The 72089-nt window shown below is 36.7% G+C and overlaps 3 protein-coding genes across 4 annotated transcripts; all 3 read right to left on the bottom strand.

The window, feature by feature from the left end:
• Positions 1 to 7163: 7163 nt before the first annotated feature.
• On the bottom strand, positions 7164 to 12029 carry LOC144443807 (cAMP-regulated D2 protein-like). Its single transcript, XM_078133355.1, has 4 exons — positions 11517 to 12029; positions 9080 to 9269; positions 8611 to 8741; positions 7164 to 8214 (listed from the first exon to the last, which is right to left on the bottom strand). Exons 1-4 carry the CDS (start codon positions 11823 to 11825, stop codon positions 7192 to 7194), a joined length of 1653 nt encoding a protein of 550 aa, XP_077989481.1. The 5' UTR covers positions 11826 to 12029; the 3' UTR covers positions 7164 to 7191.
• A 1741-nt stretch (positions 12030 to 13770) lies between these two features.
• On the bottom strand, positions 13771 to 28702 carry LOC144443889 (threonine--tRNA ligase 1, cytoplasmic-like). 2 transcript variants are annotated; one of them, XM_078133482.1, is made up of 18 exons: positions 28394 to 28702; positions 25341 to 25442; positions 24450 to 24531; positions 23826 to 23925; positions 22982 to 23227; positions 22352 to 22469; positions 22151 to 22215; positions 21499 to 21577; positions 20727 to 20972; positions 19994 to 20089; positions 19472 to 19542; positions 18965 to 19127; positions 18222 to 18359; positions 17468 to 17545; positions 16680 to 16780; positions 16272 to 16373; positions 15401 to 15588; positions 13771 to 14955 (listed from the first exon to the last, which is right to left on the bottom strand). In XM_078133482.1, exons 1-18 carry the CDS (start codon positions 28448 to 28450, stop codon positions 14807 to 14809), a joined length of 2181 nt encoding a protein of 726 aa, XP_077989608.1. In that variant the 5' UTR covers positions 28451 to 28702; the 3' UTR covers positions 13771 to 14806. The 2 variants fall into 2 exon arrangements, with proteins under 2 accessions (XP_077989608.1, XP_077989607.1); XM_078133481.1 differs by having other exon boundaries at positions 28261 to 28450.
• Positions 28703 to 46974: 18272 nt separating this feature from the next.
• On the bottom strand, positions 46975 to 57755 carry LOC144442931 (N6-Methyl-AMP deaminase-like). The gene is made up of 9 exons (XM_078132304.1): positions 57717 to 57755; positions 56789 to 56937; positions 54828 to 54976; positions 53921 to 54002; positions 53297 to 53423; positions 51548 to 51625; positions 50216 to 50351; positions 48671 to 48771; positions 46975 to 47169 (listed from the first exon to the last, which is right to left on the bottom strand). Exons 1-9 carry the CDS (start codon positions 57753 to 57755, stop codon positions 46975 to 46977), a joined length of 1056 nt encoding a protein of 351 aa, XP_077988430.1.
• Positions 57756 to 72089: the final 14334 nt, after the last annotated feature.

The raw sequence follows: 72089 nt of genomic DNA on the forward strand, positions 1-72089 counted from the left end.
ATTAGCGCTCAGGATTAGCAGTCGGGAAAGCCATGGGACATGACAGGAGATTTTTCTGTGTCCGACCTAGACTGTCGACAGTCGCTCGCGCCTTTTTTTCCTCCGTTTTATCTAAACTCCGACCCGGCGCAACACTTGTCTAATCGCAAACTGATATCGAGGGCCGTAGATATCAGTATACGATTATAGTAGTGTTGCGCCGGTGATCGGAGTTTAGATAAGACGTAGGAAAAAAAAGGCGCGAGCGACTGTAGACAGTCTATGTCCGACCCAAAACCTGGGTGAGTGTTCTACAGACTCGATGGGTAGGCCGTATCACTCAGCCGTGTCACAAAGGACACATGTACAAGTCTAATGGTAAGGACTTGATCCCACCATTGCCACCACATTAAAGGCATTGGTCGTTTCCTACTACTACCATGCACTAATATGTACCAGCGTTTGGATCTAATTGACAGAACTAAAGGGCGTGCCAAGACTCTCAAAGACTAGCTGAGCGACTCCCTACATTGGTCAGGGCTAAAGTCGACATCCACACTCCAATACATCACCACCAATATCTCACCAAACTGTTCACCTTTTACGTCCACGAGACCCACTCCTCTCCTCACACCACAACTATCAATCGATTCACTGCATACATGTAGTTGTCAGCAGTGATTTGACAGATCTTCGATTATAATATTTATTACTGTACAATGGCGGCAGCAGTTGGATTTGAAACCGGTGGCAGCGGTGGGATGTCCAAATCACAAAATAATGTAACGTTTGATATTACAATGAGTCAAAGTAATATGCAACACTTCCCTTATCCCATTTTCTAAAATATGGCCCTCAACTGAGAGCCGATTTTGTAAAAAGTGTTCCCCTATTCCCCTGGCACTTCCCCTTGTAATTACTGAAGGCTCCCTTAGTAAGAAGAAGAAAACAACAACAACAACAACAACAACAACAACAACAACAACATAAACAGCAGCAACAACAACAACAACAACACTATTACTCGTTGAACCCAGGCCTGGGCGTTCCCTTCGGAGGTCACTAGGTGTCAGCACAATTGCTAAACTGGTTTATGAGTCATTCCATGCTTGTGAATGGAGGATTTCTTATCGAAAATCAAAACGTAGGCGATTCCTAGGGTCACCATGCATTGGTCAAATAAAACAAAAAATAGGCATACAAAAAGGTAAAATGGTAACAATTTACTTCTATTTCCGTGTACACCTTCATGGCTTGCTTCAACTGTGGTCACTTAAAATCATATTCCAGAGAGAAAACAGGTCTTTTTAGACTATAACAGTATAGTCTCCATAACGTGTTTGTCTACTTAACTTATAATTGTCTTCAGTTACTACTTTAATTTACACCTCATCAAACTCTTACAGAAGTATTGTGACCGACGAGTATTTTATCTTGGAGTAGAAGTACTTTATGAACATTTGTTCTTTGGTAATATCTGACAATGATAGTAGAGGAAAGCTCTGATGTGGTACCAGTGGTTGTCTGTTCGATCTGAAAATCATCAAATTACGGTAAAATCTATGATAGTACAGGGAGTCACATGAAAAATGACCACAGTGTGATGTCACTATCTTATGAAGGTCATTTTGTCCAAATTTGTACATTTTGAGATCAAATCAGGAAATCAGACATTATGTATTAAAGTCATTGTTTCTGTAAGCATTGATATTGATGGTACTTCTCAGTGTAACAACTCTTCATAATAAAATCATGTAAGCATTTACGATTTCAACTGTGATACGGAATTTTTTTCCATGACAGTATGGCGGTGGTGGTGGTGGTGGTGGTGGTGGTAGTAGTGGTGGTGGTGGTGGTGGTGGTGGTGGTGGTGGTGGTTGTGGTTGTGGTTGTGGTGGTGATGGTGATGGTGATGTGTAATTTCGAGTTGTCGATATGATCCCAACTGGCTTTCCATATGATAGTGATGGTGAGTGGTGATGATGACGATACAAGAATGCTTATAAGATAATTCAATACCACACACTACATATAGCGAGTTGCAGCGCAGACTTACTAGATACAATTTTATATTTAATGTTTTCCATGTGGAATATTTAGATCTGATTAAAATGCGACTTGCTACACAATTCGTATTGTGCCAACACAACTGTTGTTCGTTGTGAGGAGAAGATGAAAATGAAAGATATTTTGGCCTCAAAACGTTTGATTTGGATCGTGCGGTCCAATAACATTTATGTAGTTTTCTTTCTGCTTCTGGTAAATTGCCTTGGCAATGGCGTACAGTTTCATATCCCAAATGTTTCTACGTTTTAGTTCTGCTATTTCATAGTCAGTCAAATTATTTACATGGGGATTTCTGTTGATAAGTATATGATCATCCTCTAAGTGTATCCCGAAAAGGTGCGTCATCATGTTTTGTGACGTTTTAAAATCTTCTGTTAAGCCAACGAATGCCATATGGTTCTCAAGATTACGTTTAGCAACCAGGAAATGTTTCCTCTCAATGCTCGGTATGTTTGTCGCATTTTGTGGTTTCACACCGCCGCAACAATTTTCAAAGGTCGTGTCAATTTCTGGAAAATCACCAAACTGCAGTAAACGGACATAAAAGTTGTCCATATCTTGATAATGGATGTTTGTTGTCTGTCTCAAGTAATCAGTCATACTGCGACTACCTAGAATAACTTTTCTGCAGATGCTGTGCTGCCAGAAGCAGTCCATTTCTTTCAAGTAGTAGAAAGCTGACACTATTCGATCTATAGGTTCTCTGAACCAGGTAAGGTAAGCAAATGGTCGTTTCGGGTCCGCGTAGTGATGGATACCGTACGATCTCTTGGAGAGGAATAACAACTGTTCTGTGGTGTAGCGTTCCAATATACTCGCATCATAAAAATGTCTGCAATGGGTAATATACAATTTTCTCATTTTCGTTTCCTGGTCAGACCTTTTCATTCTCGATAATATCGATTCAACCGTTGTTCCACCGACTTTTGGTATGTGAACATATGCGATGTTTGCATTGCGATATTCGTCATATGATGGACGAATACCGGCTTCCAAGCTCAAATAAAAGTTAGGTAATGGTTTCCTACCAACGATACTGTTGTTCTGGCACTTTCTCACTGACGTCATCAGCAGGTTGCAGTTTTTCGTTGTGGTTGTGATTCTTTTCTTCAAGACGTTGCAATATGCAGGCATGGAAGTAGGGATGGATTCAGTATTCCTTGGGATAGGGTATTTGTAATTTTTGGTGTAGATAATGTTAAATCGAAAGAAGAACAGGGCTGTGACAAAAATCACAAGAATTAACGGAATTGCAAATGGATAGAAAGGAAATGAAAATTTCACAACTGTCTTTCTACCCATTTTTCGTCTTAAGTAGAGTGACTCCAAATTATACATGATACTGATTGTGATTGCGATGTCTTCGAAGTTGTTAGAGATTAGTTGAATATTTTCTGGAAACAAAGGAAAACAAAGATTGTTAATATCATTTTAGGGACAATAAACAAAGACAGAGGTAGGTTGTCAAAAGAATTGCAACATAATGTTGATATTGATATGCCAAATTTTTGTTGTCAAAGTCGTAAAAATCGAGGTATCGGTCGGAATAATACCATCACCATCCCATACCTAAATTCTCTTTATTTTACAAAATCACGTTCATGTAACAATTTTGAGGATAAACTGTAGATTTATTTAAAGTGAACAGAGCTGTATGAATTGTACCATTCCGTAGTTTAATATAAACTTGTTGGAATGGGGATTGTATCGTCCTGGTATTATTACATATGGGGACTTAGTTAGGTTAGTAGTCAGAAAATGGATAGAATAAATTTTGTAAAAAACCCACACAATGTGATATAAACTTTCGAAATACTCTTTATAAACAGTAACACTGTCAACATACGGGACATTGACGACGTATGGCACTATATCAAAATAAATTCGCATTCAAAAGTTATGCATACACACCCAAATTTCAAAAATTCTACCCCAAAGTGAACAATCTTCGTGCTTATCCGCCTAACTACATGTCGTCAGCTACAACCAGATATTCCTGATTTTGTACAACGGACCAAACTACACGACTTTGGTTGGAGATTCCTTCTTACTGCAGTGATAAAAGTAATTGTTCGGCAAATGAAAAAAGAAAGAAATTTTGCACTTTCAAAATACAGATAAAACGCCTGACACTATATTTAGAATCGATGCTATGATACCCTGCCAATTGGGTCAACTTAGAATACGAGTCGATGCATGTATACCTTTGTAGTCACGTGATGTTGATATCTTCTTTAGATCTAGACGTTATATGCATACATATATACGATATTTATCGAAATCGCGAATCGCCTTTGTGTTTAACTTTATGTTAATTTGTGGCTGATATTTACGCATCAATGTTCTGCTAATAATGGACTACTCTCACACCCTTACATAAAAATGATAACTGCTTATGCCAAACAAATACATTTCGTTTCGTTGGCAATGATGAACACTGAACTTAAACACGTCAAAATTTGAGAATTCAAGATCATAGACTTTTTTTTTTTGGGGGGGGGGGGGTTAAATCCTCTGTCAGTTTGATGATTTTGGTAACTATCAGTAAAATAACAAAAATCTTGTAAAATTAATCAAATAACTGTGCGACCGGCTTTAAATATGCCCGATACATGTAAATAGTCATAACAGGGATCTTTTTTTCTTCTTCTTTCAATTCATAAACTTTTGGCGGTAGTGCGTTCAGTAGACTGTACTTACACGTGTTAGGTGGACGTGACATGTAAGACAAATATTAAATATATATATACTTACCAAGTCTTCACTAGAGATTTTTACCCACCACTTCACCGATACTGTGCTTGGGATTATTGGGTCGATGCGACGGAGAGATTTACTCCTAACCCTAACATCGATTGTTCCATCACAATGTTTACGGGCGGGAGGGGACGAGGAGGGAGCAGGGAAGTAAGACGGCCAAAGTCTCATTCGCATTACTTTTGCTCGTGCTCGTTTTGAGGGACATACCTCACTAATTCTCAAATCATACCAGCATTTGCAGAACTTATCCACTTAAAATGCACCTTTAATTTCTTCTCTGGGTCATTCTCTATGCTTTTCCTCCTCAAATATCACCCACCCATCTAGCCCAACGTCCCTGTAGAATAATGAGGGCATCTCAGCCGGACACCATATTGCTCGCTATGATTCTACATGATCCGAAGAGGAAAGTCCAAATGGTTGATGCCAACCAGCATGTTCATACAAACATCTATAAGAGTTCTTCTGCACAATAGAAAGTCTAAAATAGATTTTTTGGACAACCATTATGCATGTCACGTGACTGTGGTGTAATATATTACATCTTTCGCACTGACTGAACTCGTGGTACTTTATGTGTTAATAAAAGGCAGGAATAGAATATACAGTTTCAAATCGGTTATTTCATAAACTTCCCATGTTTACATCACGTCTTACCCAAAATACATTTCGCTTGTACAGCCCACAAAATCTATCGAATACAGAATGGAATTCAATACAGGTCTTCATATACTCTCTAATTAGGCTGTGACGGGGCGACCCCATATCATACACTGGTCAACACTCTCACTCAACACCTTGAATTTACCAGCTATCAAAAAGAAAACAGGATTTTTTGAATACGTAAATAGCTCTGAAATCCACTCGGAGGATGGATTTCTATGCAGCTATACTATACACCTTTATATCCGTAAAGAAGCGGGAAATTGGGCATCTGAATTCGGTGGACTTTAGATTCTGAATTTAGATTCTGTTAATTCATGTGCATTTGTATACCGTCTATACCTTCCACCATGTGATGTGAGATTCTAAGTTTTTAACACACAGTAACCATGTTGTCATGTACACTTTCCCAGTCTAAGTTCTGTCATCCTTTTTGGTGAAAATAAAATGAAAATATATATATATATATATATATATATATATATATATATATATATATATATATATATATATATATATATATATATATATATATATATATATATATATATATATATATATATATATATATATATATAACAATATCTATATGACGACTAGACTAAACAAACTATTTTCTCTGCATCACATACAGCCACTGTTGTTTTAGGTAAAGTATTTGAAATAATTGTGTATTACATGTACATGTACTATGCGAATAGTTCATTTACAAAACCCGAATAACAATATCATTTATATTCATAACTTTCACACTGTCATATATTTCATATTTTCAGTCTTTTTTCTACTCCTTGTTTTCTGGAATATCAATACAGGTTGAAGGCGTCAACCTATAGAAAATTTGTCTACAATTGTCAAATTTATTGTGCGTGAACTTGGCCGCAGCTGTATCTTTCTACATATCTGCAACCTTTCTATCCACAGTCTATGCAACAACACGAGAGCTCAAAGCAATGAATGCTTTTCAACTATTTACAAATAAAGCGACCAATAGTATTCACACGACGACTGAACTATCCTTATTAACTATCTTAATTACCTTACGTCATCACAACAAATTTGACAGGCTAGGACAGACAGGCTGTAACAGATAAGGTCTTGAAAGGGTCTTATATATGTACTATGATTGAAGTTCATTTACATAATAACACAATACTTTGCCTCATATATACTATGCTTTAAGTTCATTTACATAGTAACACAGAATACTATATGTACTATGCGTGAAGTTCATTTACATAATAACACAATACTTTGCCTCATATATACTATGTTTAAAGTTCATTTACATAATAACACAGAATACTATATGTACTATGCGAGAAGTTCATTTACATAATAACACAATACTTTGCCTCATATATACTATGCTTAAAGTTCATTTACATAATAACACAGAATACTATATGTACTATGCGTGAAGTTCATTTACATAATAACACAACAGACTTTTGTCTTATATGCACTATGCTTGAAGTTTATTTACAGAATAACACAGAATACTTTATGATTTAATTTTCATAATTTTCATACTCTTTTATTTCAGAAGTTTAAAAAAAGGTGCATTTATCTATAAAATCGCTTACTCTGCTCTGTATTCTTGGATATCAAAATATTAAGTTGAAGGAGTCAAATCCCAGAGTTTCTGGTTTATAATTGTCAAAATCTCTTGACTAAACAGGAGCTGCATTTATTGTAACACTAGGTAGTGATCGAAGGGAATCATGGATATGCATGCAGGGAATCCCAAAAATCACACTCGTTGCCCAAGTAGTGATCACGTATGTTATTATTAGGGGTCGTTAGATTGATATATTTAGCGGCCTCGGTATCATAAGCTGGCCATTCTATTAATCCGTCTTTCACCCCCTGCATAACATCATTGCTTTCTCGCCCACTTTCGCCGTTTGGGTTTCCGGTATGTGCAAAGTTTCCCCAGTAAGTTACCATACTATCTGCGAGGACTTTCTCAGCATCCGTATAATGCAGACCGACTAATTGTACTGAGTGGAACAGGTACGGCAGTTCAGAGCCGTGACACGAGTGGTTAACGCAGAATGAAAAATCGGGTCCCCATCCATCGAATGACATGGCGTGATCAAAAACATATGTCCATACCGGTACGCCACGGGAAGAAATTTCACGAAGAACTGATCGCTTGGCGCAGACAAACAGGAATGGATGCCCAATAGCCGATAGTTGTTCGCGCTGATCACCACTTTTAGTTGGGGGATATTTGACAAGAACTTTCAATGAATGTTGAAGGAGAATCGCAATCACGTATTCATAATATTGTAGTTTATCCATTGGTTTCGGTATCGCGACGAAGAGGTTGGCTCGAGCCTCATCCGAAGTTGTTCCGATAATGATCGGCTTTTTCTGAAAGTTGCCATTCTTGAACGCATCGTAGGACTGCTGGGTAATTTCATTACCGTCAACGAAAGGACCCCAAGGTTCAAACAGTTCGAGTAATTTAAATATATTAACTATTTCAGTACTAGAATTCTGTTGGGCCACAACGACATCGTCGGCCGACTTTCCTCGCATGCAGTCTACATCGCTATCTTTACAGCCTAGATCCGATGCGAAGTTTTTGGCTTGTTTCTCAGCGTCCGATCGGGTTCGGTACGGTAGAGTGAATGGTTCGCTCTCCATAATAGCGTAATGAAACAGGTGGTCGCTCTTTGGTGAAGCTAAGTGCAAAGCCACGCTTTGAGCGCCAGCGCTCTGACCGAATATGGTGACCTGTGATACGAATATTGAGACAAAAAAAAAATTACACATCTATAACCATTATGTAATCTGACTGACTCCCGTATCTTACATGAAAGAGCAAAAAAGTGAGCCTTTTCATCGCTATTCCTACACACATTGTCGGAATACAAACTTCTGAGCTTTCATACATGATGTATCTCCTGATTTGGAAGCGTTCTCAATTCTTCAAATAACACATTAAAAGCTACATCAGCAAAATATAGTACAGCGCTTGTTATTATCAATGTTTGCACCAAATTGTATGAAATTTGAAGCTTCCGTTCGCGTAAAATACTGCCCAACTTGGTCTTTGCTACAAACTGGTTATTGTCGGTTGTCACTATATATTTCAAAGTGCTCGACATGGATGTAAATTGTTCCCCCTACCTTTCCTGGATCGCCTCCAAAGTTGTTGACATTATCTCGTACCCATTCAAGAGCTAACCGTTGATCCAGAAATCCGTAGTTACCAGTAGCTGCCCCTTCCCCTTTACCGGCGACTAGGAAACCAAGTGCACCTGTAAAAACAAGGTGATGTAAGACTGATGTTCATCAACAACAGACTTCCAAATTATAGAAATCGGTTTGTGTTGACATCTAGCCATCCATCTATCCATCTATCTATCTATCCATCCATCCATCCATCTATCTATCCATCCATCCATCCATCCATTCATCCATCCATCCATCCATCCATTCATCCATCTACCCATCCATTCATATGTCCGTCCGTCTGTCCATCCGTCTATCCATCCGGCATCGGTCCATGCATGCATGCATGCATCCCTCCCTCCCTCCCTCCCTCCCTCCCTTCTCCCTAAATGTTGGTAAAAAAGAAAGAAAACCAAGTATTTACCCAGTCTATAATTGACAAATATAACAATTGTATTAGTGTGGTTTGCGATATACCGTCCATCTTGCAGAAGACTGTAGCCACTTCCTTGACGAAAATTGCCTCCATGAAAAAACACCATCACCGGATATTTCGACGATGGCGTAGAATTCAAAGGTGAGAAAAGTGTCAGTGAGAGACAGTCTTCACTCGTCTAAAGCAAATATAGAAAAACACATAAACGTACAAAACACTCAGTGTAACGTTTAGATCTAATGATAGCAAAGCGAGTTTAAACGAAATATCTGAAAATATTTCAATATTTTCAGAAGCCAAAAATTACTTGACGGCGATTATGAAAATGTCAGCAGAGAAACTCAAAACATATTAAGTTGACTATGGCAAGTGAATTAAAAAATTAATTTCAGAATTCTGTAGTGTGAAAACCAGCAATGAATTAAAATAGGGAATTTCAAACAAAAGAAATGTGACACATGTCACTGTTTCGTGTCAAGTTTTTGAAAGCTACTGATAAAATTATGAATTGGGTTGTGGAAAGTTGACTACCCAGTGTCCCGTCTAAACTTGCCAGATAGGTACGTGACCATTGGGTATACCCTAGAAAATAATGACAAAGCAAAGCAAAATAAGATGACGACTTTTCGAATCTAAAATGATAACATTCTATTCATAGGGAAGGTTTAACATATATACCACACAGAACAGTTCATACCTATGCCATGTCACGTGTTGTACTAAATAGCGCCATCTATCATGGTAGCGTGGACATGACTGACAGTTTGCAGGCGAAAGCTATCAATCAACTTATCAAATTGTGTCGTGTATTCAAATAATCGCCGGTCACACCTGTGTTAAACTAACAGTTAACTACATTATCTAAGGAGGTGTGAATTGGTGCAATTGAAAAAAAAGACCTCAGATGCCAGAGCATTACATTTTTTTAACATCAATACTTATGCACATCCAACATTTTGAATTTGTACTTTTATTTTGATACAAATCAACGATGAATTGGGAAGTTGATGGAAGCCAAGGTAGTTACCATGGTAACCATTTTCTTTTGATGAATTTTTGGGGCACTTTGTGCATTGTCATACATATATGTATACAATACCACGGATACACATAACAATGTAACAACAACACAATAAAACAGCCTTACTTTATTCAATTCAGTGTTCATTTTACAATCATGTATCATGTTACAAAAAAAAGGGTGCCATAATGTCACATGTAATGATTTTTTAGCACGGGCGTCGAAGTATTTTTCTTTTTTTTGAGGACGCTAACGAATACATTAATGTATGACAAGCTTTGGTTATTTTGATTTCTTATTGTGGTTTCTACAACACTGGTCGTTGGGTTTCTGATAACATGGCTGTCCAACTACGATATGGCCTAATAACAAAAAGTTGTGTGGTTCCGGTTACCCGACCCTCACCTAGTTTTTCACGCCGACCCTAAACTTTTTTTTTTATGTATTCGAGAGAAAAAATAAAATCGCGAAGTCTCACAAGAAATATATGGATGCAGAAACTGACATCAACAATTGTTCTTCCAATCTGTAAATGGCTGTATCGAAGAAACCAATAACACAGAGACTATACGGAAAACAGCGGAAAACATAACTACCTGAACTAGACACTCACATATGAAAAATAAAAAAAATCTAAAATTGAATCGGCACACACATTTTTTTTACGCCTTAGCTAGCACACACTTGTGATTTGTTGATCTAGGAAGCATAACCATATATATTACTAGAATATATATAAATAGACATGTATATATGTGTGTTCACAATCACGAGATCCAATATGTGGTGACATTTCCTGGTGTTTACTACATTATAAAGTAGTGGGCGGTTTCTCAAGGGTCTTCCAGTAAAACAATAAATGCACAATCAATCTGACTGTAAAATCTGATTAGGATGAAGGGTCGATGATATGCTCAGTATTGGGGAACTTGGGTGCCCCCCCCCCCTCCAGATTAGGAAATGAAGGCAAAGCACTGTATACGTGAGATAAAAAGCAAATCGAACCAACTACTCTTGATCACATCGAACGCACAATATATTAACGTATATATCTAGTGTTGTGTGACAATCTAAGAATTTATACTACTCGCCCCTATGGTGTGGTGTGGTGTGACTATTGTAACGGAGTCAGTATAATTTTCAGTGTTACAGCGTAGGTTCATAGGTTATGTTGTTCGGTGACCGCGCCTGTTCTGTTCACATAAAGCGGCCACCCAGCAGATCTAATATGAATAACAAAACGGGTTTTACCCTTTACTTGTTTGCCCCAAATATAGTCGTCTTGGAAACTACCAAATTGCTTTTAATAGTATGTTATGTGACCTAGACCCTGATTAACTAATCTGGGAACCTAAAGTATATAAGCGTGATAACCGATATCGTAAAACTATAAAGTTCGTTTACCTTATTGGGGCAGGTGTGCGGTGGCAAATGACACTGTTGAGGACAAGCTGGTGGGTCAGTCGTAGCGTTGTATATATTTGGTGACCAGCTTGCGGGCTGACGCGGTGGCTTCCATCTATATTGTCCGGTCGGTGGAGCTGCATACGGTACTCCGAAAAACACCTGGGCATTGTCAACATAAACACCAAGTATATCCCCGTACTGTGTTGTCACTTTCGGTCCATTTCCCCTTCCATACTGTGTTGGGATTTTGGCAGAGAAAACTGCTCCGATGAGACAACCAAAGCAAGTTAATTCTACCAGCTTCATGATAAAACACGTTAGCAGCTAGTCTGAGATTGATGAGACCGCGGTTTCAACACACTGGAAACCGTAAAGCTTCTGATTGATACTGACAAACTATTTTATCTATATCTCGCATGTAAAGGCGACTTTGACCTATACGCTATGGGGAAAACAAACTGAAGTATGACCCCGATTGTTTAAACCCAAGCTGGTAGTAAACTATATGAGAGCATGATGTGCAGAAATGAGGCAGACAAAGAAACCGGGAAGTATGAAAGCAAGGTCACCGCGACTGCACAATACACCGATCGTATCGTATAAGCTGCCCTACATATATTTTGATTTTTACAGTCACGTTCTTAGAATATTGATATCGATGTTCATTCCCGTGATAGAACGAACATCTGCCTGACATTACATTAATCAAATCTGTCAAAATAAAAGCGGAATTTGAAGACAACAAATATGAAAATTCATCACTCGACGAGATTTCTCTCAAAAGATGAAGAAGGAAAAATTAAATGTTTTCCGACAAACACTGGCACGAGATATTTCATATTGGTTGAAATTGTAGCTGAAGATGTGCGATGTACATATTAATCCCGTTGACAAGTTGGTCGAAAGGTGGCGCTCTTTGACCGAGTTGGCCAAATACTGCGAGATCAAATACAACAGTTCAGTGTAAGATAAAAAAAAAAAAAAAACACACACACACACCTTTGAGCCAATTTAATTCTCATCCTACAAAAACGAGTTTACTTTAATGGATCTGTTTTGTACCCCTATATACAAATATTTCTAAAGAAAAAAGAAAAAAAAAGGCCAAATTGAGAAATGGAAGAATTTTTGCTATAATAAATGCATGGCACTAAAATGTCAACGACTATCTTTCCCCACGCCATACTACTACATACTGGATTTGTATTCATAGCACTACATACTACTACATACTGGATTTGTATTCATAGCACTACATACTACTACATACTGGATTTGTATTCATAGCACTACATACTGTATTCATAGCACTACATACTACTACATACTGGCTTTGTATTCATAGCACTACATACTGACTTTGTGTTAATAGTACTACATACTACTACATACTGGTTTTGAATTCATAGCACTACATACTGGCTTTGTATTCATAGTACTACATAATATTCCATACTGATTTGGAAGTGATTGTGCTTCCATCCTCGATAGCGATGTTCGGTCATGTGTTGTATTGTATCGGAAGAACATCCGAGGTCTAGCAGCTAGACTAGGGGAGTTACAATACAGACACATACTGCATGCAATATTTCTAATTTAATAATTCTATATTGCCTAGTTTTGCAAACTTTCCACTATAATTATCATTTTAGGAAGGGGGTACAGTGTGGCCACCCAGATCCAACATCTCTTCTTTTCTAAGAAAGCTATTTTCAACCCCAAAGGGACCAATATGGCAGTCATTGATGTATACTGCAGACAGGTTGTTGCTATGCCTCCAGGCCACATACTACCACTCTAGGCAGTGCATGTACAGTGCTTGTCAATGGAGAGTACAGTATATGTATATGTTGATTTGGCATACCAATATGGCTTAGCCACACCCCAATGCTGGCATCATGCCAGTTTGTCGGGAAAGCACCATGGATACATTCAACTAAATTTTGATACTTTTCAACATTGGTCTGAGTGTGTGTGTGTGTGTGGGGGGGGGGGGGGGGGGGGGCTAGATGATTAGCTTGACAGGTGAACAACATCTTTATTTGTCCAAACAAATTTGGAAATTTGTTGGATCCTTTCTACTATGAATCTATTTTTGTATAAAATTACACAACTCTTGTCTTTTTGGGGACATGGGCAACATCATATTTCTTGCAAGAATCATGGGTCCTACCAAGTTTGACCCCATCTACTAAGATTTATTCAAATTACAGTTAATTACCACAGACACATTCTAGTTTAGTTTGGAGTATTTTATTGACTTCATTAATTTGTCTAATATTGACTAAAGGTTAACCAACATTCTCATTTAGAAGTTCAACTATTCAGAGATACTTTTGAAATTAAATTTGCAGCAGGACCAAAATATCTTGGACAATATGTATGTATGAAACTGAACACAAACAAACAAATGTCTGATGTCAGCTTTGACATTTTGTTCTCCATTGCATAAAGTCCATAGATGGTTTTTTTTTTCAATTCTAAAGTTGAAGTAACGACACGGATGTAAGAAGTATTTTACTATAAGTGTCCTGGTAATGTTCTTATTTTGAAATGATGAAAACCTTATTTGAGAATATTAAAACGAGATGGCTTAAAAAAAATTCACTGAAAATCGCAAGTCATGACAAATTCGAAGGTATGATGCGACATATCACAGTAATAAAATGTACAGAAGTACATTTTTTCTTGTTGATCAAATTTCATTCCAAAATTCTTACTACTTCCAACAGACTTAGCATAGACGGTTTTCTGGAATACATAGAAATGTTCTAAGTAAGAGACTGACAATATGACCTGTGTTTGAACTTTGAACTTTGACCCAGATATGTGAAAAATCAATTTGAGGATATTATAAATAATTATTTACATATGCAAAAATATAATTTACATATGAAAAGCATATTACAATTCCGGTCAACAACTCAAGTTTGGTCATTTGAAGTCTATAATGTCATAGACAAAGGAGGTAACAACATCTCGGTTTCCAATGTTGGAAAAATGTTGAGAGCATTGTTAACATACATTTTGAGTAAAATCTGACGAAAAAATTGTGAAAATAAAATGAATTTGCACTTCTGTAAACATATAGAAAATAAATATGTGCACAAATGATGAAAGTTATCGGATAATATTTAGGATCCTAACACACTGACAGTGTTTTATTTTAAGGACTTATGAAGTGCCAAGTGACAAGTAATCTACTAAGAAGTACATTTTTTTCATATCTATTTTCATTTCTGGGTTCTCCTTCACTTCATAGAGAAGGAGTGTATTATTGAAATGTTTTAAAAACTTTCTTCACTCTGTATCGTCTTCTCATTGGTCAAACAACGGAATCGTTGAATAACAGTTGGAATGTCCTTCTCTCCATGCACTTTGTTGTCTCTGGTACGTACGTTAACGGTGTTGTTGGTTTTCTCCTTCTCACCCACCACTGCCAAGAAACAAAATAAGCAAACAAACGTTGATAGAGTTATCAGGGCACAGTGTTCTTTAGTGACAGATTTTGACTGTTTTTTTTTTCAAAACTGTTCAATGGTTTTTGAAGATTTTGACAGTCTGAGAGGCATGTAATGACATGATGTGATTCACAATTATCAATTATAAACATAATTTTCCTTACTGCCACTAGAGGGCACTGTTCACATGAACTGGTGTAATCTGAAGGCCAGGCAAATAAGATACCGGAAATTTCGTTAGACTTATTTTCACTTATTTTGCTGGACAGCAAAACCACAATAACAAGTAGTGACTGAAATGCCTTCTTTACAGTAACATGTTTAGCAATAGTTAATTCTGAAATTACTGCAACTAATGTAATGTTGTCTTGTTCTCTCTACACCAAAATACTATTACTATGACTTGAATGATTCACTAACCTAGAATAAAGTTGTACTGTGCCAGCTGAGCATTTCGTATCTTTTTGTTCATGGTATCACCAGCATCGACATCCACATCACAAAGGAAGCCTGCCTCAAACAGTTGGTTCTTCACTTGCTCTGCATAGTCATTGACTGTGGGACCAACTGGTACAACCATGGCTTGTCGTGGTGAGAGCCAGAATGGCCTACATAAAGATTTCAAACATTTCCACAGTCAAGGTGAGGTAAAAACACACTATAATAGTAACTATACACAATACCAATCAAAACACTTGACTTTAGTCTCTTATGCACTCTAGATCTTGTAATACTGGATTTGATGATTTGATGATTTAAATGGTTGACTGGCTTCTAAAATACATGTTTAATTATATGAATAAATGGGGCCCTTTAAAGCACTGGCAATTGTCATCACCTGAAATAGAATTTCACCAACTTAGGGATGCCATAAAAATAACAATTATTCGATTTCTTGGCTGACACCATCACTTCCAATCCACAAGCATTACTATAGCCATGAATATTAAAGTCAACCTTCTTGTTCTATTTTGACCCTCTAGCGTGAGGTAAAATGCTATTACAGGTACTGAGAATAAGTCAACTTTCTTGTTCTGTTTTGACCCCCTAGCATGAAGTAAAATGCTATTACAGGTACTGAGAATTAGTCAACCTTCTTGTTCTATTTTGACCCTCTAGCATGAAGTAAAATGTTACTACAGGTACTGAGAATAAGTCAACTTTCTTGTTCTATTTTGACCCTCTAGCATGAGTTGAAATGCTATTGTAAAATTGTGACTACTTAAAACACAAGATGTACCCAACTACTACATTACATAGTATCTTCAAACAGAATATAAGATCTACGTACCACTTGCCGCCATAATTTTCAGTCAAGATGGCCATCATTCTTTCAACAGATCCTAAGATAGCACGATGAATCATAACTGGTCTCTTCTCAGTACCATCAGGACTATAAAAACAATCAATGTATATACAACAATGGTTAAAGGCAAATACAGTGTCACTGCTGGCACTGTCGTCAATGCTGTTTTAAAACCCCATAAAAATACTGCTCTGCTTTTGTGTAATGTCTCTTGTAATCAAGAAAAGTGTTTGTTTTTGGCAGATGTAGTCAATTGATACTTTATTTGCCTATTCTAGTGTTTTTGTTAAAGGGTGAGCAGGTAAAATCTACCTGAGTTCCTGTCATTTAGCTGGGGTTTCTACCAAAATAATTGTACAATCTACTGTACACTATGCCATTGTACCGAATTACCTGACATATTTCAAGTTAAACCTCTGAGGTAGTTGGAAATCCAGTTGGATGGTAGCACACTGGTGGGCACGACGTAGAGCATCTAAAATTGTGATGTCAATCTGAAAGTAATGAAATAAAACAACTAAATTACTGAAATACAACTTAATGTCCAAATAGCCATCACCAAAATGACATTGTTTCATAATTGTTGTCGTCATCGTCGTCGTCGTCGTCGTCGTCGTCTCATCTACGACTTTCTAAAGTCATAGTATTTATTGAAGTATGTATAATCACATAGAAATCACACCCCATCAACTTATGTTTGGTGTGTCTATTTTAAAGTGGCCATATGGATGAGAATTGGGTATTTATTTTTAATTTATTAAACAACTTTACTATGTTTTTCTACCTGAAAAATCAATGTGAAACAACATATGCCAAGTCCTTGTTTGTAACTCAATAAATTGCAGAAGATTAATAAATATGTCAAATGTTTGTTATTGTACATAAAATTACAAACTTTTTTACACATTTCTTAAATTTTTTGCAGATTTGGTCTATGTTGTTTCACATTGCTTTTTTTTTCAAGTAGAAAAAAATAGTAAAGTTGTTTTATAAATAAAAAATCCAAAATAAATACCCAATTCTCATCCATATGGCCACTTTAAAACACTGACACAGCCTTATAAACATCAATAACAATTATATTGATCACACCGTTTACTGGTTTTTACTGTTTCTACAAATCATCACTTCCAATAAATTGTCACATGGAACATTACTACATCATCATAAATCATTCTCACCTTGGGACCATAAAAGGCACCATCACCTGGATTCAGTTTCCATGGTAATCCAAACTTATCCAGACTCTCTTGCAATTGCTAGAATATGATGAACAAAATGTCACAAGTCAGTGGTGATATGGCAGATATAAAATGTTAAACATTCTCTTTGTTCTATTCCTGGGAATGAATCTGAAATAAAGGCCTATGATTCAATCCCTAGTTCTTGCATAAGCACTACCTTATCAGTGAGAATCAGAAAGATTAGACAGGTATCATTCTCTTGCTCTGGATCAACTTTTTTCTATAACTGTCAGACAACTGTTTTTCACACCTGAATTTTAATGGTAATCTGAAGGGGGCCTTTCGCAAGTATTGGCTGGTTCATCTTGGCAAACTAGAGATCTTTCTCAGTGTCTTCATTTTTTTGAAGTTGATTCTTATCTCACATCTAATTCCCATACCTGTGTAGAATTTTACCTCATACTAGAATAATCAAATGTAACAAACCTCAGGCTAGAGGGCCAACTTAGAACAAGAAGGATGAACTTTATCCTCAAGCATGCCTTAGTAACACTATTCTGTATGTGTAGCACATGCAGTGAAAGTCATGGTGTTAACCAAGAAACTGAATAATTACTATTGCTATGAAATGTCAAAAGAGTCAAATTCTTGATCAAGTAACAAGAATTGGAAAGACTTGTTCACATAAAGAGAACTGAAAAGACTCAAAGAAGACTACTGCCAGGGAGACATTTTGTCCTGTACCACTTACCTTCTCTGCATGGTCCCATACTTCCTTTTCACCCATAAACTTCTCTGGTCTGGTAGACAGGTTAAGGGCAAAGGTAAAACCAAGTGTATCGTATACACTCTTCAGGAAGTCAAGACAACCATTGATTTCCTCAGTAATCTAACGACAGAAAAAAAGTTCAAATGTACATAAGACTAAAGACAGGTATCAGTCACTTACACTATTTTTTGTCTCAGAATATAACAGTAAAGTAACAGTAGCTATGTAGTCATAGATATCAATGTAGCAGGCATTCTAGTGATATGTATATTTAGGTTTAGTCTAGTTCCTATACGGTACGAGTTACGAATACTACGATCATCTCCACTCACTACGTCTAGACTAGTCAAAGTTGAACATTTTGACATTAATCTAGCTAAACCCCATGCTGGGCAAAACAGTAAATGGTTCATGGCAGTAGTAATCCATCACAAATTGACAGGCGGTATTAATTGGTTTTACTTACTTCAAACAATTGCTCATATAATATTCAATTAGTACAGCTGCTTTGACTAAAATCATGTGGGGGATGCAATAACGTCATCACGTTTATATGAATGCTGTCGGGGGGTAGCACAGATTTCTGTGCTAGAGTAATGACTTTGACGAGACGTAGTGAGTGGAGATGATCATAGTAATCGTAACTAGTATTTAGCAGCCTAAATAGACGTGCAATTTCATCTAACATTCTATGATTTCAATGGTGTCATATTCCTGTAACATACCTGTTCAGTCATACAGAAGATATGAGCATCGTCTTGTTGAAACCGACGTACTCTAACCAGACCGGTTAAAGCTCCCGATAGTTCGTTACGATGAAGTACACCAAAGTCAGCCATGCGATACGGCAGTTCTCTCCATGAACGTGGTCGGTGATCATAAATCAAACTGAAAGAGAAACATCAAAACTTACTTTCCACCCTTTGTCTAATTTACAACAAATTTTAATGCAAGAAATCTTAGCACTTATTTTCATTTACTAAACCTATCAATTAAAAATTATTCTAGAAGTCAAATTTTATTTCACATAATTCTATTGCTGATGAAGTTTTTTGGCAAGTTCTCGAACAACGAAATATACATCATGTAATCTACAATCCTTTATCAACATCAAACCATTTTGTTTTCATTCCACAGTTAACACAAATATTAATTTTAACCAATGCAATATTATTTTTTTTCAGAGACCCAGCTCCCTCTCGTTGATATGGACTAGTATTTAAACAACTTACCAGTGACCTGGACAGTTCATTGGTTTCAATGCATACTTCTCCTTTTCAACATCAAAGGAAAACATATTTTCCTATACCGAAAAAAAACATAATGTGATCATGGTAACATCTGGGATACTTGCATGTCAAAGTAAAACTTATACATTGCTGCCTGTTGGCAATATAAATGTTACCACATTACTGTCCATGGACACTACAAGTGTTGCCATGGAGTCCAATGACCTAATAACATTATCCTGGTTTCTTATATCAGTACACTTTACAATATGGTGCATTGTAATGTCAGTTTTTATATAAAATAACCAGTCATATAGATTATGACATAACTATCTGTTCTAAACATATACCCATATTCAGACAGTACTGTGTACTATACATTAATTTTTTTTTAATTAAAATTTTTTCAAAAATTTTGAATTTTTATTTGAAATTGTGAAATTTAAAAAAAAAAATTGATTTTTTTTTTCAGTATCTGATCTCTCCCACTTCTTTAATAAATGGTTTACAAAATATCATACTTACAGAGTAATGTTGCCAATGACCTGAAGTTTCCCATAGCCGACTGTTGTATATATTAGGTGAGATTACCTCCTGGAATCCACGCTTCCTGTATTCACACTGTATCAAGTAAAGCAATATAAACAATTCTTACAACCGTGTATCTCAACAATCAAAATTGATTTTGCAGGAATATTTTACACACGCATATACAATTCAAACTTGTCCTCTAAATAGAGACATAAGCTTATTTTCTCAAAAACATTCATCTAACTTAACTTGCAGAGGTTTTTAAAAGGGTGTACAAATGCAATTATAAAATAGTCAAAAGGGGGGCTTCATTGGTTTTATTTGCCAGCTCTGAAGGCTTATATTACTCGTTTGTGTGATTTTTGTCTTTGGGCCGTAAATCTTTGAAATCTCAGTCAATGCACTGATTACAGTGCACTTTGTGTGAGGTCAGATTTCATTGAGCTTGCATCATCATACATTAAATAAAGGTCGCGGATTCAATCCCAGGCTCTCATTTTAGAGTACAGCTCAAAGATAAGGTTTCAGATGCTACGAGCTTATCCTCACTTCGGATCGACTCCAACTGCGCATCTTATCAGTGGCACCATAATGATAGCATCGGATAACTCTTTCATTCTGAACAAAAATCCTTTCTAAAACTCTGCAAGGCAACAGTTTTTTTTAACAGATAGATATTAACCCTTACCAAACGGAGTCTTTAAAAACTGAAATACAGTACACTTACCTTTAGATAATTGATAAGTGTGTTGTAGATATGTGCTCCTTTTGGGTGGAAGAAGCAACTTCCTGGACTGAGTTCATGGAAGAAATACAATTCGTGATCTCTTCCTAACTTCCTATGATCTCTCTTGGCAGCTTCCTCTTGGAAGTGTTTCCACTCCTTCAGTTGTTTCGTGTCTGGGAATGAGATACCGTAGATTCTTTGTAGGGACTCGGCTTCTGCCTTGCCTTCCCAATAAGTGGCAGAATTCTGGTGGGAAAAAAATGAAAACGTAGAAATCGTGAAATGTAGAGGAATTGAAGAGTTGAAGATTGTTACAAAGCCAAAGGTACATGTCTACATGTTAAGTGTGTTTCTTAGGTAAACTCCAACACCAATGGATTCTGAAAGTATTTTCAAAATTAAATGTCAAATTATTCTACATTTCTCCTGCTGTTACCGTCTTAAAATTATTCCAGGATCCTCTGTTCACATATCAGTTCATCTGTGTACACATGAACATTTGAATTTTCCACATAATATCTTACAGGTTCTATATAACAGAAAACATTTCCTTCAAAGGTTGGCACAGTCACAGTAGTGCAAATGAGTGAAAAATACTTTGAATGGTTCAGGTTTATGTACTTTCTACATGATCACTTTCTTTTTTTTCACTTGGCATAAACAGTGTGCACATCCACACAACACAGATGAAGTTCATAATTCGTGCAAAGATGACACAGAAAAAGTGTAAACTTCATTTCCACTATCATCTAAGTCCCAATTATGTACTAACCTTGACTACGTCCATGGCCTTGACTTTACCAGTATGCCTGATATGAGGTCCACGACAAAGATCAATCAGGGGTCCACACCTGAATTAAAAAACAACCAGATCATAAAATTAATTATTCACATCATGGCTAAGATACGATTTTAGATACTACAACCCTGTCCCCACTTGAATCAATTCCAACTGATTAGGCTCACCTGAATTGAATCGAAAAACCCCTCCCTCTTCTGACTAGAATACATTGTAACCTCTTTATAATGGACTCTGTTATAGCGAACATTCTGTTCAATCAAGCACCCTGTCATATTCCCTTACATTTGAATAGAATACATATTACACAACATTTGAAAAGAAACAGTTCATCTACAGTAATTGTACACTAAAAAAAAAGACTTGAATTTACAAAAAGTTTTGTCCCTAAGTAGGCATTTCAGGACGATAGATTTATATCTAATATCAAGAATTATACAGACTGATTGCTTCAATAGATTAACTGACACAATACCCAATGTATCATATGTACTCTGCTCCTAATATAGGGGTTACCATCTAATTTCTATACTAGTGAAGTACTTTTCAAAAAACGTGCTAGTGCAATATAACAAAGTTTGATCACAACGCAGTGTTAGCTTTTACAAATTCAAGTCACCATTACCTGTAGACAGTAGTACTTGGAGTTGTTATCTTCTCATTAAGAATACGTACTTTGAATTGATTGTACTGAAAGAAAAAAATAGACTGATTAATATCATGACAAATAGTCCACCATCAGTGTAAAAACTGGTCACAAATGGGTAAAAACTAATATGGGTTTGTATACCATAAATAGCATTAGATAGAATGTATGTATACTCACTTCAAACATTTTCAACAGATCTTCTTTCTTCATGACAAGTCTTTCAAAGGGTTGCTTCTCTTTCTGAATTTTCTTGACAACTTGCATGAGTGATGAAAAATCATTACTAGAAACTTGCCTGTATTATCAGAATTGAGAGAAAAGATAAGTTTTCATTTTAACAGTGTACCAGTAAACCCTTCTGTTATAAACTGTTCCTTACAGGACCAAGATTGACCATTTTGTGTTACTCAAGAACGTACTTAAAACATTGGAGAAGAATTTTACAAATTAGATAAGTTTGATCTTGACGTTCTTCTGGAAAGAAGGATATTTTTTGGGTAAAAATTTTGTAATCGATTTCATTATTACTACACGTACACACATACTGAAATCTGATGCAAAAAAACACATTTTCGAACATACCTATTTCTTTCCTTATTCACATGTTTTCTCACAAGACCTTGTCTTCTGACATCTATATTTGACATCACAATGCGATGCAAAAGACATTTCAAACCATACTGAGTAAACCCTACCTTTAGCTATCCTTAGATGACCATAACTGTACTGTCATTTGAACACATGAATTTGTATACACAGCCGAGTATTCCACCAAAAAAGTAGCATACACAGAAATACTGTACATACCTGTCCTCAATAAACATATCATAGAAAAATCCAGTATCAATGGGAGGTCCATAACAAAGACATCCTCCATAGTGCCTCTCCATGGCTTCACCTAACATATGAGCACTAGAATGCCAGAAGACTTGCTGTCCCTGCTCATCTTCAAACTTCAACAGTTGCAGACTGACATCGCCCTCTAGTGGCCGGTCTAAGTCCCATAGTTCGTCATTGACCTTGGCAATGACGGTGTTGTCAGCTAACCCTTGGCTGAAAAATGATAAAAAATACAGAAGTGTGAATGCAGTGTTCATCTGATTTTCCAGAATGAATCAAGTAATGCTTGGACATGTACAAAAAATGTGTATCTATTTCGGTTATACATATCCATGTATGTCTACACTTGTCACATTTATTCCCGACAGTCACCTCAAACATGCTAAAGACCTCCCAATGTGCTGAAGACCCCCTTATGTACTGAAGACCCCCTGCTGTACAGCACAAACTGATGAAAGTCTAGGGTGCTACTATTCCCTGCTGAAAGTCACATGTGAGTAAACAATCAAAATCACGTTATGAAATATGTGTCCATGTGCAAGTATGCATATGTGTGTCACTGTGTGTGTGTGTGTGTGTGTGTGTGTGTGTGTGTGTGTGCGTGCGTGTATGTGTGTGTGTGTGCGCGTGTGTCTAATAGTAGATACATGTACATACATGTATATTGCATACACTCCTGTAAAACCTCTCAAGACAATTACTCTATATAAAAGTGATTACAACTGCAGTGTACTACAGTTACAGGTAATCATCCCCATAAAATGTCTGATCACCTGATTCATCAGAATGTACGACTGTTTTCATATCATACCTGATTCCTTGAGCAACTAGATATGGAGTAGTTTCCCATGCTTTGCCTTCCACCACTTTACCATCTGGGAGAGTAACTTGAATGGGTGTCTTGTCCTTTGCTGATTAGATGACAAAAGTACACATTCAGTTATGATTGTGGTTTGTGATTTACCTTCATGCACATACACAACACAAAAAGTGCACACTATACAGTACAGTACAACTTGAATTACTCTCCGCTACTTGTGACCAGAATATTTTGTATTACTTATCAAATACTTGTAAGGCCTATATATATGGCCGATAGTATTGAATAATTTGATTGATTGAATGATTGATTGATTGATTGATTGATAACAGTGAATAGCTTTCAGTGTTAACAAAGAGTGCCCAGGGCAGCACTAACACCTCACCAGGACATATGTATTTTAGCAACTGGAAGGTTACAAGTTTCCCTTAGCCCGGTGTTAAGAAAAGACCGATGCTAGATTAGCTACTCAGAGATGGAATCTTGAGCTGGGAGTACCATACATACTGTACAATTCCATTCTGTTCTGTACTGTTGGGTACTTGAAAAACACTGTCAAAATATAAATTGTTTCTACCAGTCCTTTATCAAATTCTCAAAGACACATTGACATACCTGCTATCTCTGCTTCATATTCTGCTTTTAATTTATCAAACATTTCAATACGACTCTGGATGTATTCAGGCCATGGCTCCAACTGAAAAATGACAGAAAATGTATAAATGTTGGAGGTCTTCATTGGAACTAAACATCTATATCTAAATAGATCAGCACTAATGTGTTGCCAGTGGTATTGAAGCACAATGACAACCAATAACTGAATACTAGTTTCAATGTTGTTCAGACCATTCTCAAAGCTAATGGTTGTCGGTGGCTGAGTGGTTAAACCCCTTGCCTCCTACCACTGCGGTCAGGGTTTGAACCCCATTGAGGGTTCGATTAAATTTACCGGTACGTAAGGAGAGTGTCATTCAGTTTCACTCTACTGAACAACGCAGGTTTTCCCCCTGGGTATTCCGGTTAACACTGAAGGGATGGCCCTCACTGGACTTATTGGGAGCCAAGTGTTTCTATACTTAACTATCCAGTATAAATAAAGATTATTATTATAATGGTAACCTAATATACTTTCAAATCTTGAGGCTGTATACAGTTTACTTTCTTGTTACATTACTGCAAGAACAGTTCATATTTACAGTTGCTAATGGCATGATTATTGAATATTGTTGCTGTAATCAGAGAGCTCAATCCCTGTAACATCCATAATGTTAGTATGTTATATAAAGAACGAACATTCACCATGCCATTCCTCTAATCACATAAATGCTGGATTCTGTATCCGTATCAATACTCTAATGATTTATTAGTAAATTGCCTGTTTCTGGGAAAGGATCACTGTCAAAAACATTCTGTGAATTTCACACTAAAATGCTTTGATCCAGCTTACAGATTCAACAACAACATGAAGGTAAATCACAAACCACAAAAATCAAATTAATACCTCACCTCTACTGGATTACCAGTATCTCCACCACCTCCTTTCTTTTTAGCTTTCTTCTCTTTTTTCTCTTTCTTCTGACCACCCTGTGCTGCAGCCGCTGCTGCTTGCTACAAACAAAACATGTCATGTACATATACGTTACATTAAATATGAATGGGTGTAACAATGTGTAAAAGTCTACTAAACAGAACTGTGTTATCTTAACTTGTATATTACAAGCATCTCATATTCAATGTAATCATAAAGTTTGAAACTGATTTAGAAACATAACTGTTGGGGTTAAACTTTCATCCATGGCAAACATTAATCCACAATAACCAATGAAATATGCCGGACAGTGATTTGTTCACTATTTCTTTCTTCTGGTCTGTTTCCAAAATGAAACTAACAAAGTATTCTACCTGCATTTTAAACATCTAGCTCTGTCATAACTGGATGATGAAATGTTCAGCAATTCCAAAGTTCAACTGTCTTAATACTCTATTTGTACAATGATATAAGGACTTTGTTCCATAGTATAGTCTTAATTAGTGATTGACAGGAGATTTAACTTTACCAGTAGCCAATAAGGAACTGGCCATACCTTTCGTTTGTGAAAGATATGTCATTGAAGTTAGCAATGTTTGACCAATAAATAAGAGTACTCTAAAAGTGTTGAGGGCGATATGCTGAAAACCGGGAAAAATGTGAAAAAGAGTCGCAGGCGATATTCTTAACTTTTATAGAAAATCTTGTGATTTACATAAACAAACTTAGTCAGGTGTCCGACATAGAGACAAGATGAATTCATGATGGAAGGGATGTGTACGTTCCACAACAGACAACCAAGGTTCCAGGAGCACATTCAGAAATACAAGTCGATGTAATTAGTGTTTGACAGGATTCACCACACGCCAGAAATGTAAGCAAAGTAGGAGACAAGATTGGTCATATACCTAACGTAGAAGAGTTGTCAAATCTGTCGTCAACTTGTTTTTTTAATTTCTGACCCAAAAATTTAATTCCAAATTATACACATGTCTATGCTTACAATACTATTATGTAATTCAAAACAGAGCTAGTCTTCAAATCTATTTACTTGTTTGTTATTAAAACCTACATAATAATAGTACATTTGTATACAGGAGTAGTGTTGCACTCAGAAATGAAACTAACAATGTAATCTGTTTCTACTGTAATTACAATGTAAATTTCACAGCTGTGCCATATAGATGATGAAATGTATGCTAATTTCTGGGTTCACTGTATGTATTCCTAATCAATATACTTACATGTAGTTTAAAGCATAGACTCTTCACGAAAGGGACGCATTGTTAACTTATAAGCTTATTTCAGACGCAAAATAGACAGAAGTAACATTCCCTTTGATGAATGCTGGCAGAGATGTGCCCATTTCGTGTAGGGTCTATGTTTAAAGACCGAACTTTTGGACAACTAGCTCAAGCTATTTACTCCATATTTTCACTGCTTTTACACATAAAAAGAATTATTACATGGATAGGTACACAACTAAATTCAAATTGTACACAAGTTCACAATACTGAATTTAAAACACAGCTAAGAATTTAAACCTCTTTTTTTAGTGTCACCTTCTTTGACTTGTCATTCTTTGACTATATATCAACAGCTATATGTAAATGTAACCAAATATTTTAGTTGGAATGACGCTTGATGTGATCCTTTCATTTTTCTCATTTAAATAATCACTGGTACAAACAGCCTAATCTGACATATTTGCACACTAAACAAGACACTGCATATACTCATGACGAAATGTTCATGACAATGATACATGCTTCAGTTCTTTTATGACAGTGATTGGACATACACTATGGTTAAACCCATTTGACTTTGCACTCATTTCCTCATCAAAACATCTGATTGAAGATAGTAAAAGCTAGAAGTGTGAAGCAAATGACATTTCATAGCAACGTCATACTCGATCCTGCTCACAGATTAATTTTAGACTTACTTAGTCCTCAGAATTGAGTCCTGAATTACTCTGTCTGCAAGCAGGACTACAAAAATGTACATTGTAGTTCGGATTCATTTCTGACATTATCCCTTCTAAATTGTCCTGTGAAAAACTGTAACATGCCTGATCTAAGCACACCAACACTAGTCTTTGCAAATATGGTGTACTACTGCTACTGAATAGAATGACATGTATATTTTCACTTTCATTTACAGCTTTGGGTAGAGAAATGTTCAATTTTGAAATATCAGTGGTTGATGCCTAGTTTCTAGTCTAGTTCCTATCCAGTATCGTTACCATTTACACCCCTACTCACGTTGGCATGGAGACTACATGTACCTGGTTTCATGATTCATGAACCAAGTTATGTAAGCAGCACAAACAAAATTCCATGTACTTAGTGTTTAATGCTGTAATAATGGTACAATGGTCACACTATTTGATAACTTGGTACTGTTTGTATAACAGCCCTGCTGGCTCGTTGGGTCTGTGACTCAATTCTGTTTGGTATTTCTCAAACACCCCCCCCCCCCTCCCCCCTGTGGGAGTGGCAACCGTCAGTATATAGACTACTACAACCATACTACATACTAGTAGGGCTACCGTTATATCAGTTCCTTGAGAGGCACACATAATAACAGTTAACGAAAATCTATATGAAGCATGAGAGACAACTTATAGAAAATATTTCAAGTTTTACATATTGTTCAATATTCTGGACTGCTAGTACTACCAGCAGTGAATATTTGCCTAGTCTAGCGACATCTCTGATCATCAATCTATGATATGAAACGGCATATGTCTGTAATTTGTGAATGAATGTCCTTGTGTTCATGAACACCAAACAACACACCCAGCCCCGCAGCACAATCAACTGTATACATTAACAATCTACCAGCACAAATTGACACGTGTGTCATCAATGTACTGTGCGAAGACATGTCACTAACCGGCGGCGTGGTTGTGCTCATTGTTTTGGCAACCCTGTACAGGAATCCCTTGGTTACTCGATTAATACAAAGTCTTGCAAGTATAGAAGTCATGGAAAAACGATCGTAGAAAATGTGAAGGAAATTTTCATGCCTTGGGCTTGTCTTCGAGGTTTAGTTGGTCGACTCCGGCTGCAACTTCTTCCGCCATCTTGCTCCACAAATACCTTTTAAGTTAGTAATTATTCGCAAACTAAATTTAACTCCGGGGGGTGGTATTCCCATGTAAAGATGGACGAGATTTGCCACCCAAAGTTGGTATATTTTCAACCCTAAAACTCTATACACGAGGTCTATGAAGAAGTACAACATATTCATACTCTAGAAATATCTCCAATACTGAAAGTTAAAGTTACACTTTCGATAGAAAACAAACGTGACTATCACCCGTTTTGCGTCCGACACGACATGGGTTGCTGTTCCCAGGGTACTGATCGATACAGTATAGCGCCACCAACGGGCAATATTGTTTTCAGATAGTCGTTGTCGCTAACAGCTATGGTGACTAATTAAAAATATACACCCCAAATTTTCCAATACAGTATGATATGGCATCTCAAAGGGTTCAAAGTTACTTTCTCAATAGATTTCCTAAAGGAATGACGAATTCATCATTTGACAATATTTTTGGGAAAGCTAGGTGGTATGATAACTCGCTTCGCGGAACAAGTGTGGCTCTTTGAATGATGCAACATACGGAAATCGTGCTGCATCTATAAAATTACAATGGCATGTCATCACCATGCATATTGATAGTCGTAAATCGGCAGAAAAAATGTGGAAAAAATTCATAAATTCCACAGTCTGCATCCCTTTTACATGTAAACTGTGGACCTACCGTTAAGTCAAGTAAACAAATCATGGTTTGTGTTTAGTCATTCTAAAATCTAATAGTAATAATTCAAAAATAATAATATTGACACTGAAGTCATCATTCTCCTCACAGTTAATAGCTTACTGCTACTTTTTAAAACTTCATTTTCCTATTCCAACAACAAAATAAAATCAATGTATTATTAAAGAGAAAAGGGGTGAGCAACCAGATATGCACTGAATGCCTGTTGCAAGGTTTTAAATATTAAAAAAAAAAAAAAAAAAAAAAAAAAGGTTTAGAAATTGTATGGTGAAAATAAAAATAAAATGAAAATATCCAAAACTTGAACTATTAAACTAATTTACAATTTATTGCATACATTGTAAAAGCAGATCTTGTACTTCAACAGACAATTTAACACCTGGGATTTTACATGTGATACTCCAAAACTAAAACAACTGTACAGGATGATGGTTTAGCCTGGATATTTTAGTTACTTCCCCTCACTCTTCATATCTGTTGTGAAGTAGATCACCTGAAAACGCATGAGCTCAAAAATCCTTAGATATTTCGGTCACATTTTGAACATTGACTTCTTTTGGTTCTACTTCGTGCGTACCACAGATCTACTGAATATGTGTGACATTTTGATCCGCAACAACCTTAACATGCAATATAATATTCATCTCTCTCTCTCTCTCTCTCTAACTGTTGGTGGTAATTCAAAAGACTTCTTCTGCAGTAGATGTGAGACAGGTTTTCAAGTGGCTCAATACCACGGAGAGCTTCTAGACTTAGTCTATCAAACACACGGTAAAAGAATAAATTTCGCTTTCCTTCATAGAAAATAACAGAAGTAACACAAGACAACCAAAGCATTTTTTTTTCCGAAAATAGGACCCATGATACATTTATTGGTCTATGGTCAACTTGAAACTGTACAGAGACGCAAGTGAAATTGTACACTACCAGCATCTAGAGTTCTACATGTAATGAAGTGATATCGCCAGTTTTAAAGTTGCATTACAATTTAAATAAATGCCAAAATTAATTTTACATGAAAATAAATAAATTGTGGGCTAGTACTCACACATGGGGAAAAAAAAGGTTGCAATGCCAATTGCATACCTTTAAAAGTAGATAGGTAAGTTTGAAAATTCGTTCATCAGGTTGGTAAAAAATTGTTTGTTTGTTTTTTTGGCAAAAATTAGTTCTTGTATCATGACCAAGGGGTCTAATTACTTACTAGTAACTTTTCACCTGATCAGGTCAACAGGATTTGTCAAACTGTCCAATAGGGAACTTGCAATTCAGACTGAGCATGCTCAGACGCAAAGGACTATGGGATTGTAATATTTAATCTTGAGCCACCAATAAAACAAACTTCCCACAATGGACTAAGAATTGATTATTTGTGGTTACAAACAATGTACCAATTTTGTTTACAATACTAATTGATTAGTATTTATTATAACATTTCCCATGATGCAACATTCAACATGGCAGCTATGCAAGTTCCCTGTTGCTGGGTTTACCACAAGGCGGAGTAGAAGACAAAGGGGGTAAAACCGTGAACAGGGATGAGGGACATACTAATTACATTACTATGATCATGTCACCACTACTATGCTGCCTAGTGGTGAAGCCAACAAACAGATAGTTTGATAAAACCTCTTGACCTGAACAGGTGAAACTTTACTTGCAAGTAATTAGTACCCTTGGTTGTGATACAAGAACTAATAATTACTAATTTACTATGCAGGTAGAGTTCTCATTTTTAATTATTTTGGGGAGACAAACCATCATGTTTGTTTTATCTTTCCTCTAAAATCCAATTTTCATGCCCTTTTTACACTATTTCTCAAAGAACATATAAAGATTGGGGTCAACAGGGGACCAAGGTTAGGTTAGGTAATCGGAGCGAAATAATTTTTTTTTTTCATTGTGCCTGATGCAAAAGTACATACGCCAATTTATGTTTGCAGAGTAACAGGTGTGTTTATCTGAAATTGGACAATGAAGAGCTAACAAGAACATGAGAGTGACGCAGGAATCTACACACTACCAAAATAATCTCCAAGATTCAGCAGTGTTCATATTTTTCTATAGTAATTGGTTGCTCTATGGAGCACATCACATGTACTTTTATAAGCTGATTAGCAAGCAATCGCTATCTTTGCAAACACCAAAATTCATAGGATCAAAGTTTTGTGGTCTATGAATTTTTGAAAACAACAGAATATCTTGCATGGCCTCAGAGTTTTGAGTTTGTGAGTCTGTAAAAAAAAAATATCTGTACACCATAAAACAAAATTCGTTTGTCTAAAACATAGTAAAATATGCTAGATAGACTTTCTGAGACCACTGTCTGTAATGACAAACACAATAGTAGATTTGTAATCACTTATTGAAAAATGTTCATTATGTGTGGGAAATCATAACTCTATCCACACTCTTCTTTCAACAGTTATCAATGATACGACCATTTGATGACTGTCAACATTCTGAGATTAATGAATGTCAGCACGTTAACAACTTTGTGTTTGTTTTAAAACCATCGAAGGATGTCTCACTGTAGTTTGCATTTCTCAACGTGTTATGTATACATGTATTCATGTAGACTGTAATGACATCATCGATCCAGGCTTATCAACCTGTCCTAATATTGGGGAGATTAGACCACGCCCTCAACGACTGATCTGTCAATCTAGTATTCATGAAGCCAATTCCAATTGTGTAAGCTATTGTTAAAATTTGGATAAAATGCAAGACTTGCGCAAAGTATGTTTTCATTGACCTTGGCATTAATTGTATAATTAACTTTTCATCCCTCATGATTTTATTCTTTTCATTCAAAATGCGATTTCCATTGCAAAACCAAACTATAGCTAGCTAGTAACTTAAACACAAAACAGCCTCATGAACATGTGATCACTACATTATGTACATATGCCTCTACCTTCATCCACATGTGATGTACATGTGTTCATTTCACAACTACAAATGATACCAGCTTCATGCACATGTGATGCACATGTATATGGGCACATTATTCACCTACGTGTGCTTCTAACTCCAGGCACACATGGTGTGCATGTGTTCATTTCTTAATTGCAAGTGATGCCAGCTTCATGCACATGTGATGTACATGGGCACATTACTCACCTACATGTGCTTCTAACTCCAGGAACACATGGTGTGCATGTGTTCATTTCTCAATTGCAAGTGATGCCAGCTTCATGCACATGTGATGTACATGGGCACATTACTCACCTACATGTGCTTCTAACTCCAGGCACACATGGTGTGCATGTGTTCATTTCTCAATTTCGAGTGATGTACAAGTGCACATTGCTAAGCCCCATGTCACTGACATCAACAAATAGAAGATCATCTCACTACATGGTATGTACATGGGTATTTGTACATCAAGTACATTGTACATTATGAATCAGATTCTCAAGTTCACATGCAAGCATAATTTTGCTAAAGACAAATGTACCATTTTCCTGGAATACTCAAGGATTGAATTCAAAACTTGCAGCACAGTCTGTAATAGGATGGCACCCTGAATCATAATGGTAATGAATTAACAAGTCTTAATTCTAAAGACAACTCAAATGGCTTTGATCCTGATGAGCTACAGCCAACAATATAAATCTTAAGCTGCTAAAAGTTCTATCTCTACTGTACAATCAGAACTGCTGTGGTAAGAATATAAACAAGAGCCTGGCAAAACATGAACATTTGTATTATTATCAATATCTGTATGGTCTTCTCTCGCTATCTCCATATCTTCCTGGAACATCTCTTCTGTAGTAATAGTCATAATCATATGCTGTTTCTCTTCCACCGTAGCGTGATTCTTGTCTGTAAGGTGGGTAGCCGTCACCTCGGCGGTCTTGAGGGATTGTGCTAGACCCCCTTGGACCATAAGCTGAAGACTCTGGTCTATACGGATCATAATCTCTTGTCCTCTCATATGATCTACCGTACAATCTGGCAGCATCTTCACGATCATATGTTCTCTCAAACTCTCGTTCCCGATTTACAACGCCTATGGTTCGCATACTGCTATACGGTCGGTCTAGTCTCTCAATTGGCCTACCGTAACCATAGTCTCGTACCTCGACTCCCCTATATGTTGTTGCGGGTGGCAGCCCACTTTTATCAAGTTCACTACTAAGAGACTTTTCTGGCTGTAATGTACTGATTTGTGAACTTATTCCACTATATGCTGATGTTCCAACCTGACCTGCTCGAAGGGAATAAGAAGGTATTGGATTGCCCACTTCTGTGGGCGATACAACACTACTACTGGTGGTGGTATCTCCACTACCCAAGGTTGATGAAACTGTCTTTATTTGATTCAGTCCACTCACTACTTGATTTTCTTGGCCAAGAACAGGAATAGAATTCTTTGGTGGATCTCCTCCCAGCACTGGAATAGGTGATGTCGGTTCTAATGATGTTGTGTCACTTTGTTGTACATTGTTCCAATTTTCTTGGCTTCCTGATGTAGTATTTACAGGCTGCGGTTGCTGCTGTTGCATTACTAACGAGGTACTACTAATGGGCACACTTTGTATATTTCCTTCACTAGCTACTACTTTGATGGGTGAAGTTATGGGTTGGATTTGGCTAATGCTTCCTGCTTTGTTTCTTTCAATTGGTGAAACAGGTTGTGCTGTTTGTGAAGTTACAACTGTTTGAACATTTCCCCCAAGAGGGGTTCTCTGTGGACCTTGTTGTATATTGGTAGGAGGCAGTGTCAAAACTGGAGAACTGATAGGAATGTTTTGTTGAATGCTGGAAACAGGTGGTTGTACTGTCATGCCTAGTGTGCCTGAAGGCCGAGGACCAGGTACGCGCAGTATCCCTAACGGTTGTGGTGCTCTATTCATTTGTTGTGTTGGTCCAGTGAACCTGTTGACAGGTGGTGGTGATGGCAGGGTAGCGTTAGCTCCATGTATTGCTTCAGGTGACGGTCCAGAAGGCCTCGTGCCAGACGACAGTACTCCTTGTATCTGTGTAGTAAGTGAAGTGGTTGAAGCAGTCGAAATATTTGTCGGTTGGTTTAGAGCCTCTTTTTTCACGTCCTCCATCTTTCCTTGTCTCTGATTTGCATGTTTTTCCTTCTCTATAGCTGACTTCACAGTCTCTGTTAAAGCTGACAAGCCACTCAGAAAGTCAGAACTTGCACCACTTTGGTTTTGTTGTGTGGTTGAAATCAGTCGTGAGAGGAATTCTATCGGATTAGCAGTTGCAGCAGGAGCTTTGGTGTTTTCATCTCTGACAGGAGTTCCTTCTTCGTCCCTCAAAGGGGTTCCAATCTGTCCTTTGCTACCGTCCACGTTCCCTGCCACACTGGCCTTCCCTGTCAGTTGTGTGTTTGCCTGTGCTATGCCGAGTATCTGTGAGGGTGTCATACTACCACTGGATGAGCCAGCCTGAGCATCTGCTATTCCAGTTTGTGACGACGGTGAATTGCCCCAGGACTGTGGCTGTACAGGAGGTTTATGCATGGGTGGTGTTGAAATGTTTGGACTTTGACCTGACCTTGCTGGCGAGTCAAACAATTCTTTCTGCACTGATTGTGGCAGAATTGGAGCATTTTGCATAACTTGCTGTAACCTTGAGTCAAGATCAAGACCTCCACCACCTTGTCCAAAAGTTGGAATCACAGGAGCAGTGTATTTAGACTTCTTTGGCTCTATTTTAGTGATGATGTGTGATGCCATGCTTCGCTTGGTTGACACACTGGCAGTGTTTCTTGTAAGATTTGGAGATAGCTGTAGATCTAAAGGTGAGCCTTCAGGTGACAGTGCTGACAGACTTGATCCTGGAGAGTAAGCTGGAATTTCTTGTACTTTAGCTTTACCCGAACTTGTTTTCACATTTGCTGCATGCTTCGAAGAGCCAGATAATTTTGTAGACTGCATGGTGTTTGACTGAGCACCAGACATGAAGGGTGAATACATCATACCTGTACCACATAAACAGAAAATACAACATTCTCTTAAAGGTTGTCAAAACAAAACACAAATGTATAACACAGCCAATGTTTTTTGCTATGGTTGAGGAACCCCAGTAACACAGCGAGAGAAAGGGATAAAAATGGCAGTGATTCCCTATAGAGTCTATGGTAATTTTGTTTGGAAACCCTGGTAAAATGACATGGGAACCCCAGTAGATTTTACCTAGTTACCAGCCCTTAGGGAAATACACTGAAAGTTATGCTTTAAGAGGCTTACTGAGCATTTGTCAGCATGTGTTTGAACAGCTGTAAAGGATATTTTGAAAGTACAGTGCATTGCAGGAAACTATATAGTGTGTTGGTCTCAAAGGCTCCGTGCAAAACAGACACACGTTTCCTTTTATATTTGAGAACAAAGAGAATTCTTTTCTAGGTTTTCTCTAGATTGAAATGCTTTTCAAACATCGTATCTTCAAGATATAAAAACATTTTTTTCAATCATCAATAAATCAATCAAGAGATAAAAATATTTATACCGTGCAGTATTCAAGTATCAAGTAATGATCGATGGTGCTGAGCAAAAGTCATCACTATACTTTTGTCAAGGATAACTACTTCGAATATGAGTTGATGGTGGTGGTGGTGGTGGTGGTGGCGGCAAGGTACATTTTTGTAAAACATTTATTTACCTGTAACTGGCACCTGGCCTAATCCAGGGGGTGGTGGGATGGGTTTGGTGCTGTCCACTTTAGCCTTTCTGGTGGTAGTAGTTGAAACAGGTCTGGTACCTGATTTTGTTACACCAGTGATGGTTTTAATTGGTTCAGCAGCTGGTATATGACAGAGAGAAATCTTACATTAGAATCCTTGAATGGGAACATGAAACTCACAAAATATCACTTGAATCACCTGGGTATAGACATATGGTACAGGCTTCTCACAACCTATTCAAGCAGTTCATTCCATCTACATAATATAATATCATATCATATCATATACAACATTGGATAAAGTGGCACAAGCTGAGTTTATAAACCTTTTTATTCAAGTGAAAATACTTACATAAAACCTTGATTAAACTATTCTAGTATAATGTTAATGTTGATATATGTCTCTATGACATTACAATTTGTGTTCTGACATTGTTAGAATGGTTGATTGTACAGTAGGGATTTCCTCCACATTTATTACATAATAAATTAATAAATTACATCATTGGATCATTTATACGTGACTTCTTAATACCAGGTTTGAGTTCAGTCATTTGCAAGTGATGGTTACGTATACTTCAGAAAGTAGAATACTGCGAGTACCTTTTCAATATGCATCAAAAATGGCACCCCATAAAACGACTTTCACATATAAATAAACTCAGCTTTTAATTTTAATACACACCTTTACAATGTTGTAATGTTATGTTATTTGTGTATTAAAGTATTTTAAAGGTATTTGCATGAATGCTTGCAGCATTCTCTGCTCCGATACTTTCAAGAGTGTAGCGAGTGCAAGTGCAGCAGAAAACACAATAAATACCCCTGAGTACCCACTCTGGAACTAGTTATAGCTAGTATAAACTGGTACATGTGTATATACTTTGACTAGACAAAACTTAGAACCTTACCTATGATGGTACATTTTTGTACACGTACCTGCTGATTTTTCATCATCAGATTCTAACATACAATATATCTAGTATAAACTGGTACATGTATATATATTTTGAGACAGCAAAACTTAGAATCTTACCTATGATGGTACCCGCCGGTTTTTCCTCATCTGAGTCTGACATATCCATGTCTTCCACACCTACGTTATCTTGACTTGGATCATATGGTGGTGTTGGTGGAGTTGCTCCTATAGCATAACACAAATACAAGAAATATGAAGTTACAGTTGCAGGGTAATATATTACATGGTACACCAGGGAACTTGCAATCCAGACTGAGCATGCTCACATGCAAAGGACTATGGGATTACTTGTGGCTATCATAATACCTACTCTGGAGTTACTGATAAAATAAACCTCCCACAATGGTCAGGATAACTATGAATTGATCATTCGTGGTTGCAAACAATGTAACAGTATTGTTTACAATACCAATTCATTAGTATTTATTATCACATTTCCCATGATGCAACATTCAACATGGCGGGTTTGCAAGTTCCCTATTGCCACATGGGGAATATCCCTCGTTTATTCATTTTTCAAAGCTGAAAAAAATGTGTGAGTAGTATGTACTGGAAATATGAGACATTCTTATAGAGGTGGTCTTCCACAACACTTACGGATATCTATAGACCAGCAATTTTTGGAAAATTTGAATCATTATTGCATTTAGGAATAAAAAATTAAATTATACAATATATTGGTATCCCAAGATTCTGGGTAACAAGAGAATAATAATTTGTACACTCTGAATCAGAAACAGCCCATATCCATTTATCATCTCATCCACAGAGTTGAACAGTTATTTTGTTGTCAAAAGCTGATTAAATAGCTCTCACAAATCTGAGAGAATATGTTGATCAATGCAGTCATTTGTTTCAAACAAAAAGTACTGTAAAATTCTCAAGACTTTCATGTTTGTGTCAGTGGACTTTTGAAATGCAAAGTGAGACAGAGTATACGCTACAACAAAGCTTCCATTTTTTAAACACCAAAAGTACTGTCAGGGCAGTGGATGACCCCGTCCGGCATTCATCTAAAATAGCCAACACAAAAAACTACCATCCACTGCAAAACATTCTATTGTTCTTACAAAGTGCATAATATAGATACGAATTATCATACCTGCCCATTGAAAATACATGTAAGTTAACACATCTAAGGAGAATGGCACTTTGAAACAATGAGCAGGAAGATAGTCATAGCTGGCCTAAGTTCTTTCTGTAAAATTCTAACAACTTTCATGTCTATTTCAAAACATTCACATTTATGTTAGTAAAGTGTACAATGCAAAGTGATGTACAGTATACAATGCAGTTTACCTGGAGATGGGGCATCCATTGTTGGTGACGGAATCGGACTGCTTGGATCTGGTAGAAATTTCTTTAACTCATCCAGCCTTTTCTTTAGACTAGATACCCTTGTGCCAAAATTCTTGTAGGCCTGTAAAACAAAACAAATGTAATCAGTTATTTTTTTTCATCATAACTCAAAGCCTCTGGCAAACTATTTGACAACAGAAAGTGAATATCACTTGGATTATTCTGTTAGATCCAGTTAATGAAGAAGGACAAGTGATTTGTTCAAAACATGTCTGTTTCTCAATCAAAAGTGGAAGAAGAGAACTTGTGTATAAATCATTCTAATATTCTGCACCTCTTTAGAATTATTTACAGTGTTCTCCCTGGGATAGATTGCAAGGTGACTAATTTGCATATTGATTTACATATAAATAACATGATAATTTGCATATTGGTTTGCATAGTGATCAGCATATACTATGCATGTCCTCAACACTGGACCAAACTCTGACATGTTTATTTTAACACATACACACATGGACATTGAGGATCAGCCATTTCTCTTCATGTGAAAGTATTATTGTGATTTTGTCATTCAAAGATTACTAAATCTCAAGGATGGTAGAACACTTTTGAAGGACAGTAGAAACCTGCCTAGCATGGTAGCCTAGATGGCAAGGATGGTGTTTGCACCGTGCTTTCCCTATAGTGGGGAGAACACTGTGTTAACAGGCTGCATGTTATAAGTAGAGTCATAGCATGTAAGCGTACAATAGATTGTATTGAATCTGATAGACCAGGTATAGTATTACACATACATGTATTGAGAAAACTGCTGAATGAATACTAATATAAAAGTATGAAACTCACATTAGCTACAATTTTAGCTTCACTGTACTGTGCTTCATAGAATAGCTCACTCTTTTCTAACACTTCTATTAGCTTGGTTCTATCTCCAATCTCCTTCTCCTGAGACTTGATGTACTCTTCCAGTTTGTTGGCACCCTCTTCAAACTGCTGTGAAAACCTCTTACCATCATTGCGATCTACAAAAGGAGAGACAAGTGAGTTCATCACAAGACCACTGCTAGTGCACATACACGTACAGCATGCATGTATGAATATGCACACACACATTACATACATTCATGAAATGTATTACTATATTGGGGCAATAGTCATAATTACTGCATAAAAACTAATGTCAAATTCAATACCACATACAAGAGTTTATGTTACCTTTGAGCTGTCTCAGTGCCTCTGTACTTGTAACGTCCACCTTGGAATTTACCAATTGTTTCCTCTTTAGTTCCACCTCTCCCTCCAGTCTTGTGAACTTCTCAATGCCATCTGTCACACTGTGAGGCTAACATGGTAAAAGAAATACATGTAAGGTGTAAATGTGAATACATAGATGTGGTGACTGAGAACGTACATAAGATGTACCAGTTTTCCCAAGCCAGTTGCCTAGGTTGCAAAAGCTATACAACAGCAAGAGATACTGATTGTCACCAATGTGGTGGTCAGTGTCCAAATGTGGACAAAAAGCTGCTTCTAAATACTGCCCCCAGTGGCCAAACTCTACAATTTTACATGCAACTGAATATGGTGTACAGTTGTTGAACAATCTGACAAGTTCATGATATTCTAAAATGTTTAGCTTTTACGTGGTATTACTATTTTAAATTGTCGAGTGTCAGTCATCTGTGAATGAATGAAAATGTGAAGTCAACATTACTCAACAGAAATTGTTACATTTAGTATTGCTATGGTGATTGTGTAGTGCCTATAGGTCATAACATCAATCTAACTTTATCAACACTGTTGTCAAGATATTCATCACAGGTAAATATAACAAATGACTTGAAAAAAATACATTGAACACTTTTCTTTTCAGAAACATACAACACCTCCCACCCCCATCCCATCTAATTTCATTTCATTAATACAATATGAAATAAATCCATACCTTGAATTCTGCAAGGAACTTTGTGCTTGGCCTGGCTTTCACCTTTGCTGATGCAGCTACAAGAAAGAGATATTTCTACAGTTACTTCAAAGAAATTACTACAAAGTTTATTATACCTACACCTACTGTGACCTCGTGGACACTTCAGTTTACTGTTAAAAGTGCAAGTCAGATCTGAGGACTAACATTGGACTGAGAAATAAAGCTACACAGCAGAATTACAGAAAGAGTTGACCCTTAACAAAAGTATACACCTCTCTAATTGTCAAGGCTTCAATGATTAGACAGTAATAATACAAGAACACAGGATTCACAAATTAGGCCTCAAGAGATTCCAGTCATTTTTCAGGTATGTCAAATTGAATTATTACGAGAAAGATTCCGAAAAAATGAAATATTGATGAAAACAAGTAAGAATGAGAGAAGAAAGTGCTCTTTTATATGTAAATTTTTTAACATTACAATTTACAGAAAATTACAAGAAAGAAAGTTTAAGGAGAACAACACTCCAGGCAATAATCTTTATTCATCCAAATAAATAAGGCAATTTGACTATTTACCTAAGGGAATAAGCACTTACAAGTCATGAATATTCAGTGTACATCTAATACATATGTATTATGCTATGTCCCATGAGGTAATGGTGGATCCGGGTGAGAACAATAGAGGTATACAAAAGTTTCAATTTGGTGTTTCTTCGCAATCTTATAAAATTTGTGTGATGTAAAATCATAAAATGACTCTTCAGAACCCAAGTTAATGAAAATACTGTTATTTCCTGGAGTGATATCCCCCTTTCACGATGTATTATTTGATAAATACGAGATATTATTTACATGTACACGTGTACAGCTGTTTTCTACTGGTATTCTTTTATATGCAGAGACAAAGTAGATTTTACTTTAACTCTTTAACTTACTGATTGCTGCATTCAGTTTTTCGACAAATTCACCGTCATACACATTTCTTTCTTCCCAGATGTTAAATATTCGCTGAATGTTGGGCCTTATTGACGGTTCCCTGAAATATGAACATTAGAAACATCATAAGAGATTAGAAGTCAGCACCTTGAGAACATTATGAAGGAAAAGTGCTTTTACCAACTTGCTTTGTTGTCTATTAATTTTTACAGACACTTACATGTAGATTGTCAGATCATTATACACATGTAAATGTTCACCGTGAGGAGTTCTCTGAGATGGCATTTATCATCCTTGAATAAAAACTTGCAGATACAATAACTGCATGTATATTGTAGGTCTGAGATTGAAAAGTTACCTTGAGCATGTATTAAGCGTGGTAAATACAGACCTTGTCAAGACTTACTTCCATCCTGAATGATGAAACTCCAACAACATTAAACTAGCTGACTCACCCTTGTCATCTAGCCTGAAAGACCCATGCATTCCTTCCACTTATATAATGCAAGTGTGATTACATAAGTGGACCAATGGCTGAACCTTCCAGACTACCTTGAAGTTGTCATCAGTATATACCTAAATCTAGTGTTATATCACTTTTGACTTGAATGTACTGCTCTTTAGTATACATGTATATCACTAACACACATAATGTTCAGATGTGACCAAGGCATCCTTTGCTACCTATTTTTATCTTGAACATGCCTTTAGATAAAGATGTTGAACATGAGATGAACTATGACTTACCTCACTAGTGCAGCAGCCTCTGCTAACTTCAGACCAAATGCATCTACAAATATACCACCTTTCCTCTTGCTGTGTTGTATAACATCATTACACAGGTAGAAGAGATTCAACCTCTGGGTGGCTTTCGCTGTGCAGAATAAAAAATTGTAATTTTACTGGCTTATGCTAATTATACTATGAATATTAATTAGTGCATGAATATTTATATCATCAAGGACTCAAGTTACAGTTGGGAGGTCCATGTGGATATACTTTTGAATATTTTTGAAATTTCATCTCTGTAGTTATTTCAAGTCTTTGAATTTTCAAACTTGAAGTGTCCCCTTCACACTACTTGGTGCTGTACATCTACATGTATATGGCAATCCTTTGACTTTTTTTGGAATGTCAATAAAGAAATGACAGGGAAATCTGGTATAATCTGCACTGCAGGGATTCATTTGACTTCTATACTTGAGAAAATGCCTAGTAACGAGTCTGGAATCCTTTAGTGAATTTCACCCACTTTTACAACTAACACAAGCAACTACATTACAATACATGTAACATAAACATACAAGAATGATCACATCATGTATAAGCCAAAAATATGGAATATATACACTGGTCGTTCTACATCACAACAACGCACGTCTACAATGTACATCACAACAATGTGTGTCTACGTCACTGGTTCTGCTGTGTTCAAAATATGAGTCAAAACATTCAAAATTGCTATATACTTTCCCAGATTTTTCTTTGATATTACTGGCACTCTTATAATTATGTTATTCTCCAATATTTTTTTTCATTCAGCCAGAAAATACTCATGACCTAAGGGTTGTCATTACTCGTCTATTGACTCTTAATGACAAAGACCCCTTAGGTCACTCATATTTTCCTTCACTGAATGAAGAAAAATATTGGGGAATAACATCTAAATGATCATGGACTCTCTATGGGTTCACTCATATAATCATGTAGATCCCCTGATGGGATCTATGAATGAGTTCCTCTCCCAGGATCTACAGTTCATTGTATCAAATGAAAATTTCTTCTCCTTGTCAAAAAAACTGAAGTGAACATGATAATACAGTATCACACAATGTACACTTGTAGGTACAATACATAATTATATTAAAAACAATTCTGTGCGTATTCATTGATACTGATTTATCAAAGTCAAACAAGAAAAGAATGTAAATTTCTCAACTACTCAATTTAATAACTTCACAGAAATGTTTACTCAAAAGAATTGTCAGTGTTACATTATTTTCAGCCATTCTAATACAGTTGTGTGACATTTTGAATGTAACGGACGTGAGGACAGCTACACTGTTAGTTACGATTATTTGGAAAGGGGTGTAGATGTGGCAGTATCGAGTCTAAATCTGAGCATAATATGGTGATAAAATTGTAAGTTGTACACTGGACTCGTCCACTATTTTAGCAGAATGGCCTCTCTCTTTGACCATCCTCCATATTTTGTAAATATTCCCTGTCAATACCAACAGACAAGATGTGTAGTAAATCTAGTAAATGGCACATCTGCACACACAAATGTTGCTACTTCGAGTATTTTCCGAGTATATAATTATGAATCCCGACTTACATTTTTTCAAAACTTTCATCCACAGTTGTACAATCTTCTTGTGATTGCTCTTGTGATGCATACACCACAATGACAGGGTCTGAATACTGTCTTGTGTGTTGTTTACATTTTGTAGTTTACGTTCGAAACTCTGTTCGTTCAGAGACGCCATTTTGGAAAGCTCGCCAGGCCAGGTCACGTTGCTTTCATCCAGGGATCGTGGCAAGCACAGACGAAGGTATCAAAACGGCTCGAGTGGAAATCAAATGTTGTTCGGTAGCTTCGAGGATCGAAAACTAAAACTCTCTATGGAATAGCCAGTCAAAACAACAAAGAAACGAGTTGATACCACAATACTAGTCGCATCTTTTACCGCAGGTCCGCCATTTCCCAAATTTCTTATTACGCATGCTCAGTGTTGAAAGTTGAAAGTGGGTCGCCAAAAGAGGGCTCAGTCTCTACTGACCGAGAAAGTTCACGCTTATACTCATAGTTCAAGCACGTGGGACTCAAACAAGTGAACAGCAAGGAACGACGTCGACGAACAACATATTACTATGCAACGAAAATCACGTGACATTTTCTGACATAATAAAAAAAGTCGTAGATCGTCACAGAAATTGTGACTGTTGAGTTGAAAAGTAATTTCCATTGCATGGAAAAGTTGTTGATGCTCATGTTTTCTTTGTTGTCGACTTTAAAGTTTAATTTCCATAAACATAACCGATCAAATCTGCCCCCCCCCCCTCCCACTTTCAAGGCCAGGTATGATCTGACAACAGATATTAACTGAGTCCCAATGTCACATAACCGACTGCAGGTGTCTTCTCCACTGTTTGTTACTCTCATTACACACACAGTATTATCATGCAATTGACAAAATATTACAACATAATATTAAAATAGTACTACAAATCTTAAAATGTTCATATTTCGTTATTGTTATTGTTGAAGTGGTTAGGTCTGTTTTTATGAGGTTCTAGTATGTCCTGTATTGTTTCATATTTGATGTTTTTAATCAAACTGTTGTGATTTTCTGAATCATATTTTTAAATCTTGCAATTTGTTATGTACAGACCGTTGAGACAGGTATTGAGTAATGGTCTTTAAACACTAAATTAGTATTATTACTGTCACCGATTGATAGACCGCAGGGCACTCAGGCTTAGTTAGTTATGTTTACGAAAACAAGCAGACAAGCAAATAAAATAAATAAACAAATAATAAATAAATAAATAAATAAATAAATAAATAAATAAATACTGACAAGCATCAACAACAGAGTAGTTACAAATCATTATCAACTACAAGAATTGCTTTATCTTTTCCTAATATGCGAAATGGCCACAATTGGGATATACACAATTGTTTGTTTTCGTAAACTTAACTAAGCCTGAGTGTCCCATGGATAGACTTATATCAAATATTTCAATGCTAATTTTAAGGCACCTGATTTTGTTTGTCTCATAATCTTCAAATGTTTTGAATTTGTTATTCATTTCGAATTTTGTGATGGAAAACGTGGTCAACTTTTTATTTCTATTTTTTCCAGTTCTAGTAGTCTCTGAGTGTTCAACCTGACTGATCACAATCACATCAGTCCCTATTTCACACAAAAGAACTCTATTGTGTTAAAACTTTTTCTTCAAATAATAAAGTGGAAAAAAAAAGCCCAGAGATTTGAGCAAGTCTAGATACATGTTAATTTTTATCAACTATAGTGGGCATATCACTTGAAACTGGACTGACTAGATCTTCACTGAAAGCATAACAACAACAACCACCCACCCCCACTCCAACCTGTTTCAGGAGTAATACAACACATACTAATCCTCATTACACAAACACACACAAACACACACACACACACACACACACACACACACACACACACACACACACACACACACACACATTATTTTTCCCATAGGTTTTTATTCAACTTTTAACTTGAATATTTCTGGCATTCAACATACAAAAAGTATTCAACTTTGAACTTGAAAAATTCTCGCATTCAACATATAAAAAGTATTCAACTTTGAACGTGAATATTTCTGGCCTTCAACATACAAAATATATATATATATAATCTGACAAGTGATAAGGTTCAATTACAGTTTGGATTTATGCATCTTATTTTGGTCAATCTGATTAAAGTCTTCGTATACTGCAGTATGTTTTCTACTTTGTAAATCAGGGAATATTCGCATCTTGTAGAACTATACAATCAAATATAAATGACAAAATTGCTATATTCAGCTCTTGTGCAAAGGTGTCAACGACATTACAAGCTGACTGGATGAGTTATTTAAATTCAGTGTACTCTTTCCCATTGCAAGCACCCGAGATATCCTAAACTGTCATTCAACCAAATGTTTTAACTAAGGAAACTAGAATAAACACTAAAACAAGTCTTCATTGAGGACATAATCCCAAACATTTCAACTTGTACACTTTATGCAGAAAAACTTAATTTCATCAATCAACAGAGCAGTAAAATATCACAGTCTTTCTGATATTTTGACAACTGACAGCCATCTTTATCTGGGAATGAGGCCTAGTAAAAGGTCATGACGTCATCGAAATATTGGAAGACTCTGATATTTTATTGCACGGTTGATTAATGAAATTGCAACCCTTAATGCTGAAGTAAAACACTTTCTCTATGTGCTACACTCATTTTAATAGCATTCATATAAAGTGTAAAACTATACTGTTTCAAGTGGTTTATTTACAAGCCTAGCAAGTGGCCTTTCTGATGTGGTCAATTAGCAAATGAAACAGTATACTTTTACATTTGATATGAATGCTATAACCGATTGTGGTACATACAGAAAATGCTTTACTTTGGTGTTATGGGTTGTATATGACATGGATGCTATAAATGATTGTGGTACATACAGAAAATGCTTTACTTTGGTGTTATGGGTTGTACGTTTTGTTGAGAATTCTACACAGTGAATGAAACTATTTAAACATACACTTTTATACATTAATTACAATATAAACCTCAGCAAAATGTCTCATAAAGTGAGCTCTGAGGAAGACAGCTTACCCTGGTAATAGAGCTTTGAAAGTCAGATAAAATGTTGAATTGTACTTTAAGTGCGAGGGAAAACACAGTAAAATGCCCAAGGAACAGAGGTAGAATTGTGGTTGAGAAACATAGATAAAATTGGATAATGTTTACACACTTTTTATGGTAATTATGATTAATAAATTTGACTGTTATTGGTATGACCACTGATGGCTATCGAATGAGTAGCTAACTAGTATGACAAGGTTAACAAGAATGTCAAGTCGACCAACACAGAGGGCGCACTTCTATCCTTTTTACAATCTTGAGCACTCCGCACCACAATTACACAATAACAATATTAACCGTATTCAAACGTTCCATGGACTGAGGAAGAGAGATAGAGAAACTGTTACTCAGCTGCTAAGGGAACAGAGAGGAAATCCAATAAAAAACAAAGATGTACTATACTCTAAAGTAATGGCATTGAAACCACAAAATGATATCCATGGAATGAAAACCGAATAAAAACATTCTATCACTCCTTTATAGGCATGAATAAACTAGCACCAACATCCCATCCCACACTGTCACCCCCTGGCAAACAAGTTCAAACAGTTTTATGTACACCATTTGGTTTTGTTTGCACTGGCCAACAAATCTCAGTTTCTATTGACTGATTCAAATACAAACAGTTATGTAAATTGTAGGTTTTTCTTCAATTCATTCCATTTTTCTCTCAGGTTCTGTTTCATTTGATCATTTGAACATATGAAATCGATGCTTTGATATGAGATATTCCACAGTTGTTGTCTGTCCAAGTCAAAGGTTTCTGCAGCTATCTTGTATTCCTCTGACAAACTGGTCACAAAAACACCTTTGTCATCCGTCTGAGGGAAAAAATTGATACTAATTCAGCACTTCTAATAGTACACTTTGCATCTCTTTAGAGAGCTAAGAAAAATAAATTCAACATAGTATATAAAGGGAGAAACGGAAGAACAAGAAAAGTACCAAAATGGAAGCACAAGAACATTGGTGTGAAACAGCGCCACCTATTACTCTAATGAAAATACTATTGTTTTCAAGGACTACAGGCAGCATAACACTATTCAAACTGTAAATTGCATTAAAGTTCATTTCTTTTTACTGCATCACTTTAGATAGATTAGAAAATAACTTTTACAGAATTGAGGACATGATTGAGAATATTAAAAGGATCAACATTGTTAAACAGCGTGTCCTATTTACTCACAAAAATGCTGTTGTTTTCAGGGAGGAATAACAATAAATGTATATATCAATTTCACTTAATGTTCAATATTGTAAAACAGCGTGACCTATTCTGCTAATGAAAATAATATTGTTTCAAGGACCAAAGGCGGCATGATGATATAATAAACAGTTCATTGTTTATCTTGTCTATAGATTTAAACAAATATACTGTCAATTAAAGTAGAGATTTTCTTCTTTATTTGGTGATAACATACATAGGTAGGCTTCACAATTTATCAAAATACACTCACATAGTTAACCACTACTGGGAATTTTTTGGCTGGTTTCAATTCACTGCAAATGTATCCTATTCATACAAAAAATTGGTTGCAACTGTGGTAAAGCTTCATTGTTCTATCCACTGGCTTGTAGAGCAATGTTTAAAAGAACTGATTTCTGTAATATTGTGACCTCTACATTGACCCCTCTACATACATATAGCGGGGCAACATATAGTTCACTGAATGATACATTTTTACATCGAACTGTTGTGTTTTTCTTCATATTTCTTTTCTTTATCATGATTGACAATGATTATTGCTCTGCTTAGGTTACATTATGCTTTATCTGCCAGGGATGGAGGAGTATATGTGTAACTATAAACAATCCTAAAGCTTATAACGTGTATCACATGGAAGGAAAATGTACACAAGTCAGTGTATAGCCTAGGGTATCATATGACTGGACTCTTCTATGGTGGTGGCACTACGATAGTAATGGTGGTGGTGGTGGTGGAGGTGGTGGGGGGGGGGGGGGGCTGGGTTGAAAGAGGGAGGGGGGGAGGGGTGAAGATATGAACAAAGCATGTTCTTGTGCCAGCCAGGCCTCTATCAAAATCTAAAATAGTTATATTCACTGTGCAACTGGTTGTGGATAGGGGGGGGGGGGGGGGGGGGGGGTGACATATGTACACAAAAATGTATACATACAACGATCCCTGACAAGGGAACAGTAAGAGACCAGTATCAAGTCAGAATTTAAACTGATGATGTTCAATAGATTGCACTGTTAGGGGTTGAATGTGTGGACAGTTAGAACTGAAGGGGTTGGGATGAAACCCATAAAATGAAAATTTACACCAATTGTGATTGGATGATCCATTAAATGTATACTTACACCAATAGTGATTGGATGACCCATATCATACCAAAATTTAAACTGGTGATCTTCATAAGATTTTACTGAATGGCACATAAGGTTTGATGTCAAACACAATTCTGAAAAAAAGAAAAGAAAAAAGACATCATAAATCACCTCATGCAGTAATAATAAGTTCTTGTATCACAACAAAGGGTTCTTATTTGCTGAAGATCTTGAGTAACATTTCAACCATATTTGTGACAAAGTCAACCAAGCTATAGACAACCTGTAAATGGGGACCTGTTAGAACAGACAGTGTTACACGAAGGACTCAATTCTGTATGCTTCGTGGCACCACATATTGTATGTTCCCGGGGAGTTGAAGAAGTATAACATGTTAATTGTGCCAGGATAGGTCTGTGTTAGGGTAATAATTGTAAAAATGCTTTGAGCAATATTGCAATTATGCGGAAAATGCAATAAAAATGAGACAATATGACTGAGACACCTATTTACCTGGGTGTATTGGCTTATTCTATACATTTGAATTTTGTTGTGTTGTATGCAAGCAAGCTGTACCAATCTGTACCAAGATCATAGTATTTGGTAAATGTAATTTATTAAGGTATATGAGATGATTTAAGAGATCTGTGAACCAAACAACTATGACACCGTATGGGTATTAAAAATACAAACTACAATAACACATCTAACAATTTCATTAATGACTTTGTCACAACAAAGAGGAAGCAGTTCTCTTCATATCAGCGGTTATAATTGGAATTTATAAAAACACAATGGAAACCAGTTGACTTGAACAAACATATTGTACAACAAAATCTAATTTATGATCTACTGTTACATTGCTATATTTTATTGTCTGGCTTGACACAATTCTTACTCAATACTGCTACACTTCATCATCTGGCATGACAAAAATCTTACCAGCATTGCTACAATTTGCATGAGTTGCAATTATTTGAAACAATCACAAGTAAGGACTCCAACCTCTACCTCTTGTAGGTTATAAGACAATTCACTATTACTAGTATCATGAAACTGTCATGCCTTAGGAACACCAAGATAATTCCTCACACTTTCTCAACTTGTTTCATCATACCTTTTAACATAATGGGTTATGCCATGTGTGAACACAGACCTATTCATCTCAAGAAGGAAACAATGCTATGTGTGAACAAACCTATCCACCCCAAGAAGGAAACAATGCTGTGTGAACACAGACACACACATATTCATAAAAGAGCTGTAAAATTGTGTTCATTAATACTGTTACAAAAATGATTATAAGACATATTTCTCTCGACTCCCTATCTCACTTTATTGAAGTTTTACCAACAAGATTTCAAATTGAAATATTTATCATACTCCTTTCGTAAATGTACTGTTTGATAGTAAGAATAGTACAGAATATAATTGACACTTGAAGGATTTTGTCTATTTATACTTTACCATAGAAATACATCTTTCAGTTTGTTATTATTGAACGGACATAATACTAGTGAGTGTACTTGAAGCCATACAAATCCCGCATATTGAGACCCTCATAGTCAATATCCATACCTAATGGTAAGTTGTGCTTCTTCATCAGTTCTATGAGTTCATCATTACCACCCACTTCAGGATGAAGGAAGGTTCCATGGCCAACTCTATGTGGGGGTAATTGCAATAAGGCTTTATCATCCTGCATGTTTGGAACCTAAAATAGACACAAGGATATACATGTATTGTGCAGCAGCCACAACAGATACAGAGATAATTTCTAAATTTGACCGTTTAGGTACATCATCAAAGTAAGAATTATATGATTATTTATGACTTCTGCTCCTTTTTGTTACACAAGTATTAGTCTAGGTACACATGAAAATAAGTCAACCTGCTGGTTTTATTTTGACCCCCCCCCCCCCCCCAGTATGAGGTAAAATGTTACTACAGGTACTGAGAATAAGTCAACCTTCTTGTTTCATTTTGACCCTCTAGTATGAGGTAAAATGTTATTACAGGTACTGAGAATAAGTCAACCTTCGTGTTTCATTTTGACCCTCTAGTATGAGGTAAAATGTTATTACAGGTGCATACCACACACTTACACATACATTACTGTAGCTGCACATGAGACTAAGTCGACATTTCTATTCTAATGTGACAGTATGACGTAAAAATGTTATTACTGGTACTGGTACGGAGAATAATTCCACTAATTGCTCATAAACGATGAAGGACATGAAATATTACCCACACTTTAAATAATTGATATAGCTGTAGTTTGTACAATTACTGAAATTAAAGACGTATAGCATATACTCAAGGCCACATTTTCAATAAAAGTGTACAAAATATAAATACATTAAGACACACTAAAATTTAAGTAGAACTTACGAACAACTGAAAGTCAACATATTGCGATGATGGTGATTAAATATGGCACAAAGAGGGTTGGAAACCAAAGACTGGTGTATTCATATTTTAGTTACCAAAATATTATGTCATAATAATGGCAACTTATATTGTATATAAATTCCTGATAAGAGCTCTATCAGTGCTAGATATGTTTCCACATGTTTTAGGAGTCAAAATGTCATAAGAATATACATGTGTTTCAATATGAAACAAAAGCAACCACCAAACACCACAAAGTTACACACAGTGCCTCTAGAGCATTCCCTGTATACCGGGGAATTGATGGCAAATGGGTTGAAGTGTTGTTCCATTATTTTTAACACGAAATGTAATTTTCATCCAGTTCTTCTTCAAAATTAATTATCTTAATTTGCATTGTTTTGAAATTCCATAATAATTGAATATATGCATTTTGGTCATATTTCTTTCCTTATTAATTTCAATGTTTTTGCACATAGACTGATGTAGAAATACAGTCAACAACTAAAGACCTACCTCTGCTACATGGACCCCAACATATAAACCACGACTTTTAGCTTCTTTTAATGCTGGTATCAGGTGGGTTGAATCTACCTAATAAAAGAATGGAAATTACAGTCAAAGTTATAATGGATGGTATGATAAATGTAAGACAAGAGTTATCACATACAGCAGATGATTGGGTTGACGGCACTTGCCTCTTAACCACTGTGGCTGGGGTTCAAACTCATTCAGAGTTTGATTAAATTTACCACGCTGTAAGTAAGAAGAGTGTCATTCAGTTTGACTATACCGAATGACACAGCTTTCCCCGGGTACTCCAGTATCCTCCTGAATTAACACTGAACCCATGACGGTTGGCCCTCGCTGGACTTATTGGGAGACAAGTGTTTATATACTTAAAGAACTATCCAGTATAAATAAAGATGATAAAAACCTAGAAATTGTAACATTGCACACTCGTTCACTCATTACTAGAACTGATACAATCTTATTAATTAGCTGAATTGTCGTTAACACCAATAAACTCAACCCCAAGATTCTAAAGGATAAAATAATTGTATCTTTTGAGGCCTTTTACCAGATGTTGATGATACTGTCTATGGATACACTGGCTTGATGTCCATGAGTAAACAGAATAAACAAATGATCAAGACCACGTAATCATGTCAACAAATCATGAATTTGTGGGATGTTGATAGCATTTGTTAGCAAGTACAACATACATGGATATTAATTACGGTAGAATGCACTTTGGGGACAAATTTTACTAAAAATCAATCAAAGTTCTTAAAAAATCACCAAACTTTGTCATGTAGAAGCTTGCTTTTTGTACCTTTGGAATAATAAAAGAAATTTGGTGCCCACCATCTCGTTTTCAAGGAAATCGTCAACGATCTTTTATTTCCCCATAGGTTAACACAGTAATCCGGTGGCCATATTGGATTCTGGTGGCCATATTGGATTCTAAAATGACTACATTTTGATAACCTTTTGACCTCTATTTCAAAAGTGTGTAAGGCGACCCAAGATTTTTTTTTCTTGAGTTTAACTGAGAATGGCTTTGCAATTTAAAGTTTATTTCTGAGGCCCATTTCACGTCAAAGGAAAAAATATGGAAGAGCAATTCTAGTCATAGTAGATACCGAGTCTTTGACAATTACAAATGAAACACAAGATAGTTATCAATATCATGTGGTAAGTAGTAAAATGTTATCTGTAGCACGGACTGCTCATCACAGTAAAAACACAATTATCATTATTATCATTATTATTATTATTATGATTATGATTATTCCAATATAATTTTAAAACTGAAACGGTCCTTTTCACATTTTGGGGAAATGAACATATTTTGATGCCTAACCTGTATGACATAGTACACATACACAATAAATATTTCGAAATTCACAAATGAAAATTTCAACTCGCAGTCAAAAATGTTTGGAAAACGATACAATCCCATATTCATTCAATTCTGTTTTGACATCAACATACAAACCAATAGCTATATGCCTATAGATATATTTATTGAATGTCAAACAAATTAATCCTCTCTCTCCCAAGGGGCATCTGTCTGCACAAAAACAACTATGAGTTGGGAGAAAGAGGACTAATTAAAATCTGTTTACCAAGGACGTATTAGTGGGGTTTTCAAATGAGAAAGGGAAAATGGAAGAGATACAAAAATTCAACAATATTTGATATCTTATTTACTTATGTATTCATACTTGTACGTGTACAAATTTGTTACATTTATCTAACCTTGGGATCACCACTCAGATCTACACCCACAACAATTCCATTGCTGCTTGCTTTAAATTCGTCTGCTAATTGCACTATCTCCATGGCAACATCTACAGTGACCCTCCTGTCAATTGACAGCAGTAATCTATCAAAAAAAGATAAACATTAAAAAATGCATATTTCATTAATTAAAACAGTGTGATAACAATGAGACAAAGAGTGCCAGGATGAGATGGCACTGATGCATGACACGCTTTTCCCAAAGACACAATTCATTTCATTTTTTCATATCATTCTTTGCTATATAAAACATTGATGTTTTAAAATTCATTAGCATAATAGGCTTAACAAAAAAAATTATGTGATGCGATCATTTTGATTTGAACAATTTCAAAACTAATATACACACCACATATCATGGCAAATTTGACTGAAATTTGGCAGGAGATTGTTCATGATGTGATGATACCCAAGGTAATATACACACCACTATCATAGCAATCGGTCCAGCAGTTTTTTGACTTTAAGTTATTTACACACACACACATACATGTATACACACACATCCATACAGACACTTTTCCATGCCTATAGCACTACTGAACCAGTTCAGTTGTGCTAAAGAGGGATACTGATTCTTACCTGATGATTATATCTACACCATTTTCTATGCAGTCTTTAATGGCAGCAACCACAGTTTCAACATAGATCATTTTTGTCATTCCTGTGAATATCAATTTATCAATAAGGTAAACTTCCCAGTGGTTTAAATACAAATACAAATATTCCAAAAGACTGTGCTATAGCAGCTCACTAGTCCTTGATGAATATGGAAAGAAACTGAATGTGCCTGTGAAGTTTCCAAGCCTCACTGGTTGCAATGTGTGGATTGTGAAGACTTTGAGATATTGAACGGGTCAGTAGAATACATGTACAGGAACTGATCCCAACATTTTACAACAACTATGTTGTGACAAATACTGAAATGGTATACAGTTAACAAACTAACATCACTCTGTAAAATTGTGGCTGAGTTTTCTATGTTTCATAATCTTAGGCAAAAATTTAATCCGAAATATGACTTCAAAAAATAGTGTAGGTAGGTCGGGATTTTATTATATTTTTACATTTTTTTATTTTTTTCAAAATTACTTTGACCCAAAGACAAGATACTCATTGGTCACAATACTTCCATAACAGTTGATGAGATGTAAAAGAAGTAAATGAAGACAATTTATGTGATTCAGAAGTAGACAAACACAATATACAGACTGTGCTGTTATAGGCTGAAATCACATCATCTCTCTCTGGAATGTGATTTTTTAAAAAGTGACTAAGGTTGGCAAGAAAATCTACATGGAAATAGAAGTAAATTGTCATAATTTTACCTTATGGCGTGTAAAATATTTAGGGTTGGCTGTTTAAACTAGGGTCGGTCAAGTTATCGTAAACAAATAATATTTTTAAAATGGCCTCATCATTCATTATAATTATTGTCACAGTTTATTGTGAAGTACTGCATCATGATAGTCCTTGTTTGTTTGAGTACCTGTACATGGTTCATCTCTTGGGGTGGTCCTCAACTCCAAATATAGTATATTGTCATCCCTGAAGTCCTGAATCACATCTTTTGTAACCATGGAAACAGCATCAGTGTTATCTACTAATTGGTGAATGATGCCAAACATCTGGAAGCACCTATAAGAAAATACAAAGAAGATTTTGTGTAATTATCATACTTAAAAATACAACTTTTATAACAGAATATTTCACAACACAGTAGTGCATATGAGTTATGACATGACCTTATAATGCATGTATGTCAGAATAGCGTATTTCATTTTAATATTTGCACTACTGCTCTTGGTGTTCTCTGTGGCCTTACTTTCAAAAGCATAGTGAGCAAATGTGCAGCAGAAAAATACTGCAGGCATGAGTGCAAATACTCTGTGTACCCAAACTGGCACCAGTGTGCCCTCTCATGATAGCCAGATTTTGTTGATGTCAAAATCAGAAAAAATTGGCATTTCTTGTAAGTCGCCACGTAGTTAGAGACAGCGGAACACCAAATTTTGGTGCATCACTAGAAATTGTGTCACGTGTGTGCGTCAGTGGTGCATCAAATTGGCTTAGAGGGCACACTGACAGGCACTCACACATCATGGTGTTCTGTTACATTATGTAGTATCACATTTGTTCATCCAAAAACAGCAAATTTGCATAACACAAGACATTACTGTATGTTCAAGGGCCTACATTGACAGACTATGTGTCCATTAGCATACAGGACTGCAATATTATGTTTTTGGTATCACACCTAAGCTAGTGCAAATACCAACAGTATGTGAGCAAACCCATGCAATATGGGATAATGTCTCGTTGTAGATATCGCGAGATAAGCAAACATGCCTAGCAACAACGGTTGTCAAACATGTGACCGTGGTCAAGCTTTCGCCGTGGCCATGTGCGATAACATTGAGAATAATAGTGTTGCTAACTGTTTGACACTTCAGCTTGACTACCCTTATGTGGCTGCTATGGACAAAATGGCTCACACAGGATCTCGTGAGATCTGCCGTGAGAAGAAAAATGGCTTATTGCAAGTAATCACTGGACAGTGGTACATATGTACATACATACTTATTAAACAGCTATTTGTTTTGCAGTTTCTGATGAAAACTTATACTATTACAAGTTATCATCAAAAAACACCCTGAAAAATTGTTTCTGTGATATTTCTGGTAATTCCATATATGCTTTATCAAGCATGAGAAATGGCCTATTTGTTAAATTTTTCATAATTATTGCTATGACATATTCATGTAGATTTATATATATAGATAATGGAAAATGTTTTTAGTTAATATGGCACACCAAGAACGAAGACCAACAATCTCACTGTTCGAAAGTCTTTGTATCTGCTGACTGGTAACATGTTAAAATATATAACCTATTCTACTTATCACTATGTGATATATAATGTAGCCAGGAGAACACAGTAAATACAGACTGTCTGAGAGTAGTAGAGAACAGAACGCACACCACACACTGTGTTACACTGTTTTTGGTCTTGTGGAGAGAACAAATCATAACCTGCATAGCATACCAACTGCTGTTAGTCTTCATAGTAAGGGGCAACACCCTGAGTAACTGTCAAACAGTTGTTGTTCCCTTTCATAGAAAGAAACAGAATGCAGTAGGTCAAACTGCTGTTGGTCTTGTAAGGAACAGACCATATTGTACCACTCAGTTGTTGGCCCCTAGTAAGGAAGTGCACATATTGTGTCACTCAGTTGTTGGCCCATAGTAAAGAAGTGCACATATTATGTCACTTAGTTTTTGGTCCCTTTGTATGAAACAGAACAGTTTGTCACATGGTTGGTAACAATGATATCTCACTAGTAAAGAACACAACAGTCACTGGTTGTCAAAAATTGCACCTTAAGTTCATTACAGTAATTGTGCCTTTAAAAAAATTCTAAATTTAAAATGACAGGATCAAATACTTACTCAGTATATGTCCTTTGTTCTTCTTTCTTCATTGTTGTCATCCAGTATCCAATTTTATCATTGCTGTCCTTGTGTTTTGCTGCATACGATTCAATCAGTTTTGTCATCGTTTTCTCACCAATCGACCCATTAAGATGTGCATGCAATTCCTGCAAATTTAAAGACCAAACAAAAAAATAACTCACTTTGAGATAGTTTTGTTATAATTTAATTTTAAATTTAATTTTAAATTACACATGTCTTCTTTCGCAGTGAGTGAACCTGCGCGATCACAGAAACAAGTGTAATTTTACCCCTTTCATATATAGTTGGTTGAATACGTCAATATTAACGATATTATCGACATTTCATTGTATTCTGATATAAATATTCTGAGACATAACTCGGGAAACAAATGCCTGTGGAACAGGGGTGCGATGTTTGTGTGATAAAACGGTGTTTTAAGCATTTACAAATCTATTTTTGCGTGATAGTAATTATATTATATCTGTAGTGTGGAAATCTGTGATTAAAATGGTAAGCACACTTCTACTTTGGGCCCGGGCAGTCCCGGGCATAAATTAGTAGGACCTTGGAGGAATTATACTGTCAGTATAATTCCTCCAAGGTAGGACCCAGTAGTCTGACTACACAAGGATTTTGGGACGTTTCAGTTAAATAAACATGGGAAATGGTAATAAACATGACAAATGGTACTGAAATATGAGATCGGCTGACAACTGAGTCACCAAAACTTGCCGCGCCCGCGGTGCTGCATGATTGCTGGATCCGAACCCATAACCGGGGCGGGGACCAGGTACCGTGGCGCGGCATTCGGGGCTCGCGAGGACAAAACAACTTCAACGTCAGTGACAATCTTCTTATACCAGCATTACCTTCACTTATATGCGTTCTACTTTCCTAAAGACAATATATCTAGCTTACTGACCGCTTTAGGAAGTTGTCTGCAAAATTCCGCCAGGTCCATGATTGTAGGTCACTAATTCCATACCCTTTAGCACACTAGTAAGTGAGGAAAAGCCCACCTATCTTACTCATATAAATATATAAGGGTTGGCAGCACACCACATACACATGCACAGAACATAATTGATTATATTATATTAGCTTACCTTAGCTTAGCTTAGATTGGATTAGATTAGATTAGATTGGATTAGATTAGATTAGATTAGATTAGATTAGATTAGATTAGATTAGATTAGATTAGATTACATTACATTACATTACATTAGACTAGACTATATTAGGTTTGATTTGATTTGATTTGATTTGATTTGATTAGATTTGATATAACTTTATCAAAACCATTTGGTCATCGGAGCTGGGGGGTCAGTTTGAGAAAACCCATGTTCAACTCCAAAACACCCCCCCCCCCCCACCCCCACCCAGTTGATTAAAAATACACGGCCCCTTACACCATGTACACTTACGGTATAGGGGTTAACACGTTACATGATTATGACAAAATACAAAAGAACACTATACCATTGTATCGGCTATGATTTTACCACTTAGGCCAAACAAAAAAAGTTGTTTGATTCCGGTTACCCGACCCCACCTAGTTTTTCACGCCGATCCTAAACTTTTTTTTTACGTATTCGAGAAAAGTAATAAAATCGCGAAAATCGTGAAGTCTAGCAAGAAATATTGGATGCGGAAACTGACATCCACTTAAAAAGACAACATAAAACTATTCTTCCAATCTGTAATGGCTGTACATCTGATAGGAAGAAATAAACAACTCAGAGACCATTTGGAAAACAATGGACAACCTGAACTAGACACTCACACATGACAAAAAAAATACACAATAAAATGAAATAAAAAATCTACCCAACCCACCTATTTTAAAACTGAATGTAATCGGAACCACACAACTTTCTACGCCTTATAGACTGGCTAGTTGTTTCTAGAGCGCATTATCTGGACGATTTTTGTACTAGACGAAGTGTTCAATTTTTCTTCGTATTGCACTGATCTGGTGTAATGTCGAGATATAGCAATGTTCTGGGCACAGGGAGCCCAGAAACCATGTTATTACAACTCAACGATCTTACACAAGCTGTTGTCATCGAATCACATGACCTTCTGTATATAGACTATTGCCCGCGCGTGCAGATGCTACTAGTATATTGCCCGCGCGTGCAGATACTATATATATATTGCCCTGCGCTATCGCCTGCTGGAATTATTTTCGACCGATGCACTTCTCTTCTGCGCATCGAAACAATGGTGTCGTCTAGTGTTGCGCGCTTGAGATGACAAAGTCAAAACACAAGGGTTTATTTTTTGCAGAAAGCAAATAAATCTAAGCTGTAGGGTCACTCTATCCTCTACAAATAGTGTCATGTACGCACTCAATGTTATATACAAGAAAATTTGGATATGCACAATTAATGAAAGTGGTGGTGGTGGTGGTGGTGGTGGTGGTGGTAGTGGTGGTGTGAGTGGTGGTGGTGGTGGTGGTGGTGGTGGAAGTGGTGGTGTGACAACAAAAAAACCAACAACAACAACAACAACAACAGCAACAGCAACAACAACAGCAGCAGCAGCAACAACAACAACAACAACAGCAGCAGCAGCAGCAATCACAACTATAGTTCATATAACGATAAAGATATATGATATGGCTGCATGACTTTTATGTCACGAAGTTCACTTGTAATCGTGTCATCAAAGTTTGCCCTTTTTTGCATATATTATACATAATCCATGTTTCTGTTTGTAATACGCATGCTCATCAACTCACATTTCACGTCACAGAATAGTTGTCAAGGTGGTCAATTAACGGGGTTAATTGGTACTTATATACCACCACTTGCTTGATCATATTTAATAATCGTCTGCGAAACTAGCTACCTGCAGTGCTATTGTAAGGAAGCTATTGTAACGAAAGGTAAGAGAAGAGAGAGAGAGAGAGAGAGAGAGAGAGAGAGAGAGAGAGAGAGAGAGAGAGAGAGAGAGAGAGAGAGAGAGAGAGAGAGAGAGAGAGAGAGAGAGAGAGAGAGTGAGTATGACTGTATTGATGGATGACATTTCTCTTTAGTTTGAGTTCATTGCTTGGCAGATGCACAATTCATACTAAGTGGTAATTAGATGTAGCATACATGCCCATGATATGTTGGTATTACTCGTGGGGTTATTCTATCTTTAAAATGTAGACAATTATCACAACTTTATTTTTTTTAAAGGAACCTTTATCATGATTTCTTTCCAGCGAACCATCAACATGCCACATCGCCGCAAGCACATGCACGTAAACTGGATCGGTAAGTTGCAATTTTCCTTTTCTCTTTCAATCATTTCTAACGACTTGTGATGTACATATAGGATTACACACATATGTGCGATATGATAAGTTTGCTTAAAAAGTTCAATGACTCCATGCATGCATACAAACTGCTTTCAGTTCTTTATTTTACTGAGAGTTGAACGCTATACTGGATTCCGTATGCCATAGACAATGTCATATTATATCTGATAATCAATTTCTTGAGAGTGTTCCTTTTCATACCATGTTCATTTTCCACGATGAAAACATACTGCATCGAATGTAAATTAACACGAACATGTCATTCATTCATTCATTCATTCATTCATTCATTCAAACAATGGAAATATTACATTCAGAATTCATACCAGTATATGTACAATAAAAGCCTAATTGACTTGAAACAATGCTGACTCAACAAAATTCTTACTATTAAACATTGCTCGATGTCCACAACATTGTTTCTAACAGCGCTCTAGCTTCTTTTCATCGCCTGGCATCCTGACAAAAATCTTACCAATATTTCTACACTTTCTACCGTGAACTACAATTATCTTCGCAGATCGTACGCGTCGCCAAATCATAATATGCCTTATATCCCTCAACATTTTCCTTACCATATAAACATTCCCGGTACGTGTCTTTCCCTAGAATTATAGTGGTTTGAGCCATATCATCACAATATAATCATAATATGCAAAAAGGGTAGGGGAATAAATTGTCAATTTGAAAACCATGCAGACCTCACGTGTGCGCTTCGGACGACACGCGGCTGTGTGAATAAGTGAAATTTCAACTTTTCTTTTTTTTAAACAAAAAAAACGACTGATACAGGTTACAAGTATATATTTTTACTTTGTCTTACAGTTTACATGACCGTTTTAGTCTCTGTTTTATACGTTTCCACTGCCAGCCATCAACACTCTGATGATGATAATAGAGGTGGTAAGTACGAATGTAATATATTTTTAAACCATCCTTTCACGCAAATACGTCGATGTCATCTTTTAGTCATGTCGCAGTGTTATGGAACCCCTACAGGTGAACTTATTCATGCACGATATTTCATTTCTGTGTGCACGTTCGATGAATTTTACGGCTTTGAGGGAAGATATTGAATTTTTTTAAAAATTAAATATGTTTAAAATGCTACAGATCTCTTGGCAATCGTCCAATATACTCTTTCATAAACGCGCGATATCTGCTACAGTACAGACCGGTACCAATGTGTACCTTCTCAATCTACATGTATAAGTAGACCTTAGACGGTAGAATGCTAGCAATATCAAGAATTTTGTCTAACCTAGGGACGTTCTGTTTCAGATTTACTGACTTCTATTGTAATGTTCAAAATGTCCATGAATAAATAAACAAAACGAACAAACAAACAAACTAACTAACTAACTAACAAACAAACAAACAAACATACATACATACACACACATACATACACTGTACATACATACATACATACATACATACAGACAGACAGACAGACAGACAGACAGACAGACAGACAGACAGACAGACAGACAGACAGACAGACAGACAGACATACATACATACATACATACATACATACATACATACATACATACATACATACATACATACATACATACATACATACATACTATGTGCAATGTGCAAATAAATTAAAGAGATATACTTTCATCTACCTCCACAGGTTGCGGTGGACTGATTCGTGGTACTAGCGGTGTTTTACAATCCCCTGGCTACCCATACGGATACCCAAACAACTACAAGTGTATTTGGCTGATTACTGTACCAACAGGACACCAAGTTCGTCTAGATCTGGATCTAGTTGACCTTGAGCCAGCCACAGCAAACTCATGTTATGATTATATTGAGGTCAGTGAGAAAACAGTGTGGGTGGTATTGGTGTGGCGGCAGGGATGGGTTGGTGGGGGGATTTTAGATATGAAAATGATCGGTACTATAAGTCCTAGGACCTCCATTGTTAATTCCCGACCAGATGTAAGGAAGCCTTCACTATTTACAAGGGGGCGGGGGAAATCACACATGGTCTGTTAAGTAAAACATGACCCTCCCCAAATTCTCCATTTGTAAAAAGTGACCCTCCCCTTTGTCACGTTTTGTAAAACATGACCCTCCCCATGACAATTACATATACTGAAAGTTAATCAATATTCCCATTATATGTATACATACAAATTAAATGAATTTGACTCTGTATTAGAAAGCAATATTTGTACATATAAAGTGACAAACAGTAAAAGACTGGCTAGTTACCTTTCTCTTATAATCATACACAATGTATCTAAAACGTGCTTTCCGTGCTGTGCATACTCTGTCAGATCTGGTCACTTGTAAAAGTTCCCTGATATCATTGTCATCATCATCACCTTCACATTCAGTTCTGCCATTGTATCAGTGTCACTTTAATCTGACTCACTGTCACTACTTGAGTCAGTAAATGTATCACTGTCCGTGTTCTCTAAATCATCATCATCATCATCATCATCATCATCATCATCATCATCATCATCATCATCATCATCATCATCATCACCACCACCACCATCATCATCATCATCATCATCATCATCATCATCATCATCATCATCACATCACAATATTTTAACAAAAACATTCACGGACAGTGTCATTGATAAGGTGAGATATGAGGTGGTACATTCAACAAAATGCATCGTTTTGTTAAATGCTCACATTCACTAATTGCTATTTTGCTAGACGGCGTGTTTGTGAAACGTATTTTCTTACAATATATATGTAGTTTTATTTTTTTGTATTTTGGCATGTAAAGTACTCGTAAAAATGAATGTTGAGCGCTTATCTCACTTTTACATCTCAAAACACACAAAACAAATTGACAATAATTGAATCTTCAATTTGGTCACAAAAGTACGGATTGTAAGACGTGACCCTCCCCAAACATTGTAATGCAAAATATGACCCTCCCCCAAGAACAGGTTTGTAAAATGTGACCCACCCCGATTCCTCCGCCCCCTTGTAAATACTGAAGGCTCCCTAATTGAATGCTTCCGTAAAGTTAACAGTTGCTTAGCTATAAAAATATGTCTGTGATCATATACATTCAGAAATCAAGTACTGGTAGTGGATATTGAGAGCATTTCTGAGTCATTGCATTTGAAACTGTCATTATTTGGTAATAAATGGCCGGCCGTAGAGGGCAGTCTTCCAATTTCGATATGTTGTTAGAAACTCATTAATCATGCAAATGCACATACATTGATCACCATTACTCATACATGTAACTTTAAAGTCTATATCGCAAATTTCCCTCTTCAATCAGATATGTTCAGACAGTTTGACAATATTGAAGAAAGTAGTTTGAAATATGATGTACTATTGTGAAGCTTTAGATCTAGATCTATAGAGACCACCCCATCACCATCATCACCACCACCATCATCACCACCATCATCACCCCCACCACCACCACCACCATCATCACCACCACCACCATCACCACTACCACCGCCACCACCATCACCACCATCATCACCACCACCATCATCATCATCACCACCACCACCACCACCTCCATCACCATCATCACCATCACCATCACCACCACCACCACCATCATCATCACCATCATCACCACCACCATCACTACCCCCACCACCACTACCACCATTACCATCATCACCACCATCACCATCACCATCGCCACCATCATCACCATCACCATCATTACCACCATCACCATCGCCACCATCATCACCACTACCACCATCACCATCACCATCACCACCACCACCATCACCATCATCACCACCACCACCACCACCACCACCATCATCACCATCACCACCACCACCATCATCACCATCACCATCATCACCACCATCACCATCACCATCGCCACAACCATCACCACCACCACCACCAACAACAACAACACTCCCACCACTACCATCACCATCACCACCATCACCATCACAATCACCACCACCGTCACCACCACCATCACCATCACCACCGTCACCATCATCACCATCATCATCATCATCATCATCATCATCATCATCATCATCATAATCATCATGTATTCCCGGAAAAATATACAATACAAACAAAGTACAAAGGTATGTACTGTCGCTTCGTTTCAGTTTCGAGAGGGGAGTAGTGAGGGCGCCCTCTACGGAATAGAATGTGACAGATCTTCACCAGGATGGGTGCAAACGAACCGTCAATGGCTCTGGGTGAAATTCAGATCAGACGAGGCCTCTGGAGGAGCCGGGTTTCATGCTACATGGTCAACTGTCTCAGGTCTGACTATTTTAATTTTAAACATTTTAAAGCAGCACAGCCTGTAACTTTGTTATTCTTGGTAGTCACTTTTTTCACATAGAGATATGCGTGTACCTATCAACTTGTAATTTAAGGGCCCGGTCAGTTTCTTCGGCCTGGGGAGGGGCACCCTGTTTTTGAAATTGGCAGTAGGGGGGGGGGGTCGTGCTGTTTTGAAAATTGTTGATAGGGGGGCATTGTGTTTTGGATTGTGATGGAAGACAAAATTCCTTTTCTACAATGGCATATAGCCTTATCTGAAATGTGGTACATGTAACTATTTGTTCTTGTCTCTATTTCTTACATGAATTCTTTAATATTACTTATTAGTTCAAACATACATATACATATACATATACATATACATATACATATACATATACATATACATATACATGTATTACCTAGCTACCACACTAGTTACAGAACATGTCATGCTTGGCTGTTTCACAATAAATGCTTCACTTATATTGCACTTTGGGGCAAAAGTGAACTTGAAGGTTTCGTAATGGTAATCTTCATAGATAGTTTATGAAAGAAGTTATTCTAAATTGTTCTACTCGTCACTATGAACTTGTCAGAAGAGATTAATACACTTTCTATTTTAGAAACTACATATTATTGACACTACAAATCACCACATCTCATCAGATTCCAATTTCTATTATACACTAGGTATGACCACCTAAAGTTTTTTAACATACCGGTGACTTTACAATACATGCAATATTAATGCCCCTATACCAAGGTTACGGGCCCATCATTTTTATGTGACATGGGAAACTTATTTAAAACTTACATTTACATTAGCTTTTCGAAGCTTGGAAGTATTACCTCAAAGGCTATGAATAACCTAAACATTGCCTTATTAAATAGAAGCAAAAAACTCCACTGAGATCTGCCAGGGGGAAACCCCAAGGACTCCCTCGCCCCAGAGGTCATTCATGCATTCAACCAACAAGCAGATGCACCAACAACCTTTTTACTGTCATAATGGTATTAAACTTTTTCTTAAATACTTTCATCCTATTCTGATTTGATATGATATTGTCTTTTACATGTAAAGATGTGAAATGTTTGCCAAGATAGTCTAAAATTGCCTTAAACTCCAAATCTCCCCTACCAATGATACTACCATTAGATGTGCTTACCTTTACTATAATGCCATTTAAGTTTTTAAGAACATATTTCAACCTTATGTAAGTTATAAAGAATAGTTTCTGATACTTGATGGTGCTGTCTTGTAAAGCATGGATTAAGTTATTGCTTGAAAGGGTCTGAATAGCCTAAATATTGGCTTTAAGAGTAAACATCCTCCAGGGCTTCTAGAGGGAGACCCAGTCGGACCCCCCACGAGGTGGACATATCCCAGTCTCAAGCTCTTCCCCTACCTCTTACTATCAAGGTGCTATCAAAGTATATTTCAAAAATATTTCAACCCTATGTAATTGCTTTTTATATATTGGTGCTGTCTTGTAAAGCTTGGAAATTATTGTCTGAAAGGGTCTGAATAGTCTTAAAATTAACTTTTCAAAGTAAAAAAACAACAACTCCATGCTTCTAGGGGGAGACCTAGGACCCCCCCCCCATAAGAGATGTACATATTCCCTTCTCAAGGTTTCCCCCTACCTTTCACTATCAAGATGCTATTAAACTCCTTTTGGAATATATTTACCCTTTGTAGTCAATCATTATAAAAATGATAGTACTAACCCGGGATCTTATAAAGTAGATGCAAGACAATCAAGCAGTCCACACTGAGTCACGATGAAAACATACCTGTCATGTGAATATTATATTTGGGAGGGGGGGTCATCATGTTTTAGAATTAAGTGATGGGGGTCAGCCTGTTTGTGGTTTTACAGATGGGGGGGGGGGGTCAGTGACTTTTTGTCGGCCCAATTTAAGAATCCACCGCCCCCCCCCCCCCAGGGTGGAAAAACTGACCGGTCCCTAAGCTCTTGTCAGGCATTCAGATATGATGTGTTATAACATCTCGAGTTCATATATCCTTCAGTGATTGGCTTACAGCGTTCTATTCGTGTTCAATTTCCCCTGGGGTAATATTCACGTAGCACGGAAGTGAAGTTATCAGGGATTTCCTTTGTTTATAGAAGGAGTATGCGCCTGAGAATTCGAATGTGATGTATTATAAAACACTTAATCGCCTGGTTTTATTAGGGCACTAGTAGACATCATATTACGGTGTACCCCTCGTACTGTTATGTAGCGACTATTGTGTGGGTATATGCATGGTGATGGTAGTTGAGGGCGGACATCATCTTACCTACAAACATTCCAGCTTCTTCTTAAACTATCCACAGTCGTAGTGGTTCAATGACAGAGGAACATTAAAGGGACACAGGCTGAGTTTGTACGTTTTGGTTGAGTAACTTTTGAGGAATACTAAAAAGTATCTGGAGTATTCTACTTACTGAAGCATACTAAACTATCACTTGATATTTGGAAGAACTCAAACCTGGGTAGTTAGAATCCATGACAAATTGCGTCCACCCCTTCTCAAACCCCTAACACTGCAAGCAAAAATGGTAAAGTACACTATGTTCAGTTTAGAAAAATAAAGTCTATGTTGTTATTTCCTAAATTTCAGACGGTGGAAATCATAGTGATGGAGGAACAACAGCAGGAGAACCATATATTGGTAAGAGAGTGCATGATTGGGGGATTGGTACAATGAGTAACACTGGGGTAAAACACTTTCTCTATGTGCTACACTCATTTATAACATTCATACAACGAAATTCGATCGATTGTAGCTCTAAGCCTGTCTCAAGCTGTGCTAAAACTACCTACTAACAGCCAGTTTCTCTATTGAGCACAGGTGTAATCTTTCACTCCCTGCTGTTTAATTGTAAACAAATTGTTGCGTTCTCTTGCAAGTCGTGCCGTGCAGTGTCGTATCGTGTCGTGTCGTGTTGTGTTGTGTTGTGTTGTGTTGTGTAGTGCTGTGTTGTGTTTTGTAGCGTTTACATGAAATCGACAGCACCACGTTCTATTTCATTGTAGCTTGCAATCAATCACAAGGGTGGCGGTGTGGTAACTATGAATGCATCCATCACTATCAGCTCTGTGACAGGAAGAATGACTGCGGGGACATGAGTGACGAAAGTGAATGTGGTGAGCAAACATTTTATTAGCCTCCAGTATATTTTAAACTTTTACGACTATGCCTTGGGATACTTCCCTACTTTTAAAGTCGCAATAAAACCTCAAAATACAACATTTGCTCTTACCTTGGTCAGCTTGTTTTGCACTATGTTATATGTATTAGCTTTCAACATAGGGGCAAGTAGTATTTCTTAGGGACCGGTCATTTTCTCCAGCCTGGGGGGGGGGAGCGGTGGATTCTTAAATCGGGCCGACAAAAAGTCACTGACCCCCCATCACTTAATTCTAAAACATGATGACACCCCCCCCCCCCATATATATAATATTCACATACAGGTATTTTTTGATTGTGACTCAGTGTGGACTGCTTGACTGTCTTGCATCTACTTTATAAGATCCCAGGTTAGCACTATCATAATTATAATCATTGACTACACAGGGTAAATATATTCCAAAAGGAGTTTAATAGCATCTTGACAGTGAAAGGTAGGGAGAAAACTTGAGAATGGAATATGTACATCTCTTAAGGGGATCCTTGGGGGTATCCCCCTAGAAGCCCTGGAGGTTTTTACTCCGAAAAGTCAATTTTGAGACTTTCAGACAATAATTTCCAAGCTTTACAAGACAGCACCAACATGTAAAAAGCAACTACATATGGTTGAAATACTTTTGAAATATACCTTGATAGCATATGGACAGTAAGATGGGAAGAGCTTGAGACTGGGATATGTCCACCTCATGTGGGGGATCCGAGGGGTCTCCCTCTAGAAGCCCTGGAGGATTTTTACTCTTAAAGCCAATATTTAGGCTATTCAGACCCTTTCAAGCAATAACTTAATCCATGCTTTACAAGACATCACCATCAAATATCAGAAACTATTCTTTATAACTTATATAGGGTGAACAAGTTAAATGGCATCATCATATACATGTAGTAAAGGTCAGCACATCTAATGGTAGTATCATTGGTAGGGGAGATTTGGAGTTTAAGGCAATTTTAGACTATCTTGGCAAACATTTCTTATCTTTAAAAGAAAATATCACCTCAAATTAGAATAGGGTGAAAATATTTAAGAAAAGTTTAATACCATTATGACAGTAAAAAGGTTGTTGGTGACCTCTGGGGATGAGGGAGTCCTTGTGGGGTTCCCCTGGCAGCTCTGGAGCTATTTGCTTCTATTAAGGCAATGTTTAGGTTATTCATAGCCTTTGAGGTAATATTTCCAAGCTTCGAAAAGCTAACGTAAATGTAAGTTTTACAAAAGTTACCCATGTCACATAAAAATGGGCCCGTAACCTTGGTATAGGGGCATTAATATTGCATGTATAGAAAAGTCACCGGTATGTTAAAGAACTGCAGGTGGTCATACCTGGTGTATAATAGAAACTGTGGTGATTTGTAGTGTCAATAACATGTAGAGTCCAAACTAGAAAGTGTATTAATCCCTTCTGACAAGTTCATACTGTCGAGTTGAACAATTTAGTAAACTCCTTTTATAAACTATCTATGAAGATTGCCATTACGAAACCTTCAAGTTCACTTTTGCCCCACAGTGCAATATAAGTGAAGCACTGATTGTGAAACAGCCAAGCATTTACATGGCATGTTCTGTAACCAGTGTGGTAGCTAGGTAATACATGTATATGTATATGTACAGTATAGTTATGTTTGAACTAATAAGTAATATTAAATAATTCATGTAAGAAACAGGGGCAAGAACAAATATTTTTTTGAACTGTTTAAGTTTTGAAATTTGTGAATATGTATAATCTGTGAGTCTATTTGCATATTTGATCCACCAAATGTTCAAAACTTCACAACTTTGTCATCGCCCCAGTGAGTGAAACGTGTCTTGGAGTCTCTGTAAATTTCACCCAGGGAACTTTTAGAGGAATGACCTGTGACCTCTAGACTACTGAAATATTTGATATCGTATGGAATATATGTGAAAGCTGTTACAAAATTTTGAGACTAAACTACACACAGTCAAATAAAGATATGCAAGTCAAAATGAAATGTTCACACACGCAGCAGACGGTGAACTTGTGATTTTCCAAACGTGTAGCCTTTTTTTGAGGTCACGTGATCAAATATGCCGGTAAAAGCACATACTATTATATATTAACACTGTTCAACGCTAGATAATTTCAAAAAATTATATATTTTGTCTGTTGTATTTAGAACTTACAATTGACAATAAAAACAACGTGTTAACAATCCATTTGGTGATTGGCCTCTGTACGTTCTCAGACCACCAGTCTTCTGAACGATTTAACGGGAATACCACCCTTACTCACTGATGCATGATAATGTAAAGGTGTCCGTGCTATGAATATGCGTATGCGTACTAAGAGCCTGTGGGGGATTAGAGAAGGTGCGCGGCAAAGGATGTTGCTTTTGAAACATATTTGTGTCTTTGTGATATATCCTTAGATCCATCTGGTGTTGAGCATCCTAATTCATGGGTGGGTCTCGTCCTACCGCCCCTCATCATCATCGTCACCGGCTTGTGTATTTGCTGCTTGTATAAGAAGAAACCCTTCGTCAAAACCAACGCTGTCAGTCACGACGTGAGCGTCAACCATTCGATCGGTTTAGGCGTCCAATTTAACGAGCCCTGGTCGTATTCTAGTGCACGAAGTGATTTTCACGCTCGAACCATTGACTCCAGAGATTATTTCAAGTCACCTCCGTCATTTCCGGAACTAGACGTTTTGGACGAAGACACCAAAGAAGCCGGAGCACGCCATAGCAGCTGCAGAGGGTTATCCAATGTAACCACAAAGCCAATCTCTACACTGCCAACTGTAGTCGAATAGCCAGGCTAAATTCGCATTACCACTGATTGCCTGTGATATATTTTAAATCCCATATTCAATATTTCGACAACTTGACAACGTTAAGTTTTAATGAAACAAATTCAATATTTCGACACCGTTTTACTCAATCTATTCCTGCTTCTGCAAAGTTCAATGGTTGACATCTACTGTGCAGAATACGGGTACATTTTTTGTATTTACCGCCATTTCCTTCGTTAATTGTCGTTCATTTTCGACTTGTTGTACCGAGAGTGAGCGCCACCTTCCGAGGGCCGTTGACCAAGACCAAAACGTGGACATATACTGAACAGAGGACACTATCCAAGCAAAGCACAGAAGTAATGCTAATATAGTGAATAAATAGCCGCCAACTACATCTAAATTGAAAAGTCAGTAAGATTTAGTGTGAGCTCGAGTTTTGCTGACCCAGTATTGAAAACTCCCACAAGACAGGAACGTGACTCTAATGATAACATTTGAACTAGTACGAATCATAGATGACTTTTAATTTTTTTTTGTAATATCATGTTTCTACTAGAAGTGTTTATCTATTCAAACCATTTTGAGCAGAATTATCATGGATATGAATTCATCACGTGATCTTTCATTACAACACAAGACTAAGTTGCACACATCTCCTTCATAGATGATCACAATTATTTTTGGTACCTAAATATTGATATCACATCACATCACATCACATCACATCACATCACATCACAGTCACATCACAGTACGGTGCAATGCATTGCAGAAAAAGACACCACATATTAAAGTAAATACATGTAACATTGTCACATGACATTGCATTGCATCACAGTAAATCAAATGGAATCAATCGCAGTACATTACATCGCATCAGAATGACCCACAATCAGTCTGATCGCTCCATATGACATCGCAATGTATTACATCGCATCACAGTATATTAAAATAGACTTTGGAGATCTCGAGAGTCTCTCAAATCAATTCAAAGTACGCGCTGCATCATGGTCATCCCATCGCATCTTGGACATTGAGGGGATACATCAAATCTTATCAAAGTACACATTTTTTGTACCCTTTCATGACAAAGAATATTACAAGACACGACACAACATGACATAATATGACATCACATTGGATAGCATCACAGAACAATAGTACAACAAACTTTGTACAGGTTTTCTTATATTGCATTACGTGAAATTACAATGCATCATGGTACATTGGTGACATCACAGAAAAGAACTTCAAAACATTTGTGCATGCTAAATTAACCAAACATTAACCAAAATATGACCAAAGCCACTTTTAGTTTACATTTTGTCAAAGAACAGAACAACAAAGAACATTACATTACATTATATCACATTTACGAAACAGTTTACACTGTACGATAATAATATAATCTAAGAATAAAGATACACCATATATTAATTCTGTAGTCTTTCCTACTTGGCAATGTTCATTTTGTGTGTGAGTACACGTATGTGGTAGCTCCGTCAAAACGCAGGCAACTTGTTCCAGGCGCTAGCTCTGATAAGATCGAGGTTGACAGTTTCGCATCAATATATACAAAACGTAAAATATTATCTGGATCGCTCACACGCAGAATATTAATATAAAGATCGTGACCGGGAGACAACCAGTCCTAAAATTAACATCATTTCGGAAGGGTTTTAGGATGCGTTAGCGTTGAAGTTTACACTGACACCAAACCTTCCTGACATCACCCTATGTAGAGGTTAACAGTGGTTTTTTTTTCAACGCCAACGT

Source organism: Glandiceps talaboti, chromosome 12 (genome assembly GCF_964340395.1).
Source record: "Glandiceps talaboti chromosome 12, keGlaTala1.1, whole genome shotgun sequence".
In the NCBI taxonomy this organism is placed as follows: Eukaryota; Metazoa; Hemichordata; class Enteropneusta; family Spengelidae; genus Glandiceps; species Glandiceps talaboti.

Bases quoted from the DNA above. Each gene is read 5' to 3' on its own strand.
- LOC144443807 (XM_078133355.1), bottom strand. From the start codon at position 11,825: ATGAAGCTGGTAGAATTAACTTGCTTTGGTTGTCTCATCGGAGCAGTT. The intron at 9,270-11,516 runs GTAAACGAACTT...TATTTGCTTTAG, and splicing joins CGCACACCTGCCCCAATAAG to ACGAGTGAAGACTGTCTCTC. The intron at 8,742-9,079 runs GTAAATACTTGG...TTGTTTTTACAG, and splicing joins ATTTGTCAATTATAGACTGG to GTGCACTTGGTTTCCTAGTC.
- LOC144442931 (XM_078132304.1), bottom strand. From the start codon at position 57,755: ATGGACCTGGCGGAATTTTGCAGACAACTTCCTAAAGCG. The intron at 51,626-53,296 runs GTTAGATAAATG...TTCTTTTATTAG, and splicing joins ATCTGAGTGGTGATCCCAAG to GTAGATTCAACCCACCTGAT. The intron at 48,772-50,215 runs GTATGGATATTG...TCTTTTTTTCAG, and splicing joins GAAGCACAACTTACCATTAG to AATTGTGTTTGACATCAAAC.
- LOC144443889 (XM_078133481.1), bottom strand. From the start codon at position 28,353: ATGACTTCTATACTTGCAAGACTTTGTATTAATCGAGTAACCAAGGGA. The intron at 23,926-24,449 runs GTATGTCAATGT...TCATCTAATCAG, and splicing joins ATATGAAGCAGAGATAGCAG to CAAAGGACAAGACACCCATT. The intron at 15,589-16,271 runs GTACGTAGATCT...ATCTTTATGTAG, and splicing joins GAAAATTATGGCGGCAAGTG to GCCATTCTGGCTCTCACCAC.